Here is a 72,089-nt window from a genome sequence, read left to right on the forward strand (position 1 = left end):
GATAGCTACCTACCTGTAAGTTTGCTTGGTGAACAGGGTAATGGCTGACACATGCTCCTAGGTGGGGGAGGCCTCCATACTGCTGGGGTGTGAGACAGGGGGCATGTTGGAAGTCATGGTACTAGCCTCCCACCCCCAAACAAGCCTTCCAAGCAAGATGGCTACCTACCAGTTAGGTGAGGGTGAACAGTGCAATGGCTGACACATGCTCCTGGGTGGGGGAGGGCTCTATCCTGCTCACGTGTGGGACAGGGGGCATGGTGGCAGTAGGAGTGCAGGCCTCCCTCCCCCAAACACCCTCACTGTGAAGATGGCTACCTACATGTAAGTTTGTTTGGTGAACAGTGCAATGGCTGACACATGCTCCTTGGTGGGGGAGTGTTCCATGCTGCTGGGGTGTGGGACAGGAGGAATGGTGGGAGTCGTGGTACTGGCCTCCCACCCCCAAACAAGCCTCCCAAGCAGGATGGCTAGCTACCTTTTAGGTGAGGGTAAACAATGCAATGGTGTTTGGGTTGTGCAATGAAGTTCTTATCAGTGTGTTGGTTGTCGTTTGTTTGTACTTACCGGTCTCCATTCCCCCGGATACTCCTGTGAGACTCTCAGGATGCAGTATGGCAAGCACCTTCTCTTTCCATTGTGTGAATGTTTTCTGTGGGATGGGAGGGCCACTGCAAGTCCAGTTAGCCAGCTCCCAGTTCTTGCCCCTCCTCTCTTTGACAACCCTCTTCAGATCATGTCACCGCTTCATGATCTCCTTCTTGTATCCCTACTGCATTGACCCCTTGTACTATCCTTTCCCACATTTGAGTCCTTGTGGCTAATGGTGTCTGTTGGGCCAGGCTACCAAACAGTTGTGGTTCCACTCCGACTCTCTCATTTACCATCACTGTCAACTCACTCTCTGTGAATGTGGGCATTTTCTGTGCTGCCATGGTGTATTGTGTTTGTGGGTGCAGGGGTGTGTGTGGTGGGTGTGGTGTTGATATGTGAGGTGTTTTGTGTGCTTGGGGATTGTTGGTGCTGGTGTGAAGGTGGTTGTGATGGTGGTAGTGGTGGTGGTGGTGGTGGTGTGTGTGCTGTGTTCTTTTGCCTCTCCTGGCAGTTCTGGTGTATACCCTTCTCTTTTGGAGTGTTGCAAAGGATTGTGGTCAGTAAAGGGGCTGGTTTTATACTCAGCTGTGTGGGTGTGTCCAAATGGTATTTTGCTGACAGGTGTGTTGTGGATGTTGTCCTGGGAATTGTAATTTTTGGGGGGCATTTGTTTTTTGTGTATTTGGAGGGCATGGCTACCTTGATGTGTGCAAATGTTAGCATCATCGGGGTGTTTTAGCATCGTCCGCCAGGTTTTCATGTATCGTCAGCTGCGGTGGCTATGCTGCAGCTCTTCCGCTGTCTCTCCCATTCACTCCTGTGTGTGACCGCGGTGGTCAGAAACAGCGGATCTTACCCCGGGACCATCGGGGATATACTAATTTCCCGTGCGGTGTCTCCGCTTTGCTTGCGGTGGGTTGTAGCTTTTCCGCAGCGTTTCCGACCGCCGCAGTTGGTTTTTGGACGTCACAGCCCGCGTCGGGCAGTTTTGGTTTGCCCGCTACTGCAGCGGTCGGCTTTTTTTAGCAGTTGCTCCTAATTTGACCGGCGGTTTAGCCGCGGGCCCGGCGGGTGGTTGTTTACCGCCTCCATGGCGTTCGGGGTGGTTTTCCGCCTGCTATCCTAATAGGGCCCATAGTTTTCACCTTTCAAGAGATTTTTTCCACTACAGGTCCTGATAACGACTAGCTTTATTTCAACCTTCAGACAAGCTCCAGGTGGACCTATTACTCCTCTAGGAATAAGGCCAACATTTCACAAGAGGACTTTTTGGCATGAAAAGGAGTCTTGTTACTCTCTTGGGGCTAAGGCTGAAGTTTCGGAAGTGGACCCTTTGCTCTACTTACATCCGAAAATTCCCTAATATAACACCTACAGCCCTCCGTAGCTTTTAGGTATTATTACAACAGAAAAGGTACTTCTGCAGTGTGGCTTCATTACCACACTCTTCTTCTGCCTACTTCAGGCAAATTCCGTTCCCGGGATTCCTCAGGTATCTCCATACCTGTACTTCTAGACAACATAGAACATGGCTGTGGTAATTGAAAATCCTTGGAGCCAGGTGTATAAAATAGGTTCGATTTATTAAAGCTTAGTTCCAGGTTAGGTTTATTAGAAGAAGATAGATAGATGGAAATAACTAGCCCCACCAGGAGCAGCCTCCCTGACACTCAGCCTGCCTGCCATCAACTGACACTCTACACTCAAGCCAGGTACCCAAACATTCCATGAGGTCCTCAGGCATTCTAACACTCATACAAGCTGAGCAACAGGGAAGGCACAGCCAGAGCAAGGAAAGACACAAGTCAATTATACCATATCCCCCTTCCTTAGGTTAACAACAACGCAGAAGTTAAGGAAGGAAACATAAGCATCAATATATACGATGCATTTTGAAAGAAAAACATTTACATTGCAAAGGAAAGCATTTACATTGCATTCTCAAATATAAAGACATTGAGATTAGCCCCACCCCCCTCCCTTGGGGATTTTACATTAAACATTGATGCCACTCATTAGCACAACACTCAAAACTAGAAAATCTGGTAAACATCCAGAAATGGGGCACTCAGCTCCCACAACCTCCATGTAATAGGAAACACATGTCCCTATGATCCAGCACTGGGACACTTAGGTCCCAAAACCTCTTAAAATTGAATTGGGGCACACTGCTCCCACAAGCACCACACCACAGGGCAACCTCGCCCTACGATCCAGTATTGGGGCACTTAGCTCCCACAATGTCCATTCAATAGGGACACACACCTCCCTATGATCCATAACTGGGGCACCTAGCTCCCAAAACCTCTCAAAATTGAACTGGGCACACATCTACACAACCTCACAAAAATAATGGGTACTCACCGCCCATGAAAACAGAATTGGAATACAACCCGCCCCACAATTTCACCTTAAAATTGTACACCACACCCTTGAACCAGAACAGATGGTCAGACCACCCCAAAAATAAACTGGGGGAACAGAACGGGGCCACTCACGCTCCATAACCTATCCACAAAAGAGAACACACCTCTGTATGAAGCCATAACTGGGGCACTTAGCTCCCACAACTTTACACACCACTCCAAAAACTAAAATGGGCACCAATAGGGATACCCCTCCCTAACAACAAAACTCAAAACGCTGCAACCGCCCCCACAAAACAGTTTACCAGTAAAAAAACAAACAAAGAGAAAGTCTCTTACTCCGGTGAGCAATCTCTCACCGAGGTCCTCACCAAAAGCTCCACATAACGGTTTACATCCGAAGCGGTATAGCACAGAGATTTCTTCCTGGTTAGCATCCTTCAAGGCCTTCAAACTTGCTGATGTGTTGCGTGCAGCTTCTATGGAAAGCTGGACCAGTCTTAGCCCCAAATCGTTTGACTCATCAAAATGCCAAAAGCTTGAACGATGTCTGCACAATCCCCACGAAGACTGAAAACATCACTGAGGTGCCGATTGCAAGCTGGAAACTACCTCAGTATTGGTACACAGCGTTGCCTTTGACGAAAAAGAAAACCTTCAATTAACTTTATAGTAATGTCAAAGCAACCGTGTTTGGCAGTAAACACTCATTTGAGATACAGGGAACATCATGCACTGTCCAACTGAAAGATGGTGACAGGTAGTTCACGCCGTCCCGGGTGGCTACCGGGACGTCATGGCAGCAGAGCGTCCCTCAGTAGCACAGGATTCCAGTGCCTCTCCGCGCGGGATCAGTTGTCACAGTAAAGGCATGTGAAACCGCAGGAAAGGTAAGGTGTGCGTGTGTACAAACGAACTGTAGCAGACTTTTAAATATTGCACACTTCAACGGCCAAAATATCCTCCAGATGCTATGTGGCCACATTTCCCAAATTGTGCACAAAGTAAAAACTGTGACTAAGGTTTACACCCTCCACAACAACGGGGCGGGCTCTATCCCATTGCCCAAAGTCGTTAGTAGCTTTGACTACGGAGTCTTCTTACACATTATAAAATGAGCCGGACACAAGAAAACCAAGAGTTGACACACCTCCCAAGCACCTGGTTGTTGCTCCTCTTTTGTCAGACTGACAGAGAGGGAAAATGGTCTTCTGTCTCTGAACGGTCCATAAGTAAAAAAGCACTTAGCAGTAACACCTCATTGCTACTCTCTTACAGAATTGTGAGTGCGGTTCCAATTTTCGAGATATCTGAGGCCCGATCTTTGCCCCCCGAACAGCACCACAAGAATGGCTCACAGTTTAAAATGGTTTTCTTCTCATCTTGTGCTTATTCAGACAATAGTGGGACACAATGCTTGCCCCCAATCAACACCATGGGACACACTGGGCCTGATCTGTGCCCCCTATCACCTTATTTCACAATGTCAATAATTACTGACAAACAACTAAATCTGATCTTTGCTCAAGGTCAACAACTGCATTTCTTTTAACGAAGGAGCAGCCTCCGTGCCTCAGCCTGCATGCCACCAACTGACACTCTACACTCAAGCCAGGCACCCAAATGTTCCATGAGGTCATCAGGCATTCTAACACTCATACAAGCTGAGCAATAGGGAAGGCACAGCCAGAGCAAGGAAAGACACAAGTCAATTATAACATATCCCCCTTCCTTAGGAAAACAACAATGCAGAAGTTAAGGAAGGAAACATAAACATCAATATATACGATGCATTCTGAAAGAAAAACATTTACATTGTAAAGGAAAGCATTTACATTGCATTCTCAAATATAAATACATTGAGAGTAGCCCCACCCCCCTCCCTTGGGGAAATTAAATTAAACATTGATGTCACTCATTGGCACAACACTCAAAACTAGAAAATCTGGTAAACATCCAGAAATGGGGCACTCAGCTCCCACAACCTAACAATGACACTAACTTTTCGTATTAAAAACATACAATCAATAATAAATACCCATTACTAAACTAATCAATAATCCAACCGTTCTCTGCCACCAAGAAACTTATCCAGCACAAGGTCAATACCTGATCAGGGATCAATGCTAAATTAATACAACTCCAATGGCCCATACAAATTCACCCAAAATCCCTGATGCGCTGGGGTACATTTTTCATGTCCAATAATTTATTTTCTGTAAACCATATATAATGACACTAGTATTGCTTACTATGTGAATTAATCAACTTTCGTTCTACTTGGTCGATGGACCAATTAGTTGAATAGTTGATGATGCTGAATAATCCATCTGATTTAATACTGCAATTAGCTAAACAACCACATATACTTCGTAAAGTTTTGTCTCAATTATTAACGAGATGCTCATTGCATTACGTCACAGATGCAAATAATGAACCCACAAAGGGTATGAAAAACATCAGCATATCTCAAATGAAAAAAGCTCATCTCTTAACAATGAAATTATGTACAAAAGAGTGAATAGATTAAGAGACAAAAGTTTCAGCAAAAATATATGCAAAACAAAATGTACCTAACGGAGAGGATAGCTGAAGATACAATAGTTTCATCTAAAATAATACATTCATTATATCTGTAATTGAGTGGATAGGTGAAGAGACAAAAGTTTCAGAAACAAAATACATTTGTAAATGAATTTGCATGTAAGAGTGAGAGACAAGATACAAACCTAACGATCTATAGGAAAATCACCCCCTCAGCCTAGGTGTTGGTAGGGGTTCCTCAAAATAGAATCAGGGAACAAAGGATTAAAGACAGGAACGGGACAGGTGAGGAACAGCTAGACCTCTCTGCAAACCGATGGACAGCGATGCATCTCCCCTCCTTCTCACCTGCGGGCCTAAGCCTAAACCACACCCCTAAATGCACCCCAATTATACCCTAAAACTGACATGTCCATCCGACATTTGTTACAAACTCTCATAAACTCGCAAGGGGATTGGTGTGCTTGGGAGGTGGCGTTGTCACACCACTGTGACTTCACCTTTAATTCAACTAATTAATTGTTCTACATTCATTCCTAGGGTATGGTTCTTAGATCTTTCTCATGTCTATTACATATGATAAAATTTTTAAACATTCTCTATTCATAGTTAACATCATCCGCAGAATTAATCTCCGCTCCCACGACTGGACACATCATTTGACAGTCATTCGACACTCTAGCCTTCAACTTTCTCATGTCATCTGCGGTGCACAGCGTGTCTATCTTGCCTCTGGCAGTTTGGATTCACTCCTCAAATCACCCCCTCCCACTTTAGCCAATTTTAGGAAGATGGCGGCTTCATCCAGCACACTAAAGTAGATGAAAAGGAATATTTATTCATTATATGATAATGAAACCCCTGTTCAAAACCCACCTTTGCACTATTACCTGTTAGTTTATTTCCAAACATAGTTTGTGGCAAAAGCGGCATTTATTATTATTTCAAAGCAGAATGCAACATGTAGTTACTAATGCACATGCAGCCTAGTCATGCAATATTTCTCCTTTCTTTCAAAGCACACATTTTATTACTGTTTTAACTCTTTCATATATTATTTCATGTTAGTTCATGCATGCGTAGGAGCAATTTTTCCCTGTGTTCATTTCGGGTGTATGTTAGTTATCTATTTCTACTTACTGTTATTACGTATTATGGGGGTATCCGAACAGGTTTCTTTTTGCGAAACTCTGCTCCATCAACAGTTTTTCAGAATAACGAAGACGTAATCGTGCAATAAGAACAAGGCTCTTGGGATAAATGTAGACCAAATAACCTACCCCCGGTAAGAAAGGGCCACAACACAAAACCAAAGGGGATAGCCCTGCCCTTTCTCCTTCTGATGGGGGCAGGACAGGCTCACCCTTGGCCCAGACACGGCCCCCACGCCTCCCGCACCGTGGCTGAAATTCAAGCGATATATAGCGCAAGAGTGGCTGCAGGAGGTGGTGGAAGTTGGGCCCCTGCTTTTCCGGGTAAAGGCTGGTGGATGATGTAGTTAAATACAGGCTACAAGGTGGTGTCTTTCTGTCACTCAGCGTACCGCGCCACAGGTAAAATGCAAGCGCTACATAGTGCGAGAAAGGCTGCAGAAGGCGGCAGGAGTTGGACCCCTCCTTCCCAGGGCAATGGCTAGTGGAAGATGTACTCAAGGGCAGGCTACACAGTAGCATCCTCCCTGCATGCAGCATCCCGTGTAGTGGGTGAAATGCAAGTGGTATATTACGCGGCAACGGCTGAAGGAGGTGGCAGGAGGTGGGCCCCTCCTTCTCAGTGGAAAGGCTGGTGGGAGATGTAGTCAATGCAGGCTACACAGTGGCATCCTCCACGCACTAATGTTTACTCACTTCCAAGTCCGTTGCCTCAGGGTTAAAGTATCCCTATTTTCCTTTATGCTGGTAGGCAAAGTCCTGTTGTTCTCTAACCATTAGCTTGCCAACAGGTATAGCTCCCCAGATAAAGGATTGTACCTCTAGGGGTACAGTTTTCACTGCCACTTATACCGGAACTCAAGGTATCCCCTCAATAGCGGTAATACCAGATGTATTGAGACAGATACAGAATGAGTATGGAGCAGAACCTATTCTAAACTTAGTGATGAAATTGTCAGAAAATGTTGCCTAGGTATACACAATTATGTTGGCAAACATAAAAGGGGAGGCAGCAGCAGAGGCTGTATGCCAAGGCCTGAGGGATTTTACTCCTGTACAACAGGAGCATTAATTATCTAAAGTTATCAAAGATAGATATGCCGAATTAGGTGTAAATAATTTGGGAGCTGCAGCATCAAAACCTCAACTCATGGGTGGGCCTGAAAAGGATACCACCAAGCAAGCACCTGCTTCTTCCAAGAAGATATGGGATCATAAAAACAAAATAATAGAGAGAATAGATCACAATCAAGGGGTGGGTCTCCCCAACAGGAGCCCTCCAAAAGGAGGTACAACCATAGAAATCGTTATTACATTAAAAAACTTGACAGGTATCAGGACACTCTTGTTCCTTTTAGGGTTCATCAAAAAACTCAGAGAGGGAAGGACAGTCACAACCAGACGAGAAGAAAGTACAATGTCCTGAGATACACATTATACTTTGGACTATAAAATTAAAACAGAAGATACACCAAAACCAAACCCTTAATTTAAAAAGGAGAAAGAAGCTGGCCTTAAAGTAAGAAATGCCCAGGCTGCTGAGGACTTCTGAATGGGGAATGGGCTTTGACAATGCTAGATACCACAGCAGAAGTAACAAAAGCTCACAAGAACCTTATGGAATTTCTGGTTTCAACGGCGTTGAATGAATATATCACGGTGGAAACGCCTGACACCAGGGTAAGTGTCCCACACCTGTTAAATGAAATAACACTCCAAATAGAGGCGGACAAACCCAGAAAGGTTAAAGGTCTCGTTTGGGAGAACCTGACTTTTGGATACGACATCCTTTTAGCTGAAAAAGATTGCCCATCTGAGTTCGTTATGGTTTGCCCAAAAGGGGAAATGGTAAGTTTACCAGCGTTCTCCACCCTTGTTCCAAAATCACTCCAATGTTCATATGCGCAAGAGTGGGCGGTGGTATTAGCACCTGCATTATACCACAATCATGTAGGATGGGATTCTGAGTCACCTCACCATGAAATCCCAGTAAAAACTACTCCAACTCAACAGAGGAAATATCCAATAAAACAAGATGCGAAAAAACAAGTCAGGGAGATCTTAGATCAACTTGAATACCAGGGTGTAATAGAGAATTGCACCTCTTCAATGAACAATCCTTTGTTTCCAGTAATGAAACCTGATAATTCATATTGTCTAGTTCTAGGCAACAGACATTTAAACACATTAACAAAAACATTTGCAGTACAAAATGCTCACAGTGACGCATTGAAGAATAACATTGTGCGGTAGAAATACAAAACAACACTAGATATCTCAAATGGATTCTTTTGCCAAAATATAGCACCTGAGAGCAGATATTTCACAGCATTTTCAGCCCTAGGCACTCAGAGTTAATTCTGTAGACTGCCCCAAGGGCATAAGAATAGCCCCGGGTTGTTCTCAGCAAGGGTAACAGAGTTGCCTCAAACTTCTGCTGAGGAGGCATTGTCCTATGTAGATGATATTTATTTGACAGATGATGAATTACCGGATCACTTGACCAGGGTGAACAACATAAATTTGGGGTTCTCCTCTGAGGATTACAAATTTAACTTTAAAAAGTCAAAAATTGCCCACCTCAATGTCCTATTTTTGGGATACGAGTTATCAAGTGTATGGAAAAGCCTAGCAGCTAACTTTTTAGAAAAATGTGCGCTACTCCAACCGCCAAAGACTCTGAAGAAATTATAATCCATATAGGATCCTAGTTTTTGCCAGAAAATAAATTTTCGATTACAGAGAAAAAGTAAAACCTTTCTACAACTTAATCAGACCTGATTTTTCAGTACATCATTGGACACAGGGACATACAGAAATCCTTTATTTCTTACAAGCTGACATGGTAGCTTCCAAACACTTACACACACGTGTGAACACTACGAATGTGGTAATCAAGGTGATCATGGTGAAACAGTACTCATTGCATACAAATCTCATCTGTACACAAACGCTGAGATGCACTTTGCATCTACTGAAAAGATTCTAACAGCAGTACAGATTGCTGTTGTGAGAGAAAGGGCACTGGCACAGGGGAAACAAATGAGTGTTGTGACTCTAGTACCAGCCTTAGAGGCCGTCACAAAATCTAGCGATCTAAATGCAAAAGCAGTACATCAACAATGGATACAATGGGCTGATTCTCTCACTGCAACAGACTAAAAATTTGAATCTACATTAAAAACACAAGCATTTCTGTAGTACGAACACGAATCTCATCTCCCGAATGAAATAATGCTGCTATATCAGTATGAATACATTATTTACACTTATGGATCTGCTCACTCTGTCATAGGAGGTAAACAGCAATACAGCGTAGCTTGTGCAATTGTAAAGGGACTTATGCGGGATGGCAAGTTCTGTCCTAGCAATACTCAGATGCAGTCTCTAGGAGATTTCACAGATCAGCTGGCAGAACTAAAAGCCCTAGTCCTGGCACTAAAAAATACGGCTCGAGAATTTCCCACAATAATTCTGCTTTACATGGTAAGTGTAACAGAGAGGGGAACAATACTTTGCATCTGGTGACGCCACACGCTGATCTCCAGAGTTTGAGAGTTCGCGAGGCAGGTGAAGTGGCTGCGGGATGCTGGCTCAGCTGGTTCCGCAGCTCTTCCGGATAACCCAGTGACCTCCTGGACTCCCGGCCTCCCACAGTGGCCCTCAAGCGGATCAGTGTTGGACTGGAGATGGGATTTCCAGTTTGGGGTAGAGCACAGCGCACGGCGAGTTAGTTCAGTGAGGTCCACGGCATTTGCCTGCTCCTCCGGCCTCATCTGGCCACCGTAACTGCAACCTTGACCTAACCTGACCTGCTAGTTGGCAGCAGGGGGGGTCCAGCAGCTGCGCCCAAAGGATATCTGTCGAAGCACCTCAGAAGGAAAAAGGAAAAAATCTGTTGTAGGTGCCAAATGCTGCCGCTATTAGTTGGCAGCTGCAGTGAGTGTGAGCCCTCTGTAGCGTTGCAGAGGCAGCCCAACTAGGTCAGGTGCAGCCTGCAGCCACCCCCTGTGTGCCCTACCTCTTGCCTCCTTCCTCTGATACACACCTCAGCCACAGCAGTCTGAAAAAGCCCAGAGAGGCCAGGAGCACTAAAAGATTGCCTTATTCCTCCAGGAATGGAAATAGGGGAAGTAAGGAAAAAAGGATTAGGGGGAAAGTCCTAACCCCCTACAACAGTGTACAACATCGACCTACTTTGTGGCAGTTACTGATTAGAGAAGTTCCAGGCATAGCTGAACCTAATCGAGTCGCATCAAGTCGCAGCACTTGTGTGTCAGAATAAAATCTTTAACCCCCACCCCCCCCCCTTCTTGAGCCCGGATCTGTGTCAGTACCCGTGCCATGAGATCAGGACAAATCAGAGGCGCGGTAGGAAAACTAAAAAGGAAAACCAAAAAGGGAAAAAGGGGGCCAACAAGTCGTGGACAGCCCCAGTAGATCTTAGGACGCAGAATCAGAGATCAACCAATACAAAGACATGGATACTGAGAAGGCGACCGAGCCTCATTATTACTGCTAGCCCAAATGCCAAAACCTGCGCCAAATCCAGAAAGTGGGCACTTATTACAGATTTTCTTTTAAGTATGCTGCAGACTATCTCTGAAGAAACACAAAGCTTACAAGGAAGCCAAGGAAGCTAAAAGAGCCAAGCAAGGCAACAACACTGATCACACATACAGGGATGGCAATAGCAAGAGTGATGATAAAATTGCAGTGAACCAAAGTACGGAACAAGAGGATCTCGTGCTGTCCACAAGAGTAGACAAAATCTATGACAATCCTACACATAACTGTTTGAATTTACCCTCAAGGACACCATCTTCAGGCCATAGAGGCACTAGTCCATACTAAGTAAGTATCGGCGAAATTTGCGAATTCGCGGTCCGCGAAATCGTACAAAAGCAAATTTGCGATCCGCAGAATTCGCGAATTCGTGCGAATTTGCGATTTTTTTGCGTGTTTGCAGGGTTTTTTGCTTATTCGCGGACTGCTTGCAGCGCACCGACCGCGAGGTTGTCCATGCGGTCGTACAAGGGCGCGGCCATCTTGTGCACATTGCGTATTTCCGTTTCCGGGCACTATTGGCAATGTCGCGTTGTGTGTGGCACGCTATTACAAGTTCGCGTGTGTTTTTGCGTGCTCACGGGGGAAATATCGTGCAAACTTACCCACGCGGTCCTCAATGGGCGCGGCCATCTTGTTTTTCATTCATTGCTATGGTCCTGTGCATGCTTTTTGAATCCTGCTTGAATCTTTGTCATCCTTTCTTCCTTTGAACTTTTTTTCTGCTCTTTTTTGCTCATTATCTATCTCTCTATTTGTCTAGATCTATATTTTGTGTTTTTTTTCAACTTTTTGTTACTTTATAACTCCTTTTTAAGGTTAGCTCTCTCTTTCATTTTTTTTTTCTTTCTTCCCCCTATTCTTTTCTTCTTTTGGCCAGGACCATGGCAAAGGGAGCCGGCAAATCAAAGGGGAAGGGTCCCGCACCCCGTAGCCGGCTCCCTTGCGAGCGATTGAGGGGAGTTGATGTAGTGGCCAGGGAGGTTTTCACCGCGGTGGAGGTGGCCGCCCTGGTATTTTTTGTTCTGCGCCACCTCCCTAAGACCGTGGCAGCAGGGGGCAGGCCCGGTCAAGGGTATGGCCTTCGGGAGCGTCGTCAGTGGTGGGATAAGGTGTGCCGGGCCATGCGGAGGGAGTCAGGGGTCCGGCGCACCTACGACCAAGCGACGCAGCGGTGGGCCGACGTCCTCGACCGGGAGCAGGACCTGCTCCACCTGCTAGGTGTGGAGTTCCCTGGCCTTGGTGAGTAGCTATTTAATAACTACTTTGTTTTCTTCTGCTCTGTGTTTTATTGCTAATATATGTTTTTCCCGAAGAGCAAGAATTGTGCAGATTCGATTACATTGCAGGTAAATTAATGTTTAAATAGCTTCTCTGATTGCAGGTGCTCGCCTGCTCAGTGGAGTTGCTCCAATGCTCACTTGTTTGCTACTTTGTGCTCATTTGAGCAGAACTGCGTAATGCTAGAGAGACTAGAGATTCAAGTCTGCTGAGTGCTGGCAGTCGTAGTAGAACCTTTTTGTTGTTGGTTTAGTTGGTGATTTACATAACTTTCCAAGTAGACGGCCTGCGAATTCAGCAATTCTGTACTAGTAGGATCCTCCTGGTTGACCAGATAATATAGGTTAATACATGTAGTGCAATTGTTGTTAATTTGTTTCCCCGAGATAATTTTAGATTGTGCTCAAAGAAATCAAATATTTCAAAAAAGCAATCATCCATGTTGTGTTTCTTTATTTCATGATCATCAGCACCTCCCAGAGGCAAGGCGAATAGCAGCACCATTGAGACTCCGGTGGAAGAAGGTGGACAGTCACAGCAGTCCCTTGCAGGCTCTTCTGCTGGCCTCAGTAAGTTGTTCTACTGTTATATTAATACTTATACTTCCCTAACTTTTACAGCTTCTATTCATTACAAACTGTTTCCTAATTATATTTTTTACAAAATACTCTTTGATCTTCTTCTAATCTAGACTACTTTCTATATTCTTATCCTGCCTCTACCATCACTCTCTGTGCTCCTACTATTTACGATTATGAGTCGGTCTGTGTAGGAAGCTAAGCTTGCCCAGTTGGCAAACGGTGTTAAACAAAACTCTGACCCAGAACAGAAGTTGAACCCCCAATCCCCTGACCGACTATGTAGTGTGTCTGACCAATGATTTTATGACCCAGAACAACAGAAGAAGACTACCGCCGAGTCCTGGCCTATCTGAGTCACTGAAACATGACTTCCAAGTGCAGTAGTTCAAACCCTTTCACTTACTCGTGAACAAAAACCACACAGTGTTTGTTAGTTTTAAAGTTTTATTTTCAATTAAGAAATGAAAAAAAAAATATTTATTTTTAATAGCTTAGTATTCGTAGCAAGCACTGCTTATAGATGACGTTTAAGTGTAAACAACATTCCTATGAATCAAATTACTTTAACGTAATAGTTAACAGACACATGAAATTATTAGAAAAACTGTGCGGGAGCCACCACCTTCTTTAAAGTACTTAAAGTACTGCTGGTGATGACTTACTAGTAGTTGGTGAATTGTCCTGTTGGGAGAAGGGCAATGTAATCTTCTTTCTGTAATTAGAAAAATGGTGCACGTTAAGCAAGCATTCATCAGTTGTCCTAAGAAGTGTACCATTTAATGGAATAAGCATATAAAAAGTTAACACCCTCCCGTAAACCGTTACTATTTTTCAATCCCAGTAATAAAAAATGTGCTATGTAACATTTCCTTCCATTACGAGACGAAATAGGGGGTTGTGTATGGCATCTAAAATATGACATGTTTTTTCTAGACGTCACAACATCTGATGCGGCACAGCTGACCACCAGTGCTGGGGCCAGCACTGCGGAGGGCTCCACTCTAGGAGCGGATGCGGCGGCACCACCAGAAGGAGATGGGGGGAAGGCTCAGCGGCGGCAGACGGTGGTAAATACTCCTTACTTATTGACATTTTTTAGTAGGCTCGCAAAGGAGTGTATGATGTACTGTACAGTACACTAGTACAAGTACACTGTACTGTTCAGAACAGTTACTAATTTAGAACTACTTTTTTGGCTATCACGGAGAAGACAGTCAACCTTGACTTGTAATAGCATTAGCGGCGGTACTTCTCGGGTAAGCAATGGCCCCCTCTATTTGACTTCAACTCACCCGGCAAACTTTTATTGTGAAGCCAAGTCATATCAGATGTACTTTAGGGATGTGAAGAACGAAAAGTGAAAGAAGGGTGAAACGAAGGACGAGCGAGTCTTAACATTTATGACTGTAAAGAATGGTGTTTTTGAATGCAAGTCAAGAGAAGAAGACGGTGGTTTCCAAAATATAATGAAAATGGTGTTAGTTGGTTGTTGAGAAAAAGAAAACTTGGGACATTTGAGACATTAAGAAGAATGATAGACGTACTTTGGAAGCCTGGATGTTATCTTCTTTTTCCTCATCGATAGCAGAGGTGTATGATGTAGTAGAGCAGACGCTGAGTGGATAAAGATTGTTGCTTTGAACAGCATGTCCGTGCCAGAGTAGCAAAGCTGAGGAAATCCAAGTACTAGAATTTGTGATTGATCACAAATACTCCCTGCCTTGACTAACAGTACAGTACTTTACTTTGTAAGCGCAGCATCTATTGTGTATGGATTGTATAGTTGACAACATTATATCAAGACAAGTCCCTTCCTCCGCCAATTATGGGTTCCACACTCACTACCTAAGTAATAATTTTATTTCAGCTGTGTCATGGGTGGACTATCGCTGTAGTTCACTCAATATATCAAAACAAAGCACCTAAAGTCATCCATCATATAACCAAAGATCATGTGATCGGCAGGGTAATGATATATGATCAGAATTGAATAATCTCCATTCTTCTTTTGTTGTACTAAAGGCCCGGGGGGCCAGTGCGAAATATATCATTACATTTAGCAGTAGCCCTTGATGTAACCGAGTATGGCCAGTGGCGGAGCCACCCCTATAGAAAAGTAAGAGCTTCCTATCCCCACCTGCATGTACTGCTTAAAGTACTGCGAGTCTGCGTCATCATGGCTGAGTGAGCTGCCATGCCGGCTACCACAAGTTCACTTACCACTAATTTCTTTTGCAAAACAAGAGAGAAAAAACAGAAGACTTTTTTTAGTACTCTCTATGTATGTAATGTATTAGTGAGTCCATCCATAGTCCTGCTAGTGGAATTCCTGAAACTCCCAGTGATGTCACAGGCCTACAAAGACGGCGGAAAGATACATGGCAAAATGTCATACTGTGTTTGCTACTTGCTGGTGTTACTGAGAGTCAACTTTCAGTAAAATTATTTTGACATTATGTTAAAGACTATTGGCTACAGTATTTTTCTTTCTTTCTTCATATAGATGCTACTCCAACAAAGCTCACCAGAAAGGAGATGGCTGTCCGGGCCAGGGCCCGTAAGCTGGAGGCTATTTGTGCTGAGTATCGGCGGCTGTGGGCTTGGGAGCAGGAGGAGGAGACAGCAACCACTGCATCCTCCTCCAGTGCCCCCGTGTCCACCAGCCAGAAGCCTCCAGCCAAATGGAGTCGGGGCCCGACAGCCTCCCGCCGCCGCCGCACAGCAGCAACATGATTAGCTGCCCCTCTAGATCCTGGATGGTATGTCAGCGCCGCCTCCGTAAGAGAGTGGAGTACCTGGAGCGGATGGCCGAAAAACAACAGCGCCAGCTCCGGGACCTCCGCAAAGAGCTGCGGGACGTGCAGCAACAGCTGTCCACACTACGCCACCGGAGGAAGTGACTGTCCCTTGCCCCTTTTTTAAAGACTGTTGGGGGGTGGGAATTGGGTATTTGGGAAAGGGGACTTTTGGACTTTTGGACATTGCTTGGGGTTAGGGAGGGGGGGTGAGTTGGGTTCATTTATTTTATTGTATGACTACATAGATATATTTCTTAATAATTATTTTTCAAACCAAAACATAGTATACGCGTTCATATTATTTTGTGTGGAGGTGGGCGGTGGTTACTGGACATTTGGTTTCTTTCAACTTACCAGCATGAATGAAACATCTAGTCCTGAAATGTACCAAAGTGCCATTAACGGAGTTAGTGAAATCAGTAGCCCTACTAGCACTTTACTAGTAGTACTGCCAGTCTCTGCTCTCCTCCCACTCCTAGCCCATTATTCTACCTTTCCAAAATGCTTATCTTACCTGTGATTCGTATTTCAGAATAAGGGTAGCCACAGGGCTGCCTGCATGGCAAATGTTGATTAAGGTTGGTTGTTGACATGTATCCTCGACGGATGAAATTTCATTGTTGTACTGGTAGTAGTAGTGGTACACACTGGTAGTAGCAGCATATGAAAAAAAGGAAATGAAACATTGAGTGGCCTGAGCGTAGCATTAGAAACAGTACGATAGATAGTACGCAACAGTGCCATAAATTGTACCCTAAGCAGTGCTAAAGTATTCTAAATATAACTTTACTAGCTTTGTGGACTATGGCTATTATAAGAAATATTATAAAGGCAAAGGATACTTAAACATCAGAATTAACCATTTGATTCGTCATGTGTACGAGCATGATGTTTGATTCTCAATTCACAATGTCACACATGAAATTCCATTTCCCAACATGTTTCTGGTGCAGCTTAGACCTTATCCTCCCCTGCAAGTGTGTGGAATTTCTTGTTGTCATAGTCATACCTCAATGAAAAACCACACAGCCTGGGGGAAGAGGGTTAGGGTTTTTGAAGATTGGATGGGAATGGGGTTTTTTGGGAAAAGTTTTGTGGAGAGAAGAAAAAAAAACACTGCATGCACAAACAACAAATGAAGAGAAACAAATTTTTGGATTCAAAGATATTCATAAATCTATTACAGGACATAAAGGTAGTGCACTACTGCATAAAAATAGCAAAGAAATGTATGAAATAGCTGGAGAGATGACTTTGAAGCAGAGAACAAAGAAACGCACCTAGTCACATTCGTAGAAGTTAAACATTTTTACAACAATAACATTTAAAAGATAAGGAAACGTTAAGAGAGAATACTGTAACTTTAAGTTGTAGTTGTCCTGTTGAATTGGTGAAGTTGCATGCATCCTGCCATTCCTCTTATTCGCGATATACTCCTCCATTCCATCTTACGCTCCGTCGATGAATATTGGTGACCAGACACACTGTCCACTGGCTGCCTGATGAGTAACTGTGGATTGCGTCTGAGTTCAGCGTTTGTTCCATGGCATATAGTAAAATCCGTCCTGTAATTTTTGATGGGAAAAAACAGTAAGTGAACCAGTTAAAAAAATATAAGGTACGCTGTGTAGTGCAAAAATAACTCTTTCAGTTTCAGAGTCGACCGTATTACAAAACATACAAGCATCATTTCGAAAGTGCGTACTCTGAGTCTCTTTTTCAAGGATAAATAAGTGTGGGCGAAATTTGCGGATCTTTCCCCTCAAGCTAGGTGTAAAGTGTAAACTGCGATTTTAGAACCCTAACCCTAACACTAGGCCCTAACCCCCCTTTTTCACCATGGATTTAGTCCAAACCACTGGATTCCGATATTAGACCTTCCCAGCAATGCCCCAAGACCCGCCAACCCACCCGCAAAAAAGTAGAAGACCCCCAAACAGGCAAAAAGCAAAAATACAAAAACTGGGACTTACAAATATTTAGGCCTAGTTCCAAAATTACTCCATGCGCGCTCTGCAGCTAGGCCCTAACTCCCCTTTCCAACCATGGATTTTCTTCAAACCACTTGCAACCAAAATTAGGCATGCCCAGCATTGCTCAAAGACCCCCCAACCCCCCAAACACCAGGAACCCCCCAAACAGCCCCCCAAAAATAGGCAAGTGAGCAAAAACAGGAAAAAAAAATCACCATGGATTTTGTCAAAACCACTTGATTCCGATATTAGACCTTCCCAGCAATGCCCCAAGACCCGCCAACCCACCCGCAAAAAAGTAGAAGACCCCCAAACAGGCAAAAAGCAAAAATACAAAAACGGGGACTTAGAAATATTTAGGCCTAGTTCCAAAATCACTCCATGCGCGCTCTGCAGCTAGGCCCTAACTCCCCTTTGCCACCATGAATTTTCTTCAAACCACTTGCAATCAAAACTATCCATACCCAGCGTTGCTCCAAGACCCCCCAATCCCCCCAAACACCAGGAACCCCCCGAACAGCCCCCCAAAAACAGGCAAGTGAGTAAAAACAGGAAAAAAAATTCACCATGGATTTTGTCAAAACCACTTGATTCCGATATTAGACCTTCCCAGCAATGCCGCAAGACCCGCCAACCCACCCGCAAAAAAGTAGAAGACCCCCAAACAGGCAAAAAGCGAAAATACAAAAACGGGGACTTAGAAATATTTAGGCCTAGTTCCAAAATCACTCCATGCGCTCTCTGCATCTAGGCCCTAACTCCCCTTTGCCACCATGGATTTTCTTCAAACCACTTGCAATCGAAACTATCCATACCCAGCGTTGCTCCAAGACCCCCCAAACACCAGGAACCCCCAAGCAGGCCCCCGAAAACACAAAAGTGAGCGAAAACTCTGAAAAGTGAAAATCTTTTTCACCATGGATTTTCTTAAAAAAACACTTTTATCCGGTATTAGACCTTCTCAACAATGCCCCCAGACACGTCAACCCCGGCGAAAACAAGTTTAACAGCCAAAAAGCAAAACCGGAAAAACTCACACTTTGAAAAATGTAGGCCTCATTCCAAAATCACTCCAAGCGCGCTCTGCAGCTAGGTCCTAACTCCTCTTTTCCACCATGGACTTTCTGAAAAACAAATGCAATCAAAATTAGACTGTGCCAGCAGTGCTCCCAGACCCCAAAACCTACCCCAAACACCAGGAACCCCCCCAAACAGCCCCCCCAAACACAGGCAAGTGAGCAAAAACGGAAAACAAAATTCACCATGGATTTTGTCCAAACCACTTGATTCCGATATTAGACCTTCCCAGCAATGCCCCAAGACCCGCCAACCCACCCGCAAAAAAGCAGAAGACCCCAAAACAGGCAAAAAGCAAAAATACAAAAACGGGGACTTAGAAATATTTAGGCCTAGTTCCAAAATCACTCCATGCGCGCTCTGCAGCTAGGCCCTAACTCTCCTTTCCAACCATGGATTTTCTTCAAACCACTTGCAACCAAAATTAGGCAAGCCCAGCATTGCTCAAAGACCCCCCAACCCCTCCCCCAAACACCAGGAACCCCTCAAACAGCCCCCCAAAAACAGGCAAGTGAGCAAAAACGGGAAAACATTTTCACCATGGATTTTGTCCAAACCACTTGATTCCGATATTAGACCTTCCCAGCAATGCCCCAAGACCCGCCAACCCACCCGCAAAAAAGCAGAACCCCCCCAAACAGGCAAAAAGCAAAAATGGAAAATCTCATACTTGCATACTACATATTTTCAGCCTTCTTTCAATTCTGTCCAAACGCGCTCTGCAGCTAGGCCATAACTCCCCTTTTCCACCATGGATTTCCTTAAAAACAAATGCAATAGAAATTAGACTTTGCCAGCAGTGCTCCCAGACCCCCCGACCCAGCACCGCAAATCTAGAACAGCCCCAAAGAAACCCCCAAAAACCTGCAATACTGGTATATTCAAAACTTGTCAAATTGCGCTGTTCACAAAAAACACAAAAAACAAACCGCAATTGGTTTCAAGTTTCAACAGAGACAGACAGCCATTGCTGTCCACTGCATGCCATCTTCTCATTATTCATTACCTGTTCTACTTTTTGTCCGCATCTTCTTCGGAAAGTGAGGGCCCACAGGGCAGCCTCTCCTGTCAATTTCAGAAGTAAGTCTGTGAACAATCAGCAAGCATGTAGTCAGTCAGCAATTTCAGTCCCACTTGAGGGGACTCATCTACGAAGACAACGTTTATTTATTCTCCATAATCCATCCATCTGCCTTGAGGGAAATGGATAGTGGGAGTCTGGAGGAGGAGGATAGAGGAGCATGATTGAGTTGTGAACTTGTGAACATCAGGAATGCAGACTGCGGCACCTTCAAATCAATAAGGAAAATAAGATGAAGACAGTGCTGATGATGGACTTGTTGTGATTAGGTGATTAGAGTTTTGTTGGGGTAAAAGTTGCAAAACAAAGAAAGACACACAGGAATAAAAGTGAATAAGGACGAAAAAAAGGAAGTAATTTTCAGGCCTCGGTGTCAGGGAAGTAGAGCTCGTCCTCAAAGTCTATGAATTGAGACGGGAGTAGGTCAGGTGACAGAGAAGAACTTCCGTCGGCGTCACCTAAGTCGGTGTCCTCTTCTTCCTGCGTGCATTCACGTATTTTGTAATCGGGTGGTATGAAGTGCTGATTCATCTTGATTATTCTTAACCTCTCCACATTTTTGGGCGAGAGGCGGGTCCTTTTTGAAGTTACAATGGCACCAGCAGCACTGAAAACACATTCAGAAGACACGCTTGCGAGTGGGCAAGACAAATAATTTAGAGCCAGGTTAGTGATCAGTCGCCATCCATCCCTTTTCCTATACCAATGCACCAATGGGTTCTCATTAAGACAGACATCTGTTGGGTCATCCAGATAGGCCTGAACCACCGACTCAAGGTTCTCCAGGGTTGCTCCACTTTGCATACAATCTGTGGCTTTTGCAGCAGTGGACCGAGCAAACCCATGCTCAGTTAGCCAATCCGCTTCCGACAATATTTTTTTGGGGCCTGGTACAGGTGAGGATGATGATGACACGGTTGCTGGTGTCGTTAACGGCTGTGAGGGAAAGTGACTCCCTTCGGCCACGGATTCAGAAGTGGAACTTGACGCCGGATGGCCTGCTGATTCAGTTGTACTTGTGCTGTCTCCTTGCAATTTCTGCCTCTCTTTTTTGAACCGAGTGGCTTACACAGTGAGCCAATGTTTGTACTTCGAAACATCTGCTTCATCAAAAGGAATGAATGCTTTGCTGGCCACTGCCTTTTTGTACCGTGGATCCAGAATAGTGGCCCAAATGTAATGTTGTTCTGTATTAATGTTTTGAAGCCTTTCATTGTGAAGTAGGCGCCTTAATAACTTCTCCGCCAAATCATATGCTTCTCGCTTTTCAGCATGATTTCTGAACGTTGAAGACACCTCCTTCAGTTGGTGCTCTAGCATGACCAACAATGAGATAGCTTTGCCCAAAGAACAGTCCTCCCTGCTAACTTCACGCGTGAAGACCTCAAAAGTCCGAAGCATGTCTGTCAGGCTTGTAATTAGCTTCCATTCCTCCAACTCTAGCCTCATTTCTTTCTGAGTAGAACCCAGTTTATAGACATACTCATTTATTACTCCCCACTGCTCAGACAGATGCTAAAGCATGTAAACGGTTGAGTTCCAGCGTGTTGCCACCTCCTGGATTAGTCCTTTGACTGGCAGTTTACGTTCATGTTGAATGCTCCTCAGCTGCCTCCGGGCCTTAAAAGAATGGCTGAAATGTGTGCAGATTCTTCTGCAGATGGTCAGTAATTTGATGACTGGGTCTTCTTTTTTCAATAATTCTTGCACCACGATGTTAATAGTGTGCGCCAAACACGGCACTCTGAAATATTCACCATCAGTCATGGCCCTAACTATATTACTGCCATTATCCATGGAAACATAACCAACTATGCGATTTCTTGGATGCAGCCATTCTTTGACCTTCCTGTTAAACTCCTCCAAAAGGTTAGCTGCAGTGTGAGATTTCTCCATGGCAAACATGCCTACTGTTGCATGTTTGCGAGTAGCTTGAAAAACTTTCTCCATGTCAACACCTGCTTGTTTTAACTGTTGTGCGACCCCTGCAAAAGAGACCCAGTGTACAGTGATGCACATGTAATCAAGGGCTTTGCAACTGGTCCACATGTCTGTTGTCATGTGGATAGTGTGAACAGCACTCTTCAGAATAGCGGTGCCAATCACCTCCAGCACAACTTGATGTAGTGCTGGAACAGCAACCCTGGCAAAATAGGACCGGCTAGGAACATTCCATCTAGGGCAGACTGTTGCCACAAATTCAAGAAAAACCACCCCTTCCACGAAAGAGAAAGGGAGAGGGTCCAGCGCTAGCATTTTAGCCAGCTTTGCCTTATACAGACATACCGTTGGGTGGTTGCGTTCAAATGGCGCATCCGACCAAAACATGCTGCTAATGGTGGTCTGGACCGTTTTACGTGATGATGATGATGCAGACTTCATACCAGTTAGGCTCATTGATTTAGTTTTTTGCATTGGTGTCTGTCCCAGACTCTTAGTGTGCCTCATACATGTTGCAGGGGTAGAGGGTGTGGGCGCTACCACTGCAGTGCTGCTGCCAGGGGTACTGGGTGTACCAGAAAAAGTGTTGGTCGGTTCTTGACTTCCCCCCTGCACGATCAGCCCCTCGTCATCATCAGATGCAATATCAATGTCTACATTTGGATTTGTACTTTTGGCTTCCCGGATCTTCCTTAGGTGCCCCTCCCACTGGATAATGTGGTGTTTTTTTAGATGACCTCTCTGGCCTCCGGTGCCATAGTTGGTACCAAGCTTACCCCGACTAACTGCTTGTCTACAAATCGAACAAATGACCATGTTTTCCGCCTTTTGACTAACAGTAAAGAAGTCCCAAACTGGGGATTGGCGATGTCTGCTGGTGGTGGAGGTGCTACTTGACTTTCAATGCCAGATGAAGTGGAGGATGGGCGTGGCTGAATTTGTTTCTGTTGTTCACTTACAGCACCACTACTTGAGGTAATGGAGGTCGAGCTTGATGGAGGTCCCTTCTGACGAGAAAATATGGAAGCTGTAGGTCGTTTTGGTGTTGTAGTTAACTGCGTTGGTGGTGGTACCAGTGCCACGCCGCCCACATCCTGCTTAGCAGCCATTCGGGATATGGTGAAAATGTTTGTCTGCTGTATGCCCGCTGTGGCTGGAGTGACGTCTGTGATGACTGGGTCATCGTCAGACTGTTCATCAGCAGCAGAAGACACCACTTCTTGTTCGTCGTCATCACCCATAAGTCGAAGTCTTGCGGGAACCTTCCTTTTATGCTTAGCTACCTTTGTCGGCTCATGGCGTGCCTCACTCTCAGGCTGCATTTGTTGGTTCCAATCAGGATCAAGGTCATCAGAATGAAGGGGGCTTGAAGAAGAACTTGTAGTAGTAGTACCCTCCTTGACCTTTTTCTTGCTGGGGATGTGGAAGAAAATGGATCAACATCAGGAGGAGTGGCTTCCTCGCATGATACCTCCGCTTCAATATCAATTTCCTGATGTGCCCCTACTTCTGGAGGAACAAGCGTTGTAGGCAGTTGTGCCGCTCCATGAACCTCTAGTTGGACATCTCCATGCACCTTTCCTTGCGCCTCTCCTTGCCCATGAACTTGTGCTTGTACTAGTTGCACCTGTGGTGTCGTTGCGGCTGTGGTTGTTGAACACTCGTCAGCTGAGTTACACCCGGCGTTGATTGGATGGTACTTTCTTGTGATGAGCCAACATCACTGGTCGATGGTGATTGAACAACCAAAGTGAGGGAGAGGAGTTGGCCTAACGGCTAGGGCGCTCGACCTCGGACCTGGGGATCTGGGAACGAGTCTCGCTAACGACGCCAAAAACCTCCTGTGATTCTGGGCAAATCACTTAATCTCCCCGTGCCTAAAATGAATGCGTGTTCTCATGTAACGTAACTGGTGCTATGTAAAGCGCTCTGATACCTGATTCAGTTCGGGTCTAGTTCGCGCTATATAAAACTCTGCAAACAAAAAAGTGGCTGCCGCAGCAGCACTCATGATCTTGGACCTAACTTGGCATGGTGGCACTGAGCCCAATGAAGCGGAGGTGCTGCTTCCAGCTTGGTCCCCGGCGGACACCACTGCTGCTGCAGGTGTAGTTTTTTTTCTCCCAAAAAAGGTGTCGGTGGGCACACCAGTCTCCTTGGTAGGTGGTGCCACTTGCTTCTTCTGCTCCTTCTTACTGGCAGTGGCACTGGCAACATTTTTCGCTGAGGCACTATGGCCACCTTTCTTTGGGGCCATCTTCTTCAGATGTCAGAACAGCAGGCCGCAGTTGCACGAGTTGCAGAGTTGTCTTGTCTGTGGCCACACATGACGTCAAGTGACGTTGTGCTGCACACACCGCTGCAGGACTTCTTCCTGGTACTGGTGGTTCTCTTGAGCACCTAAAAGCAATGGAAGCCAGAGGAACATCAGTTAAACACCCCAAAAAGTAAAAAAAAACACAAAAATCACCACAATCCAATGTCATCCATGCCCTCAATGATGTTTAAATTCAAGAGGCCCCACACAAAGCCTTGCTCCATGCACCACCCACTACCCCTGGGCATAATGGGTGAAAGAAGGGCAGACTGGGTGCAGGCCTATGGCTCAGAGCACACTGCCTGGCTTCAAAATGGGCCCTTGACCCCAGCTACATGGCCAGGCCCTGCCTGGACCACTCCTCAAAATGGCCTCCACCCACATGGCCAGGCCCCAACACCACCCCAAAAAGTCAAAAAACACACAAAAATCACCACAATCCAATGCCATCCATGCCCGCAATGATGTTTAAATTCAAGACACCCCACAGAAAGACTTGGCCCATGCACCACTCACTACCACTGGGCCTAATGGATGAAAGCAGGGCAACCTGGGTGCAGACCTGAGCACACTGCCTGGCTTCAAAATGGCCCCTAGACCCCACCACATGTCCCGGCCCTGCCTGGACCAGGCCTCAAAATGGCCCCCACCCACATGGCCAGGCCCCAACACCACCCCAAAAAGTCGAAAAACACACAAAAGTCACCCCAATCCAATGCCATCCATGCCCTCAATGATGTTTAAATTCAAGACACCCCACAGAAAGACTTGGCCCATGCACCACTCACTACCACTGGGCCTAATGGATAAAAGCAAGGCAACCTGGGTGCAGGGCTGAGCACACTGCCTGGATTCAAAATGGCCCTTTGACCCCCACCACATGGCCAGGCCCTGCCCGGACCAGGCCTCAAAATGGCCCCCACCCACATGGCCAGGCCCCAACACCACCCCAAAAAGTCGAAAAACACACAAAAATCACCACAATCCAATGCCATCCATGCTCTCAATGATGTTTAAATTCAAGACACCCCACAGAAAGACTTGGCCCATGCACCACTCACTACCACTGGGCCTAATGGATGAAAGCAAGGCAACCTGGGTGCAGGCCTGAGCACACTGCCTGGCTTCAAAATGGCCCCTGGACCCCCACCACATGGCCAGGCCCTGCCTGGACCAGGCCTCAAAACGGCCCCCACCCACATGGCCAGGCCCCAACACCACCCCAAAAAATTGAAAAACACACAAAAATCCCCACAATCCAATGCCATCCATGCCCTCAATAATGTTTAAATTCAAGACACCCCACAGAAAGACTTGGCCCATGCACCACTCACTACCACTGGGCCTACTGGCTAGTGTGGCTTTACAGGCCCCCCAAAATAAAAAATAAAAATCCACATATAGTGAGCCAAAATTCAATGACATAAATGAGATTAAAGTTCAACAAAACTCACAGAAACACTTGTATCATGCACCCATGACAAACCCTGGGCCTACTGGATATTGTGGCTACCCACAATATATTTTTTTTAAAGTTGAAAAAGTTTTACAATTGTAGTTGCAGCAACTGCAATGCCCCAAAAAAACAAATCCAAAAGTGAAGTCCAAAAAGTCCTCAAATACAAATATCCAGCAGCAGCCACAAAAAGTAATCCTTCCAGCTCCATATCCAAATGAAAAGTGACCAGGAGATGGACAAAGCACTGGGAGGAGCCTGCTGGACAGGAACAGGAAGTTGGAGACTCTGGGGCACTTCCTTCCTCCCACCCCCCCAAAAATGGACTCCTTCCACAAAAAAGTGGAGCCAAATCTCAATCTGAGGAGTTATTCTAATCAAAATCATGATTTTCAGAAGGTTTATGCTGCCTGGGGTGGATTTCTTGTGCAGAATTGCAATTTTTGCTATTTCGGGGAAGCGAGCTGTTCAAATCTCCCGCCGGATGTCAGCTGTGCGCCGCATCTACGTGTTTGGCATTGTTTACTCCCGCGATGCGTGATCGCGGACCCTTATGACGTACTCACGTTGTCAAACTCTCGCTGTGCAAGATGGCAAACCGCAATGACGTAATTGCGGTCGAAAAACTCACGAGCGATCAGGCAGCAAGATCCAAAATGGCGCAGCACACGCAAACCGGGAGAAAAACAACTTGGTGGACTTAGAATCACGGTAAGTCAACGCCGCACCCGCGATATTGTATTTTTCAAGCGCGAACAAGCAAAATAATTCGCAACTTGCAGATTTTTGGGCATAGTTGCGCGATTCGCGGACTGTGAAATTGTCAAAAATCCGCAAATTCGCCCGTGAAACGGATTTTACGCCCATGCTTAATACTAAGACAGGCACAAACTGGGAAACCATATACAGCCAATTGGTCTGTCTGGTTCAATGAAGCCAACATCAACAGCAGCAAACAACAAATTACATTACAACACTCAAACGACGATCTTGTGTCCTAGCAAGACAGTATTTTAAGTCCTTGTGTACCATCTAACTTATCGGCAGCTCGACAATCACAATCACCGGACCAACTGGGAGCTCGAATAGCTTGTAGACAAAAACAGTCTCCCAGCATGTTTGAGACATCCTCAAATCCATCCCAGTCCATACAGCAGATGGAACAGGGACCACTTCATCAACAAAAGATAAATCCCACAAGTTCACTTTGGCCTTTCCTTTAGAATCACAGGATTCATGGAAAAATGTGCAATCAAGAAACATCAAGGAACAAGGGGACCAATCTTTGACGGATGCACAAATATGCCCAGCAACCAGCTCTGTTTGGATACAACCACTAGGCACCATGGAAACTATTGGATCTGCCATGACATACCACGCCGACAAGCTAGACACCCAAGTCAAGCTACTAAATGTTTTGGCAATATACGTCCAGGGGATAGAACAGAAGTTGCAAGATTTAAACACCATGATAACGAAGGTCCAACAAGAACAGAATATTACATAGTATACCTGCCACTGCCCCCAAATTATTAATAAATTCGCAAGGATTCCAACAATAATATCAGAGCTGTTGGGGCAGTCAGGGAAACACAAAAAAATTCGACTTCAGCCACGGTAAAAGATTCCAAGTAAATGGACGGAGTCGGCAGGGAGAGTCCCAGTAGTAATGACCCAAGAGTGAAAGTGAAAACCAAGTCCCAAGACAACGAATGTAGAATTTCATCTGACACTGAGAAGGAGTCTGAACAACTGAAAAAACAACTATACCCAGAAGGGCCTGCATCAAACCCTAACTACAATTATTCACTAGGAAGAAGTGGAAAGCAAGGAACAAACAAGTCTGAAAACCTCCCTCACAAAGAGAGAACGAAAATGTTTGAGGAAAGCAAGGAAAATTAAATTAAATACGTCCTGCCAACAAACACCACTGACATCTATCCAGAATGGACACAATAAAAAAGTAGAAAGCATCAGGGATGCGGATAGCACATTGAATCATAACATTTTAACAACAAAAGAAGCCGCCGTCCCAAGAAATCCCAAACCACAAAGAAACAGAATCTTACAAATAACCAAAATTTAAAATAGATTTAAACCTCCGGTTAGGCGGGAAACTTATAACACAACAATCAAAAATATTTAAAAAATCAGAAAAACTCAAACTTCACAGGAAATTAAGACAAAATCAAGAGAAATCTGCACCCAGGATGATGCTGCCAGCGGAATGGAAGTCACAGAGGAGCGTAGAGTCAACAAAGAAGCTAACACAAGTTTACATTGCCTGAGAGGCATAAAGACCACCGAACGTATTCAACAGAATCAAGACGATGACAATCACCAAGTGGCATTATATCGCCAAGGCCCAATAGAAGCATCAAAAGGGTCCCCAATTAACCGAACAAAAACACAATTGACTATTTCCCATATCAAATGCAAAGAGCAGATAAAGCTGGTCCCACATTACACCTCGAGGGGAGCAGATGATATATTAAACAGAAGTCCAATAATAAGGCTACTGGAAACTCTCCTAGCCTTGAGACACATCAAATCCAGGGCTCTGGAAAGAATCGAGTTCAAACATAATCCTAACCGAATAAGGTCTGAAATCACAATAGCAACTAGGATAGATCACTCTATCACTAACCAGATTCTGAGGCACAATGAGACATTCACATCATGGGTCATAGAACTAAAAAAGTTGGAACCACCCTGTTACCCAAGTCCATTAAAGAAGCTCCATTGCACAGGGGGCATACTAAAAGGAACGAAAGTTAGTATTCTTAGTGGAACGGGTGGGACGTAGCGAGAACGTTTTTTTAAGAATTTTAAAACAGTCTTAATTTTACCTCTGCATTTTACCTCGAAATCTTCTAGCACTATTTGCACCTTGCTCCTACCTCACCACAGCTCTCAGGCGCATCTCGCCAGTTAGCCGGGCCAACTATCTGGTCCGCCGCCGGGTTTTTTAACCCATTTGATGCAGAGAGAGTTGGCTCATTAGGTTCTGCGCCAGCATCACTTCCGGTTAGCTGCCATCTTGTGTCAGGTGATGGTCTAGCCTATCGTGGCCCAGCAGGCCAGTACTTTAGATGGGTAAAACCCGGGCGCGCAGCAGACGTGCGCAGCGGTCGTGCCAAAGGCAGGCCCATCTGTACCCGTCAGCGCTCAGAACGCGCTCAGGGCCAGCCATACTGCTGGTTTTGGGTCAGAAGCCCTCTGTCTGAAATCTACAATACACTATAGCCGTAATACTCTTATGGAGCTCCAAGGGGAAGGTGAGTTGTGCTCTGGCTCACGCATTGATCCCCACTTGATCCAGGGAAGTGAGCTGTGCTCAAAATGTGGCCCTACTGCCCAGCTTACCTCACTATCCACACAAACCCACACTATCTTTAAGGCACAAGACAAAAAGGTATCTTGTGTCCTCAGCAATGTCAGGTCATTAATTGGGAATGCTATTGCTTTCAGAGAACTCTTGGAATCAAACCAGATTGAATTAGCCTTTGTCACAGAGACTTCATCAGACGCCTCCTCGGACCCAGATCTCTTATTGGCCTTACCCGTAGGATATAAAATTAATAAATTAGATCGGGTAGAGTAAAAAGGTGGGGGCATTGCCCTTATTCTTAAATCCAGTTTCAAATCGTGTATTAAAACTAACTTGGACATTACAGACTGTGATTTGTTTTAAAATTGAACTGTTTGGCCAACACTCTTTTAGTGCCGTTTTACTTTATTGACCGCCCAAACCCAAGGATGCTTTTTTATATAACCTAGGCACCCTTCTAGCTCGCAAAGCGGAGCACCCCAATTTCACAATGATAGGAGATTTTCACTTTCATTTGCAAGAAATTGCTGATCCTGAGACAAAATCAGTTTTAGATCATATGGATAGTGCAGAATTGTGCTAACTGCTGAAGGGATCAACACTCAGAGCTGGGCACTCTTTAGATGGTATCTTTTCATATAATCCTCTCTAAGTTGGACTGGAGTTTTGCCCATGGTCTATTCAGAACACAAGGCAATTCTATTCGACATACTACTGCCGCATAGAAACCATTTCAAAGCTCCTAGAGAACCCTATGTCAGTTGCCCTGGAAGAAAGTTGAGGTTAACTCCCTGAACCCTGTTCTTTTGGAAACCTTACCTGACCTGTCCTCTGACCCCGATCTTGCTAGAGTTCAATATCACGCCTGGCTTCACTCGACCATGACACAACTAGAGCCCCCAAGCAGTGTCTCCAACCCAGGAGGTTACCATCAGAACCCTGGTTCAATGATACATTGAAAGCCCACAAACAACTCTGTCGCAAATTAGAGAGGAAGTGGAGACTTGAAAATAATGCAAAGACCAGAATGAAATATAAGATATCGCTTCAAACCCACAAGAAACTCATCCTCAGGGAAAAGCCTTCGTACTTTGCTGAGGAAATTACAGCGGCCAACAATTGTCCTAAAGCTTTGTTCCCACTGTAAAAAAACTAGCATAGCTGGCGAATGCGCCTGACATCAATATTAGTCAAGAATTCTGCAATTCTCTAGGAGAATCTTTTCAGCATAAGGTTAAATCTGTCTGATTTTGACCTGTTTGCACAGCAGGATAATCGCCTGGCTCAAACACTGGCCCAACTTAAAAAGATGCAAGCAGGCTCTCAGGACTTAACACAAGATTCCTCTTAATCAGTCATCCCGACTCTTTCCTCTTTCTCTGTGTTAACAGTGGAACAAACCGCTAAACTCATTGTAACGACTAAATCGGACTCCCCGTCAGACCAATTCCCTCCCCAAATCTTACATATCTCGCATGAAATTATTACCATCCCATTAACAGCGATCTTTAATACAATGTTCTCAACTGGAAACTTTCCTACAGAATGGAAGAAAGCCTGTGTTCTTCCCTTATTAAAGAAACCCAACTTGGATGCTAAGGAGAATATTAATTACAGGCCAATATCTAGACTCCCGTTCCCCGCAAAAGTGATTAAAAAGGCGATGAATACCAACCTTTCGGTTTTTATCAATGAAAACACCATTCTGGATTCCTCCAAGTTTGGCATTTGCCCACAGCTCAGCATAGCACCGAGTTGCCACGGAGGAGTTGATACTTGATGGGGGGGGGGAACGCAGCTCTTATCCTTCTGGACGTGTCAGGAGCCTTTGATACGGTTAATCAGAGGCTGCTGTGGGAGCAGATGACTTCCATCGGGATCAGGGGAAAGGCTCTGTCCTTCCTGGGCTCCTTCCTGTTGGAGCGATCCCAGGAAGTGGCCCTGGGCAACATTGTATCAGCTCCCTTCACGCTGCCTTGTAGGGTTCCCCAGGGCTCATCTCTGAGTCCAACGCTTTTTAATCTTTATGTCACCCCTCCTGTTAGCCTAGTAAGGAGCTATGGATTTACCCTGGTGTCATATGTGGATGACACTCAGATCATCATCTCGGTAAGCAGTCCAGCCAGCCAGACAGCTACTAGGTTTCATGATTGTATGAGCTATATAGCCAACTGGTTGTCAGATAGCTTCCTAAAGTTATCTGTAGCTAAGGCCGTTAACCTTGTTGTCTTCCTGCATGTCTTCACCACATCACCGTGCCAGAGAGAGGGGAGAGGAACTGCAACTCCTGGCACCACTGAGTGGCGAATAACAACGGGGAAGGTCAAAGGGGAATATTTAATGACCATACACTAATATCATCGCCAATGTCCAGTTTAAACGCTAAGAATGCGATACTTGAGGGACCCACGAAGTGATAGCCAGCTGTAATTGACGGCGTACATTCTCTAGATCCTGAATGGTGTTAGGTGACAGCAGTAACACCAGGGATCTGTGTACACGTAACGTTATATTAATGAGTTGTGATGACGAAGCAATTTCTTTGTGCTCATTCGGTCATCATGAGGAATGTAATTATTTGGCCATATGTGTAGTCAGTTGATTATGTGATCAGATATTTCACACTCTAAAGACAGATCTGGTCTTAAGATTTTGCTACTAAAATGATGCTATGAATACAGTTATTGTATCCTTCCTCTTTTTATTTCCTTCTTCCTTCCTTTCCTTAGAGCGGTGCTCCGTTTCTAACTGCGCTGTAGCCAGGTGAGGTGGGGCGTTTATTCCCCATAATTTGGGTGAGTGAAGCTAACAAGTTTCTTTCAATAAATTGCTAAAAAGATGGCATCTAATTTAGAGGTCTACTATATGAGACCCCGTGACCAATAAAACGATTGGCTAATTATAATTGTACACATAAAATATGTGTTTTTGCAAACTGTCGCTAATGATAAACTGTTTCGATTTGTTTCTATTTGTGCCCTGCTTGCCACTGTGACTTTCGCGATTTTCCGAACAGGCGAATTCCAGGTGACACTTATTTCACTTTTTTAGTTGTTCACATTGATGCAGTAGCAATTAATTGAGGTCCTGATGAAGCAGGAGGAGATCTCGAGACTCCAATTTACCGCAGAAACATGTTGACCTTTATTCCATCTGGGTAGTTATTTGTATAACACTACCTTGCACTGTTTTTACTGTTGGGTGTGGATAGGATACCATTAAAATACATTTTTTCCATTTTCATAACCCAATTTTATATCACTCACTTTGTATGCACTAGCATTCCATTTAATTTTTTTGCACTGCTAGTCACTTACCCTCCTTATGCCATATAAAGCAATTCCCTTTACTAGAGAGCCCTTCCGTTTGATTGGGTGGCAGTTCACCTAATCCTGATGTGGTTGAACATCACTACCTTCGGTTGAAGGATCCCAAATGATGTAGGGCGGCACAGGATGGGTATCTGATGGGAATCATTTGATGGTCACTACGTATCATTATATATGGACTTTGTGACTGCTCCCTAATGAAACACATCGTTATAGACAGTTTTTGCATGTTTAATTGACCTCCTGATATCCATTGTTATATATAACCACTGAGTGGCGCGCATGCTGCCTGCATCACCCTTTCTTGCCTGAAGGCAAATTAACACCGGCCAGGGTTCTCGCAGCACGGGAGCCCGTTAACCTTGGTGTCGGCCAGCCTGCCTACACCACATCACTGTGCCAGAGAGAGGGAAGAGGAACTACAACTCCCGGCACCACGAGCGGCACGCATGCCGCCTGCGTCACGCTTTCGAGCCAGGAGGCGCTTTAACATTGGCCAGGACTCCAGCAGACCGGGAGCCCGTTTATCTTGTTGTCTGCCTGCCTGCCTACACCACATCACCATGCCAGAGAGAGGGGAGAGGCACTACAACTCCTGGCACCACCAAGCTCTGCGCACGCCGCCTGCATCAAGCTTTCGCACCCGGAGGCGCTTTCACACTGGCCAGGGCTCCTGCAGTACGGGACGCATGTGAGAGGGTGGGCCCATCTGCACCTGTCAGAGCCTGGAAGAGGCTGGGCAGGGCAACCCCTCTGACACCTGGACGATTGGGACTCCTGCTCAGGTGATAATACATCAGTAACATCTGTTTATATAAGGTTATTGTATTTTTTTATCTTATGTTAAGGGGTAGTTGGAGTACCTGAAGTGCCTAAGGACATTGGTGATAGGACGTTGAAACCATCTTATCTAGGCCTTAACGAGTTGTTTAACGTGTATTATTGTAATCTGGAATTGCTGGGGTTAGAATGGGGAAGAGGAAATTGTGTGAAGGAGATATGGGTGATGCCAAAGAAAGAAAGATGAAATAGGTAAAAAGGAAAGGCCCTGGTCATTATGACTCATAGGGTGGTGTTATGGAAACAATAGATAGTTTCTTATCCGAATGTGAGGGCATTCTGGATTCTCCACACCCTGACGCGACATCTAGGGATAGTATACAACAGATCCAGAGTAGCAAACCATGCAAAGGGCGCGTACCTGATATGTTTAGAAAGTCAGCCAAAAAGACACCTCCACCTGATCCCTGAGTGTATCCCAAGCAAATAACGCAGTAGAGGGTCCCTCTCAGTCCCAACCAGATACTCAAGAAGCTCTTGCCATCTTTCCCTGCAGTAATAGATTTTCTACCCTGGCAGACTAGCCTGAGTCACCAGCAATCTCCCCCATAATGGGATTGAGGGACATATCATGGGCATGGAAAGCACAGAGAGTAGTACACCCTACAATACCAGGGGTTTAGTTGATCTAGGTGAAGTTGGCAAGGATAGCACAGTGCCTGATTTCAGCGCCATGCAACCAGGCAGGCCCACAGATGATCCTTCCAAACGTTCAGTGTCTAGTCAGCTAGTAGACCTGAGGAACAAAATTAGAGCTCTTAAAGTGTCAGTCTGCAATCTCAGTGACTCCCTAAGCAAGTTGCATCTAGCTGGGGAGCTGGTCAAGACCTCTATAGGAAGATACTCCAGTCATAGCCCCCCTGCACAACCGGATAGGGGTGCTTGTAATCACCTAATGTTATGAAGTAAAGCCCAGACATCACAAAGTTCAAGGGCTAGTTGGTTCATTAGGCCATTAAATATGGATACCACTAATAAGAATCACACACAACCTGCTAGGGGAAGGTAATTCGCTGCTCACACTCAGGCCTCCACTGCCCCCTGCTAAGGCCTTTGCCTCCCCCTTCGACCCCCATTTTAATAGGCACGATGGACAGAGAGTGGCAGGTAAAGCGAGTAGCATGCCAGGCACAAAAATATGGTGTATATGATTAACGTCCGCAAGATTTCTGGAGAATCAGTTAGAGCAGATGAAGTCTTTCTTATGAGTAAGTGTACCCAGTTGATTCATCATGGCAGGGGCTGCCGGTCCCTAATAAGGGATGACTCCATCACAGCTAAAAGATACACGTGTCCCAACTAGACTATATTGCCCTGACACTTTCTCATCATCACTTGGTGGAAAACCTCGTAAATTATGACATCCGCATGCAACACCATACCTGCTCTAATATTAGATTAAAATACAACCCCCTGAGCTGGATTCTCACCCTAGCATGTCACCGCTAAGGGAGGTATATTGAAGGTTATCCCCACTCGCCGGTGATCCTATGGAGAACATAACATGACCATCTCCCAGCGATATCAAATCTATCATCTACCATATCAATAAATATATCTATCACTCCCGCATCGCTAGTAGGAAAGAGGGATGGCGGAGTAAAACCAACCAACGGGTGTAACAGGGAGCTCTCACCTGGTTCTACCTCATCTAGGATAGCTGTATTAACATGGAACATCGCAGGGTTGGGGACTAAGGTTATGTCTCCTGATTGACATACTTTTATTGAGCATTATGACATCTGCCTCTTTCAGGAAAAATATCTGGTGGACCCTCTCCATCGTGTAGGTTATTTGAACTTTTCAGCTATCAAGGGGGGAAAGGTCGACCTGCAGAGGGTCTTACTATGTGGGTTCACCAAGCAAAAAGTTGTAATATCTAGATACTCCCGACCCAGAGTAACGACATCCTTGCAATAGTTCCAAACAGTTTCGGGACATTGTAAAATGGGACAGGGGAGGACAGCCACTACCGCCACAAAACCACATAGCCCAGGACCAATGGGTAAACCATTTTAAACCCCAATATGCTTGTAGTTCAGACAAGGGGGACCCTGTTGAGCCTTTGCACAGGTTTTATCAAGACACGGCCTTGACATTGGCTGATGTCAATATCGCCCCTTGCAGCCATAACAGGTAGTAGAGCTGCGGGTCTAGATGGCATCCCGGCTGAAATCTTCCTGTATGATTAACCCAAATAGTGCTGGTACATTACATTACTGGCTAATACCATTGCCCAAGGTGCCCCAGTGCCCAACTTGGGCACTGGGGCCAATATTATCCCGGTGTATACAAAAGGGGATAAATCCCACCCAGGTAACTACAGACCCATAAGCCTTATAGATTCCTTGCAAAAGGTGATGGGGCGGTTAGTATTAAATAAGGTCCAAGATTGGATAGATGAGCATGGTATTCTTTCACCCTTACAGGCAGGCATTCTGGCCCATACTAGTACCATCGATCAGGTGTTCCGGTTCATATTAATATATTGGCGGACAGTGGTCCTAGGTAAGGGTTGTTTGTACGCTGCCTTCGTTGACCTCAAGTCAGCATTTGATCTTGTTTCCTGCAGTAAAGTTTGGGCAGTGTTACAGGAGCCGGGCATGTCACCAGAATTGCTATCTCTGAATGCTCATTTGCACGATTATATCTTCGCGCCAATCGATGGGGCTCACAGGGCAACATCACCAAACCATTTCCCATTGATAAAGGAGTGTGTTAAAGCTGTGTCATGGGTCCTACACTAGTTTCACTCTTTATCAATGGGATCGCCAAGTTTTGTTGTCTGTTCCCATGGATGCCCCTGTTTTAGCAGGAATACATATCCCTATCTTAATTTAAGCAGATGATACGTTAATTTTCTCAAAAACTCCCAGTGGTCTCCAGAGCGCTCTGTTTTCGGGGCCTGGAAATCAATGTATCTAAAATGAATTCATGACCTTTAACCAGCACAAAACACTTGGAGGTGGCATACGCTTGAACAACAGTCCCCTGGGGCAAGTTAGGGCTTTTACCTATCTGGGGGTTAAAACATCAGTAACTATCAGGGGGCCTACACACTGAGTTTAATACCTCCCTCACAAAGCCAGTTAGCTCGGTGCTCCAGATTTATAGTATGAAAGTTGTGAACTCTGTCCTATATTGGGCAGATCTATGGGGGTCTGAGAAACTTTCCCAGTTAGCCGTTGCAGAAAACAGGATTTTAAGTAGGATTACCAGCCTCCGGAAAAGTGCCCCAGTGCGCCCAATGCTATATGAGTTAGGCAGAAAAGCACTGGTTGATATTGCCAGACTACGTCCAATATACTGGCGAAGAATTTGGTGCATGCCAGAACTGGCATCCTACGCTGTGGGCCTCAATGATGTGATCCAGGCAGATTGCTATCACAAAATTAGATGGTAACGGGAGGTTAGAGCCTCCCTAGTCAGTATCGGCATGGTCACCTTGTGGGAAAATACTTTGAATGTATCATTCCCTCCAAAGGAGTTCCTGAAAGGTAAATACTGGAAATCAGTGTTTTCCAATATTCACGGAAACAGTGACATGTCTTCTTTAACAGGAGGATTTTTGGAAGTCAAATTCTGGCCAAATCTAGAGCAGTATTGGGATTTAATAACAAAACCGCATGATCGGAAGCTGTACTTCCAATTCAGGGTCGGTACACTGCCAATAAGGTCTTATACAGGAAAATTGAGCCCAACTGGCAACAGCAAGTTTACCCTGAGTTTGGACGAGGTGGAGATACTGGCACATCTATTGTTTATTTGTTCAGCATATGTTGCCCCTCGTCGAGTGTGGCTCAAGCCAATTTGTAGTTCACAGGGCACTAGAAGGTGTGCTGATGCACTAAGGATATTGCGCACAGACACATCACCGTGTATTGCTATTGTAATTGCTAAATTTTTGAGTTGGTCTTGGGTCATTAGATTACGTTCATTCCCAGCAAACTGAAGAATGTTTAGTGTCATCTTGGCGACTGTGCATATTATTGTTTTAATTTGTAATGAACCTAAACCTGATACTTTTTTAATGTGGATGGACCCGGGAAGAAATACATGTAATATGGTCCCTATTCACTTCTATGTACTATAACTGCAATATTTTATCTGTCTCAGTCTTTTAATCTATAATAATTATGTTTTACCACTTGCTATGAAAGTCCATATGTATATTTAATAATGTTTTAAACTCCACCTATTTATTGTGTAGTGTGTTATGAAATATTTTTATTCTAAGTATCGTGCTTTTAAGACATAACTGTTGAATAAAGCTTTTTGGATTGGAGGTTTTGCTGCTGGGGAACAATCCCACTTTTTGGGCAGATAGCTGGTGACCAGTCCAACTTGGCACCCTGCCCAAACCAGTGCTCAAAGCCAAAAATCTTGGAGTAATTTTTTACATCAAGCTGTCCTTTGCAGACCAAAATCAATTTGGCTACCTCAGCATGTTTCTTCATCTTGAAAACGCTGAGGAAAATCATTCTGGGAATACCTAATGACCTTAAGAAGATGGTGGTAACAGTGCTGATATGCTCAAGACTGGACTAATGTAATGCCCTTTTTTCCAGTACCCCAAGGCATGGCATTAATAAACTTCCGACAGTACAGAATGCTGCAGCAAGAGTATTGCTGGGCATCTCCAAATTTGATTCAGTCTCTAAGTCCTTGGACCAACTCCACTGGCTACCTGTAGCCAAGTGGATTCAATTTAAATCTCTGTGTATTGCATGTAAATCCCTCAACAACAGGGGGACAACCCATCTGGGAAAAGTTTTAAAACCGTATACACCTGCCAGACCTCTTAGATCCACCAACCTAGGAAATATACTGGTTCCTAGAGTCAGCAGAGTCAGATGGGGCGGCATGAGCTTCACGGCTACAATGGCTAGCTTATGGAACTCCCTATCCATTATGCTGAAAAATGAGCCCAGTCTCCTCAAATTTAGGAAAGACCTAAAACGTGGTTGTTCTCAGCATTAATGTACCTCAAGGTCCGGTCTGATTAATATATTCCAAAGGCAGCGCCTAGACACCTCAGGGTATTTGTCGCGCTTTATAAATCTCTCATCATCATCATCAAAGGTCCTGATAATTCCGACCAAATGAAAGGTGACGGCCAAACAATAGGCAAATTATGATCACAATCTCACACCCTGAAATATCTACCTACGAATATAGTCTGCAGTGGAGTCTTATAAATACGAAACAAGGCGCAGCATGGATAAACATACACAAAAACCCAAAAATAGTCCAAGGCTGCAAGATCTGCTGCTGGAACGTGAACGGTTTAGCTTCCAAACTTGAAGAACCTTACTCACAGATTTGATCCTACAGCATGATATACTGCTATTCCAAGAAACATGGCAGGCAATAAACACCCCATTTGTTGGTTATAAATAACCCCTTAATGCAGCTATAAAGGAGGCAAACCATGGAAGAGCAAAAGTTGGCTTATTGACTTACATCTCCACAGACATCCCATGGAAAGAAGAAGAGATTGACTTAGACTCCCCCTGGATTCAATGCATCAAACTCAAAGCCTCACCATCCCACACCTTTATAATTTTGAATACTTGTATCCATCCTGTCTACAAGCATAAGGGGAGAAACATCCAACAACTGGTTGCTGCACTCAGAGCTCTAAAACTTGTCTACTAACATGCCAACATTATACTGTCCAGGAATTTAAATATGAATTTAATGCAAGCCCAGGAAAAGAATATACCGTCACACATGCAGGCCAGGCATTGCAATTCATCCAGATGTGATACTTTGGGCAAGAGATATGCTACATTAATGGGCAAACTTTCATTGTTCACCTTAAACGGATGAAGTCTGCAGAATTGCCCAGCACCTTTCACAAGAGTGACAGTTAAATCAGGAACAACCATTGATTTCACCTTAGCGGATCCCGATTTATTCCCTTTCATATCAAACTTTCAAATAAAGGAAAGAGCAGACAACGACCATTATCCTCTATCCTTTATACTAACCAATATCCAAGAAAGGACTCAACCAGCAAGCGCTCTCACACTACCAACCCAACTCTGCAATTAAAAATTATTAATATGGAACAAAAATAACGTAGATTCAATCATGGAGTCATGCCTTGCTCTACTGACTCTTATTGACGCAAAACCATTAGGGACTGAAGCCTGGGAGTCTTTAGTCAACAATCTGAACAAAACATTTTCGAATAACACAAAAAGCCAAAAAGTGTTTGTGACTACTGGCGCAGCCTGGTATACATACAGTTTAAAGACAAAAGAAAGACAACTAAACAAATTTCTCAGATTAATGCGAACTCAGGGCTCACAACTCACTCGGTACCCCCTGACAATAATTGAACAAATGAAAAGAGACCTAAAAAAGGGTATCAGAGCTGGAAAGAGAACTTACCAGGAGCAATTCTGGATGAAACTGCTTTATGTCAGCCAGCAATGAAACTCAAAATAATTTTGGGCACACATTAATCGCCTACTAAATGGGAAAAACTGGCATTTTATTTCTGACATATTTGAACTCATATGGAGAGCTCACATAGCAGCCAAATTTAACACCCAGACTTTCTCTGGTGCACCTGTTAATAATGAAATATCGAAGGTGACACCGACTAACATACCAACTTGTAAGAACACTCCAAATAAAGGGACCCGGATGACCATCACCTCGGGATTGAACTTTCAGGCCCTATCATCCAGAAGCAACTATAAAATAGATCTCCAAATTGAACTGTCAGAACGTAAATTTCAGCCAGGTACACCTGAAACACCAGGGCCCGACACATTAGACTACAATCTACAGAGAACACAAAAACATGTTTGAAAGCCATAAAAAAACAAAGATCTGATGGGGCCCCGGGACCAAATGGCCTGCTCAACGCCTTATTTAAGAAAGACCCAGCTTTCTGGTCAATGCATTTAACCTTGCTATTTGCTTACACACTGGAGACTTGTACCATTCCAGACTCAGGGTGAGGAAGCATTCTACAATCAATATATAAATCAGGGTCTCGCTCAGATCCATCCAATTACAGATTAATAGCCCTTATTGTTTTTGAGGCAAAAATGTACACAGCAAATTAGTTAAAAGATCTATAGGACTGGGTCAATAGCACACAACTGATCCCTAACACACAAAGAGGCTTTTGAGCCTGGATGGGAACCCTAATGAATGTATCTGCTGTCACACTCCTGGCCAATGAAGCTATAGCTACTTCAAAAGTACACCTGTTTTGTAAACCTCGGTGCAGCTTTTGACAAGGTCCCTAGATCCATGCTATGGGCTAAAATGAAATCTTGGGGGGCCCCTACAAAATTGTTAGATGCAATTATCAATCTCTACTCAAAAACATGGGTCCACATAAAAATGGGGGATGGTTGAAGCCTAACAAACAAAATCACGACGTAAAGGGCTTAAAACAGGGATGTGTTTTGGCCCCCTGTTTATTCAACATCTACAGAGCTGACCTAGACAACAAACTCCGCCTAACAGAAAGGGACCCTCCAAAATTGGGTAACGTCCGAACATCAAGTCTGCAATATGTGGACGACATCTTATTGCTCTCTCAAATGCCCTGAGGCTTACAGCGATTGATAAACCACCAAGCAGAATACACAGCCTCAGTCCAACTAGTCATACATTTTCAAAAATCCAAGGTTATGTGTTTTTCCAGCTCACACAAAAAACAACAGAAATTTACCTGGATGATTAACAGCAACCCTCAGGACCATATAAATATCTGGTTGTACTACTAGATCAACATCTCAATTACAAGCAATATTTAGAACTACGGAAAGTCAAAGCAAAGTGGCTATTATTCGCATTTAAAACCTTGCAAAAAAAGTGGTGACAGTTCGACAACCCATTTATCAACAGTCGTGGTAGCAAACTTCTTGCCACCAATCACGTATGGATCGGAACTCCTAAACACAAAGGACTCAATAGCCTTAAACACTGCGCAAGCCAGCTTCTTCAAGAATCTATTTTCTATTTCGCGCCATATTTCACAAGCTCTGATCAGACTGAAATTCGGGTAAAAAAACAGATCCCGACAAGACAAGGGGCCCTTGCCAAATACTATTGGAGAATGAGGGCAGTGGAGGAAGACTCTTTAGCACACTACTGCTGACTGGAGGTTGAAAAGCAATCCAGATTGATCAATTCAGTTTACCTTTCTTTAAAACAATCCATTGCAGCTCTAAAAATAGAAGAGGCTTGGCACACAATATCGGTTTATCAAGAGTTTAAACAAATAGTTAATAAAACCATCAAGCAACAATCTCAGGTAATAGACAAAGCTTCCTTCACTTCAAAAACCAATGTATGGATGGTGATGCATATAAAACGCTAAAACCTCAACCATAACTGATAGAACATTTCACGTATCAAAAAAAGCGGAAATTGATTTTACTGAGACTGGGTGTTTACCCATCAAAAGATCTTATTCCAAAATAGAAATGGGTATGGCCCACAATGGATTGCCGCCTTTGTGGACAAGGAGATGAGTCATTACTCTACCTACTATGTATTTGTCCGGCACTACTATCCATACGGAAAGTCCTCCTACGGCCAGTACTGAAAAAAGAACAAATAAGGACTTGTAGATCTGCCGTAATAAAATTCCTAGGAGGCTCAGCAGTACAATTGGCATGCAAAGCAATAACGTTTCTGAGAATATCGGCAAATGAACTAGAAAAGAGCGATAGACAATTTGAATCAAGTAGACTTCAACAAGAAGCCCATTTTTTATAGCATGGCTGGCTACCAATAATTCTGTAGGAAATCAATGTATACTTTCCTAACTTGTTTTATTTAAAATTTTAATGAGATTCAAGCTAATTAATTAATCAAAATAATTGCTTCTGAATTGTATGTATATTGGTGGATGCGCTGCCCTTTTATGATTTAAACCAAATCAAATAAAAGTAATTTTTCACCTCACTTCACACTTATTGTGTGCGATTCATTTTACTGTTTCCAGTCATACAATGAATACCTTCACTACTGGGGTCAAAATGGTTTTAAAAACTCAAAAGTTTGCACACTAAAGCATAAACTGCTTTGGGAACAAGTGGTGGAGCTGAAAAAAGGCTTGCCACAAGCTCATGTGATTCATACGCTGAGTCATCAACGTGTTGGTGTGCATTTTGAAGGGAATTTATTGGCTGATGAATTTCACATTTTGTATTTTTGCCCAGCCTATGTGGCACCTAGAAAAAGATGGATTAGACCTCTCTGTCAAATCATAGACATAGATCATACAAAGAGGCAGGAAGGATCTTAAAAACTGATACCAGCCAGGTTATTGTCTTTGGCATCAGTAGATTTTTGTTAGCCACAAACTTCATAAGAGTTAAATTGGGTCTATAATTCAAGTAGAAATTCCTTGTTTTAAAAACTGCAAGCTGCTCCATGTTATAGGGTCATAATGAATTGGTAGAATATTTATTATAAAACCCACTCCAATCATTACTAAGGTCGGAGTGTTGTGGTTATGCTGGTAAATTTTATATAATTTTATCGTACACATGCCTTTTTATATTTTTAACTATTTAAAGAAGTTTTATATGTAATGATAATTGCCCACAAAATTGTCTCCCGGAACTTCTGTTAATTGTATTTTACCTTGCTTGCTATTCTTCTGCAAAAAAATTTCAATGTATTGAGTCACTATGTATATGCCCATGCTTTTTAAAGTATCTTTTATGGTACTAAACGTACCAAAATAAAAACTTGGAACTGAACTATTGGCTGATGAAGTTGTCAAGGCACCAGTGCGAACTGTTGCTGTAGCTGCAATAACTCATTATCGCACGAGAATAGACGGAGACATAATGGAAGCTGTCATTGCTTCACGCAAAAACAGCTCAACCGTACCAAAATGATTTCCATTGAAGTAATCCTACAAGTTAGATGCGTAAAATATTCCATATGCTCAAATTCAAGGAGTGGGGGATAGAGTAATACCAAACATGGATCACAGTTTAGGTTTAATTCTAGCTGCACAAAAGGGTCTACGTTCAGCACATGCAGGGATTACTGTGACAGTTTTACTACTGAAACAACGCTATTGGTGGTCACGTTTAACAAAACAGACAAAAGCATTTGTCCTTAAGTGCGACATCTGTCAGCAGATGAAGGATGCCACTGTAGCACCTCCAGCACAAACACCACTACTGATATCAGACACACCTCTCGCATCTGTCTATCTGGACCACTGCGGCCCCTTACAATCTGATGGGGCTTACGAGTATATCTTGGCTGCAGTATATTCATGCTCTAGATTCCTATGGGTTTGGCCTCAGCGCTCGGCTGATGCCCAAACTGTTATAAAGGATTTGTGAGTTTTTATAGGGACATATACGTAATTGGCACATTACATTCTGATCCTCGCCCTGCGTTTAGCGCTCAGTCTTACAAGGAGGCCATGGGAAATTTGGGTGTTGCATTGCGGTACTCATCTTTGTATTATCCTGAGGGAAATGCGAACATAGAGAGTAAAAACTGGGACTTAAAGCAATCCTTTGCAGCAAGGATATTAGGCTTGGGTGGTAGTTTGGTTAATTATCTATATTGGGTCCAGAGGGCACTTAACAACATGCCAAGACGTTCCCTAAGAGGCCGTACTCCTTACATGGTCCTATTTGGGATGTGAATGTGGATATCCAACCTCGATTGTGTCAGCACAGTGGTGGATGAAAAACCGTTTGACATCGATAATCGTTTGGCTATTTTACAGCACGTCATGAATTCCGGGCACTACAAAGCAAAGTCCAAGTAAAACGCACCACCACTGGGGAAGTAAAGTTAGTAACAGCAAGACCTGCCTGGATCCCAGTCAGGGATCTGGTCAGAGAAAAGATTGTGGACAAGAAAGAATTTGGGCCATCTTACAGAACCCCTGTACCTGTCCTGGCTGTCGATGGAACAAGAACAATACTTCTTCTGTCTCTTGCTGGTCAAAAAGAAAAGAGATTTGTCTCTATTGCTCTGATCAAACCACATTATGCGGCTGATACTGAATAGCAGGCCAAGTAGGCTCCTGGGTAGCCACCGCTCTCCTCTCACTACCATACAGGAAATTCAGAAAGAAAGTCTGATAACATTTGAAGAGTCTTCTATATGTGGTAATGGAGTTACCAACAATGAAATGGAACTCGTTGCTATTGAAATTGTACATCAAAACACAAATGAGACACAGACATCAATTCGGCCAACCACCACCATCTACATCAACATGCCTCCACAGGAGTCATTTGCTAGTTCAACAAAACATGCTGAGCTACCAAAGATAGATCAACCTGCATCTGGCTACTTCATCGACTTTGACAATTTTTCTCTGGATGCAAGTGAACCTGAGTAAAAGCCAGCTCCATTTTCCTGAAAAAACCAACTTCGCAATTTCTACTTTTTGCTGAAAAAGACATACCTAGTCTTACCATGGCTACAGCTCTGGATAGCAACTGGCAAATTGTTCCTACTTCTGGATAGGTTTAGTGATTGTCTTTTTCTTGCTAGTGAATGGATGTTATCTCCCAGAATGTTCAAAAGTATCACATGGGAACTTGGTACTGATACGTTGCAGCAGTTCCAGGTCCTGAAGGAATAGAGTGGAATAGGGTTTCATATGATGTATTTGGTCCCACTGAACGTTTGAAAATACTACATGTATTTAAAATTTGTTTGAATGCTATCACCACCTCCAGTACATTCTCTGACGATTGGGATTTTGAAACTGTAAATAGTATGCTGTCTGATTTGGAACAATCTGCTGCATTTTCAAAAAATGAAATGTATGATGACACATCTGATCTTAACAACATGTATTGTTACCAACATTATGGCCATCAGTTTTTGCATAAACAAGTGCCCCACATAATTTTTTCACATACCACCAATGGGTACATTATCCAGCACAGCCGCAAAGGTAGTTCACAAACGTTTGCACAAAAATGTGCTTGTTATTCTGAATTTATTACAGCAGATCCACACCCAAGTTATTATAAGCGTGCACCTACCCCTGCGAAGAAAAATATGCTCACCAACACAAAATAGATATACTCTGCTTATTTTAGTTCCCAACTTTCTGAATAGGGTTTCGGCTTATGGAAAGGCACTATAGATATAAAATCAGTCTGGGGAACTAAGGAATGGTAGGTTCAGGGTACTGAGGCACTATTTACAGCATGCCTCATACCACAACAAATTACTTTCTTTAAAAACAATATGCAACAGACTTCCTGCCTGGGTAAGCAATGATCAAGGACTTGAACAAACCTTGTATTCTCGCACTTTCACACTTGGAGCAATGGCAAACCTATACACAAAATGGTGAGGGTACACTAAATTACATAATGCATGGAATTTCATAGATTTCAACTGACCCCCATTGGAAGGGATGGTTGGTTTGGCCTAGCGACACAGATAGGTGTCAGTCAAGATTTAGGGGTACCACCGAAGGGTTTAGTATCCATTATGCTACGTACAGCAAGAACATCCAGGGGTGTTGCCATCCTACAGTGTAGGGAAGTTATGCCTAGATTGGCTAAGAACCTCAACACTGTCACAGGTGAAACAACACTTTCCCGTACTCTCAGATGACATGGATTTAAGGGAATTTTTGCCAGGGCCCCAGACGCCATGTCGTAAAAGCTTCTTATATGCTATCTATAATGAAATTTGCTGCAGAGAGATTGTATGAAATTCACAGAGTTAACCTAGAGAAGGCTTTGGCTGTGGTTGACAATGGTATGCCCACTTTAACATCCAGGCTGTATTAACTGGGCAACATTGTGTCTTCTGCTATAGATATCATGGACCAGAATCTGTCCATTTTACAGCAGGGCAATCGCAGTTACGATCCATTCTATTATTAAGCTGGACGCTACAATCTTTGCACTTTGGTCATGTGCCCTGGCGATATATTAACAGTACTTCTCTATTCTCCGCATACAAATCTATCAGAAAGACAGACAAGAATGGCACAAAGAGATGCAAAATATACAGTGCTGCACAAAGAAAAATTAGACCAATTACCTTTCACCTTTGCAGTCACCGTCTACAGAATAGTTAATTCATGGCCATATAACATTACCAGTAACAACTTTCCAATTTCAATATTGCCTAGAACACCACCAGGTAGGCATATATGAAACAATGGGTAAGGATTTAATCCGTGAATCTTTGGAATTACCGTATAGATTTAGATGCAGGATTGGGTACACTGAAATGTTTCTCAGCTGTACAGACTGAGAGACATAATTAAGTGGGTCTCTACTTTGCAAGGATGTTATGCTTCATGGGCGCTATTAGGGTTGAGCTGCAAATGTATCCTGTCATTTAAAGGGTTCCCCAGCTGCCGTGATTAATCACTGTAAGTTCCAGGGTTATATGTTGTATGCAAATTTTATTTCCACCGACCCACACAGTCAGGGAGGCCCCATTATGGTCTTCATTGAATGTTTCTTTTATACGGTTTGATACTCTGAGCTGAATGAAAGGCATGCTTTTACAGAAGGATGTGCCCTTAACCTCAGCCCGAGAGACTTTTTGCTCTTTAGGTTGCCAGGTCCTCAACTGAGATGCAGGCACTAGTACAAACTAACTGCCCTTTCCATTTTGAAGAAATGGTACAACGTATCTTTAATATGTCTGATACGAAGGGTAGAGTGCACCTATTTCAGACCATAGGCAAAGGAAGTGACCCACCTGGGGCCACCTGAGTCACTAATGACCACATCTCAGCCTTCTGTACCAAATGAAGAGTTGGTGAGACATTAGAAAATACAAATCAATAACTGTTTATTGATATGCACTCAGAGTGGAGCCACATCTTTACAGTTGCTAGGAGTGCTACAGAGGAAACTGAAATCAACAAGCATAAAGATACATTATGTACATTTCATACCAGGGCAAAGACAGGCCCACAGGGGAATTTTCCAGGCAGATGCAGCTGCCAGTGAAATGCAAAAAAAGGTTGCATCACTCATATCTTCCACAAACCAGCATAGTCCAAGGTTGTTCAATCCTGGGCCCGCCATCAGACAAGTGGAAGAGGGCCTCTAGTGATAAAGCTATGCACTGAAATGAACAGTGTACTCATTACTGAAAGAGAACCTAAAGCTTCAGAAACGAAAGTCAAGGGAGGGCATTTCTCGGAATTGGACGAGATCAGTTTCGAACAACCTAAAATGACCCTTGAAGAGAAAATGGTGCAGCAAATGCTAACCTACATAAGGCACTGCGTAAGCATAAATGTTTTCCATTCTAACAATAGGTTCTGGACTATTAAGCACCTTCCAGACAGTCTTCGGGGTGATTCCAGCTTTCATACACTCTGTATTTGGAATTGTTTTTGGAGGGCTTCCGCTAATCCTGCTACTGGTAGTGGGAATCCTGCTTTAAATGTTTCTGCTATCCAATGGAAGTCCCAATCACCAAGGAGATGGAAAAAAACATCTTAAAGGGATGTTGCCGTGACTGCATGGTACTCCATCTGGGCACACCTCAACTTCGGGAGCTAAGAGAGTCTTGGTTCCCATCATTCCGAACAGTCTGGATGAACTGTGTTCTGCCTGTTTTCCGCTGCTTGTTCAGCAGACAAGAATGGGTGTTGAACCTCTGTCCAACACTTCCATCGGTTGCCTCACCGGACTTGGTTGTGTTGCTGGGCCCGTTAAAGGCCCACGTAGGGCAGTGTCCTCAGCGTATTTCCATGTTGATATTTGCATTCTTAAAGCCACCACTGGATGCTTCAGCTCCTGTTGGATTAGATACCGGCCCTACCACAGGTACACAGGCTTTGGATGTTTCAAATGCTTCCCCAGCATCAGCTGTGGGAACTGAAGAAGATCATCTTTGCTCGATTCACCTGATCTGTGTGGTGTTACAGGGGCCATCGTTAGCAAAGGCAAGCAGCAGTGATGTTGCATCTCCCACACAGGATACATAAACATTTGGCTCTCCGTGTGCTGGGAACAATTCGGCCTCTTTTCCAAAACAACTGAAACTGGAATTTAATTTTTTTCTTCTTTTTTCGCTCTTATTGAGCACCATGGCTTTCAGGCATACTCAGGTGCTCAAACTATATATGAACATATTTTAGAGGACTTATAGAGCTTTTTAACATATATAAAGGACTCATACAGTTTAGTTTTGGCATTTGTTTTATTCTTATAACTTTTAGACATTTTTATTCTTAACAATGTTTTTATGATTTATTATAAAGACATCATCTTTTGTATTTTTGTAGGATATCATCCAGTCGGATGAGGAGTGGGTGTTAATATTCATAATGTACCCCAATATAGGCCTGGGTAGTCACCTAACCTTTCACCTACAGTTTCCCTGCCATTATACTATATAACGTTTTTTGAACTGACCTTTTACCTAGTTAGGTGCTGCAAAAAATGTCATGTAGTTTTCCCTGGAAACTAGCCTAATTTATTATGCAGGAGAATTCTCAGAATCACAGCCGGATTACCATCTTCTGCATTATAACTATGTAGAAGGTTCATCACTATTGTCATCCTCAGCCGACATGAGACAGCAAGGTAGAACCCCTGAGGGTACCTTTTGGGTATATCAACACCGTGAGCCAGATGTATGACCCTTTTTGCAACCGCCAACGGGAGAACCCCTGTTTGCGGCTGCAAAAAAGGGTACTAGCATGTGCAAATGCTATTTTGCGAGTCACTGACTTGCAAAATAGCATTTGCAACTCTCGCTATTAGGAAGGGGTGTTCCTTCCTAATAGCGAATCAATATGCTATGTACTAGTGTTTTGCGACCTTATATGTGGCCGCAAAATACTCGCAGTTTACCACCTACTTCAAGTAGGTGGTAAACCACTCGCAAATGGTAAGGGGTCTCCAGGGGACCCCTTCCCCTTTGTAAGTATGTTGGAAAATATTTTTTAAGAGCAAGCACTAGTCCCAGAGATCATTGCTTGCCCTTAAAAAATTAAACTGAAAAGTTGAATTTTTCTTTTTTAAATGCATCTTGTTTTCCTTTAAGGAAAAAGGGATGCATTAAAAAAACTACTTTACTAAAAAAGCAGTCCCAGACATGGTCTGTTGAGCCCAGCAGTGTACCATCCCAAGGCGTGCCTGTCATTCCCAATGGGCTTGCAAATATTGAGAGGATCAATAATATTCATGAGCCTAGCAATTTGCGACCCCATTGAGAATCGCAAACAGTGTTAAACACACTGTTGTACATGCAAAATAGTGCCTCGCAAATTGCGAGTCGCAAATGATTCCCAATTTGTGATGCACTATTTGGCAGGTCGTACATCTGGCCCCATATCTTTTGCAGGGGCAGGCAAAGGAAAAAGACTTTCATGCTGACATACTGACATGAGACGCTGAGATTCCTGCATCTCTACACTGCAGCAAGCAGTGGGTGTCCATCTCCAAACCAAGACGGGGTCCTTCGTTCACTCACATCAGGTAATGGGGTTGGTTTTATCCTTGGCTCTACACCTATATACATGCTAGATACATTTAGGTACATCTAGTTAGGGTTAGCATCATAGGAGTACGTATTATTACTGTCATGTATTTATAAATACCTGCATATATCTTGTGTTTCAGCACTATGGTAGAAATATACCATCCATTTACTCTCTTGGTGCGTATAATTGTTTATACACGTTTCTGTCTTATGGTTGTTACAGCACACAAATTTTACACTAGCATGATGCTTGTTCAATAAATGCTTATTGAAAACGTCCCCATAGTTTATTCTGAGTATCTCTCTGAGACAAATGAGCACGAGTGACTGAGCGGAAAGTACTATACTATTTCCACGATCCCTGAAGGATCAGGGCTGTCATGTTCTATAGCTGCCAGAAACTATTTGCTCCTTGGTAAGAGGGGTTCATAGTGGCACTGTGAGCTAGCTGGTATACAGGTAAACATATCCAGTGGGGGTGTCGAGAATCAGTCTAGACACCACTCCCACAGTTTATGTTTTCTAAATGAGCGGATCCTATATAGAATTATAGGAACTACACAACACTGTAGGTCAACCCACGCCTCACTCAGACAAGGCAGCACTCCTCACACAGTCCTTCCGCTCTTGTTCTTGGCAGGGTCGTCTTGTTCCTGGAAGTAATCTAAAGTCCTGGGGTTTTAAGTGTAGTACTTATACCCCATTTTGTCATTGTTCACTTTGTGGCAAGTGTCTCTGAACACAGTCCAAACCAGTCCTGTCCTCCCTGGTGCAGCATGACCACAGGGGGGGGGAGAGCATTGTGAAAAAGAAGACACAGCCTATTCAGGTGCCAGCAAAACTCCTCCCACCACTCTAAATGCAGACCAGGTCTATTTAGTCCTGCAATGCGTCAGCCAGGCAAGCCAAGACACACCTCAAACCCCCTCCCCCCACTGACTGCACATCCCAGCTCCTGTCAGTGAAACACTAGACGCTGAATACACAAACAGACAGAGGCACAGAGAATGGTAAAGTAAGAAAATACCCACTTTCTAGAATTGTATTAAAAACAAAATGGGAGATGGCTACTCAAGGACAAGTTACTCAATAATCTAGACCAGTGTATTCATTTCACAGTTCATTAAACCTGATTATTGCATTTTTAACAAGTCATATAAAGGGAAAATACTCTTCTTTTACATAAATCAGATACGACACACAAAAAGACAATTTCTACAATAGATTGTAGCATTGGTGCAAACAACAAAGTGCAATATCTATAACTAAATGTAATTTAGGTTGAACAAAATAAGTGTTGAAAAGTAGTGGTGCATTTATAGACACACATTAGAAATCAATTGTTTTAACCAGCCCAATATTTTGTGACCAGAAGGTTATGTAATTGCTACTCTAAGATATCATGGCCCTCTTGCTATTTACATTGGGGTTCCAAGGTCATCTAATATGTAGGGTTGATGGTTTTATACTCTTTTCACTGTCCATATTGATGCAAAGTGAATGAAATCCCCAATGTTTCTCGCCAACACGTTTTGAACCACTGGTGGCTCGGGGTTCTCATCAGGAATTGGGGCTGATGAATGTTCTTGTGTGTCTGTGAAAAGTGTACATGACACTATATTAGCTGTCAGCTATAGCCTTTCTAGATTCAACAGTGTGTGTAAAACCTTAAGGCAGTGTTACCTTGTATCTTCAAAGGGAGGCAAATTCCATATTTGAATGCTTTGTGCACATTGGCAGCGACTGATCAATCCTGCTAGATTTCAGCGATTGTCTTCAGTCTGAAAACAGAAAGAATTCAAAATTGGATGTGATATAAGTCATAAGAAAGCAAATCATGTTGCAACAAGTGTTGAGCGTGAGTTTGTTTTTTCTGTTCAAAGAGCTGTTTATTAAAAAAATGGGATCTGGCCAAGTGAAGAAGCAATAATATTTTCATGTGCATGTTTGTTGGAGTCTGTTTGGCTGCAAGGCAATCATGAATCACACAGAGGACTCATCGCTTGCGGTCGGATGGAAACTGCATATTGTGGGGCACAGAATATTCTTTTATCATGTTGAAGTACTGTACACCCAAACCGCGCCCTCGTGTGAGCGATAACTTAGTGCGGTTCATAAATACATAATTGACCATTACTTGGAAATGAGACTTAACTCTGAGATGATTTGGCGAGTGCGGGAACAATTACTTTGAGTACTAAAGTACTTGGGTCATGGGTGCCTCCATTGTTTCCATGAATTTGTTAGTGTAGTTGACCTCGTTCTGCTGCATAGATATAGGCAGACCCGAGTAGTCAATTGTTGGGTCATGGTTTCAATGCATTCTGGTACATGTAGTTGGTTCTGGAAACCATCGGAGTCTCTGTTATTAGTGTAAGTTAAAGTGTATTATAATTGATTGATTTTAGACATTTCATTCAAGCCCTGGTTCACTGTGTTAAATGTCATGATGAGGTATGCTTCTTTTTTGTGAGATTAGCCTCCAAATCACCTCCTCTGTGAATGAATTGAATCACGTTTAGTGCTGCCCACTAAAAGTCTTTTTCTGAATGTTTCATCTAAAAAAATGGTTTACATGTGGGGCAGATAGCGTTTTGGTCTTAATGCGAGATTTGTGTTGAACTATGCATTGCTTAATTTCTTGATGGGTTTTACCAATATAAATCTTGTCGCAAGGGCAAATTACTGCAAAGACCACATTTTGCGTCCTACAGTTTGAAAATGTGTTGTGTTTCCACCAGAAGAAATGGCATTTTCAAACACAGAATTTTAAAACCACATTCACCAAAAGGTGCATTATTAAATTCTGAGTTCAAAGAGCCTAAACTCAATTTTTTCTATTGTGCCCCTATGGTAAGCTAAACAGGTAAAATGTTACAGTGCAGCCCCAATGATAAGCCTTAGTGACAGACAGCCTTTCACTAGTGAAAAACGAAATACACAATATTTCATTATCAGGATCACATAACATGTGTAATTGTAAAGCACACATACACCCCTAACCGGGTATCTTGGCACTGAATACCAGATGTTTATTGTTACCCAGCTCAATTGTACTAATTTTATTGACCTCAGATGGATGGAAGGCTCAGTGGACCCACCGGGATTTAAACCTGTGACCACGATGTCTAACACAGGCCCCTGCAGTGGATGCATTAGTCCACTGAGCCACCAGACGCATCACACACACGTACATGGCCTACCTTTCACATGCACTGCACCCAGCCAATGGGGGTACCTTGGGCCTACCATAGGGGCAACTTCCATGGAAGGAAAGGGAAGGTTTGGGCCTGACAAGAGGATGCACTTGCCAGAAAAACATGGCAGTTTACAACTGCTTGTGTAGACACTACAGTGGTGGGTCTGAGACACATTTACAGGGCTATTCGTGTGGGGCACAACCAGTGGTGGAAGCCCACTAGTAGCATTTGATTTACAGGCCCTGGGCTCACTGTGCACTTTATAAGGGACTTACCAGTAAATCAAATATGCTAATCATGGATAACGAATCATAATCACAATTTATACACGAGAGCATATGCACTTTAGCACAGATCAACAGTGGTAAAGTGCCCAGAATCTTATAGCCAACGCAAACAGGGTCAGAAAAATAGGATGCAAAAGTTTGGGGATTACCTTGTGGAAAGGGCCATTTCCAAGAAATGCGTTGAAGGAATATCAAAAGATGATTGCCTTTCCGCTTTCGGTGCAGTCACTGAAGCATTTGATCATGTGATGCAATGCATCAGTTTTAGATCCTGTCTGGCTGGTTGTTCTTCAGCCGCCACAGAGTGTTACTTGGTTCATTGCAGGCTCGAGTGAAGAACTGTAAAGATGTTTGCGTTCTGAAAGCTGAGGAGAGTGACTTTTTCTGTGAGGTAAGCTAGATTTATGACTTCGATGGCATTTTGGTTTACCCATTACAGTTTGTGTGGGAAACTAGGCTTCCTTTCAGAAGTGATGTGTGGAGGTTGGTTAATCGAGCTGCCAGCACAGCAGATTACAAAGGACTGTTGTATCTTTCTGGCATAGACGCCAAGACTGAATTTCTGAAGAGACTAGTCAGTATGATGCCTCCTTCATTCAGTCATGAAAGGCGTGGGCCAGCTTCGCTAGGGCTGCACTGCAGTTTTTCATTTGGCAATTTTGTTTAGGGCTTTCTGCTGGTGTTTGAAATATGAGATAATAATGACAGGTGGCTATGTTTTTGATTATTAATACGACACTTAGGTTTTCCTAGGTAGAGAGACTCTTCAGTGGCAAGATTGGACTTGTTTAGTTTAAGCATTAAACACAATGTATATTTGACAGATTTTGATTTTGCAAAGTCACTGCATATTAAAGTGACTCACCGGAGACAGGTTTGGAAAAATTACCAGTTTGGGCAGGTAAACATAATTTCTTTCTTACACCGGTGAACTGCATGGAGGCAGTAGGTTGGTTATTCAAGATAAATGTCAGGATATTCGATTATTACTTGGATTAATTTCAGGAAAGCCATTTAATATTAATATGACAAACCTCGGGGTCTCAGCACACATGGGAGACATCACATTGCCCAGAGCGATACGCCAGAAGATTCCTGATACATACTCGCTTGTTACATATACTCATCCCCAATTTTTTTTCTCTTTTATATAACAGATTATCTATTTCGACTCTATACAACATTTGACCTATTCCAGCACTTGAGCTCTCATTACACATCCTCTAGCCCCAACGGATGATCTATCCCTACATCCACTCTACTTTGTGACATGCTCTATTTCAGCAGACGATCTGTATAATGTACACTCCGGGCCACATTCACTAAGGGTGAAGATAACGCTTAATGCAAGCCTTTAACTGGGATTTAGTAAGCCACGAACACCTTGCGTGGTTCTGCATGGTTTAAAAAATCCAAGGTAACGCAAGCCAGTCATTTTGTTGCATTGCGTTATCTTCAATTAATTAATCAGTCGCTTTATAAAGCACAGTTTGTCACCCCTGAGGGTATCCAGGCGTTCGAGGTAGGTCAAAGACGAGTCTGGCTGTGGCATTCTGTATGGTATGAAGTGTATGGTATGAAGTGTCCGTAGGAGGTGTGTGGCAATCTCTGAGTAGAGAGCGATGCTATAGTCGGGTCGGCTGGTTAAGAGGGCCTGTGTGACAATGCATCTTGGGTGCTGGGGAAGCCATTTGAAGATTTTCCATAGCGTGCATAGAGTGAAGATGCAGGCAAAGGAGACTGATTTGATCTGGGACATCATGGTCAGCTTGCTGTCCAGGATAATGCTGAGATTTCGAGTGTAGTTAGTGGTGGTGGTTGAGGGTCCTAGTCATGTAGGAATTGAAGAGGGTGGGCCTTAGGGAAGAGCTTTGGGGAACAGTAGTAGGCGTACCTTCTGTGTTCTTCTGATGAGAAAGGAGGCGATCCATCTGAGCGCGCTTCCTTGGATGCCAATGCGATGCAGACTTGTGATCAGCGTGTGGTGGTATACTCTTTTGAATGCCACAGAGAGGTAGGCGAGGATCAGTGCCGTCATCTTTCCTTGGTTGAGGAGTGCTCGAATGTCATTGGTGGCTGCAATCAGGACAGGAAAGGAGCAGGGAGATGAGCTGCTAGTTCTTGAGTTTGCTGGGGTCAGAAGATGGCTTATTGAGGAGTAGTTTGACCTTGGCGTGTTTTCAGTCTACGGGGAAAGTGGCTGTGGTTATTGAGGTGTTAAGCAGAGTGGGAAATTTGCAGGTGTGGACTCTGGTTGAACATTTTTGTAGATAGTAGCGATATTCCTAAATTGGCAAGATTATCGCAGAGTTCTTGTGAGGGTGTGATGCTGTTTTCTGTGGCTGTGGGGTTGCAGAACTCCCTGATAATTTTGAAGAGTTCTTTGCTGTGGTTGGGGCTAGATTCTATACGAGTGGCTATGGAATTCCTCTTCTTCCCCCTCAGCAGTTAGATGTAAAGGTTGAGGGTGGTCTTGAAGGCGCCCTGTCAGAGGTGTTCTTACTTGCACGCCATCTTATTTCCAGTTGTTTGGAGTTGTGTTTTGTAGTTATCAGTTCTTTGGTGTACCCCTGACCTGCTTGACGTATCTCTTGTGTCTGATGCTCTTGAGGGGGGTGATGGTGTTGGAACAATTGGTGAGCCAGGTGTTGAAGTTCTTTAGACGCTGGCCCAGATTTATTTCAGCTTCTGGGTTGAGGGTAGGCCTGGGCGGTAAATTCTGTTCCGCTCACGGGCTTTGCGGAATTTGGGTAATTTTGCATTCCGCGGAGAACGCAAAATTGCCCAAAATTCTGTGTTCCGCGACTTAGCGAAATTTTTCGCTTGTTTGCGTTCTCAAAATGCGTGTTCGCGAGATATTTTCCCCCGAGCACGCAAACAGCAATTGCAAACAGGAAAAAAGCATCGCGAACAAGCAATTCCGCATGTTCGCGGAATTTCTGCGTGTTCACAGAGATTTTTTACCGTTTTGCAGAGATTTGCATAACGCGATTACGCAAATTTCGCCCACCCCTAGTTGAGGGCACCTTTACATTGGTCCTCTGATAGCTTGCTCCAGCTGCAGTGGAAGGCGCTGGGCAGCGTAAAAGTGGCGGTATGGGGGCTGGTGACTTTGAAGTGAACGATGGAGTGGTCAGTCCAGGGGAGTTTGGTGATGTGCCTGCGCTTGACGCTGTTGCTGGAGGTAAAGATGAAGATGGGTTTAGCGTGTGGCCTGTGTGTATGTGGGATCATGGACGAGTTGGGTAAATCCAATGTTGTTCATGTGTCAAGACGTCTGACCTCCTGGTCAGGGAACTCTGCTCTCTGCCCAGCAGCTCTGTCATTGTGCCGCTGCCCCCTACACCCCTCTAGCCAGGTATGTATTCGGGGCTCTCCTCCACCAGCAGGCTCCTACACGCGCCTCATCCCTGGTGGTCCAGTGGGAGAGCCTTGCTCTTCTGCTGGTCCACTCGGCTGCCTTCTCTGTTTGACTGTCTTTTTGTCTGTTTACTGTAATCCTGCCTGTTGACTGTCTTTTGTCTGTTTTTTCTGTTATTGTGCCTGTTTTTCTGCTCTTTTTTATTTTGTGCCTTTAGCTGTGTCCTCCGTTTTTACTGTGCCTGTTTTCGCTGCCCTTTTTCCTGCCACTGCTGGCATGGCTTGGCAGTTCGGGCTCGACTGTTCCCATGAGGCACAGGGTCAGACTGATTTGCATATGGCCATGTCTGAACTGGGATGGCAGAGTGGGCTAAAGAACGGTGATGAATTAAACCCAGATCTGTTGACTGGGTGTGAGTGTTTGATTGGTTCAGATGCTCCGTCCATCACCACCCCCTTTTGTACTGCTGCCACCGCAGCATCTACCCCCTGCCAGTTCCCGCTTCCGCCTCACAGCTGCTTTTCCTTCCCGGGTTCCCTATTTAATGGTGGCAACTGCATGGCCGTGCCGCTGGTGCGCCAAAGGCAAGCCCATCTGTGCCTATCCGTGACCTGACTGTGACCAGCGACCCTGGTTCTCTGACCACCCACAGCTACGACTCCGTTGCACTCAACCTCGGAAGGAACAACAACTGTGAGCTGTCTACACCTAACACCACCCATGGCCGAATATATTCTTTTAGTTTGCAGGCCTTACATCGCATGCCTTTACAACACCATTGTTACAATGACCGCATTGTATCAACGCAAACTACTACATCGCAAGTCATTTCAACAACTTGCTGTAGGGGGCGCGCTGGACCTAGGAATAGTATAATTTACTATTCCTATTTCAGTTTGTGCAACAGCAGGGAAGGTGTTGGATTCTAAATGCAACAGCAGTGCGCCCCCTACAGCAAGTCGTTCAAACGACTTGCGATGTAACAGTTTGCTTTGTATCAACACGGTCGCTGTAACAACAGCATTGTAAAGGCATGCGATGTAACACATGTGTTGATATGGCTGTTTCCCAAGGTCACAGAGGAATACCTCAACTCCACCCTCAATGGCGATCCCCCCACCTCAACCAATACCAACTCAGCAGCCAAGGAACTACACAGATGGATCCCCAACTGTGCAGACAAGCTCGCCCACCTCCCCAACACCGACAGACAGCACCCCATGAAGGCCACCTGGTTCACCACCGACCTCCAAGAATCCAGACGCACCTGCAGATGTCTCAAGAAGCGATGAAGAAACAGCAAAACAGAGGAAGACCGGACCACCTACAAGAATGCCATGACAGAATACCACCAACTCATCGGATCCACCAAAAGGACACCAGCAACTCAAAGGAACTCTTCAGCATCATCCAGGAGTTCAACAAACCCCCCAGTGAAGCCATGGATGCCAATCCCTCCTAAGACTTCTGCAAGCAGCTTGGCTCCTACTTCCATCGGCAAATTATGTCCCACTTTGACAACTTCAACGAACAGACACGGAAACCACTCCTTCCTCCAGCAACGACAACCAGCCAACCTTCTGCACCTGGACCCCAGTCGTCACTGAAGACACTGCCACGACCAAGAAGAGCATTCAGTCAGGAGCCCCCATGGACCCTTGCCCACCACACATCTTCCACAGAGCCATCGCCGACATAGCACCCCAGCTATGACGCACCATCAACACCACCTTCGAATCCGGCACATTCCCCGATGACTGGAAACACGCCGAAGTTAAGCCCCTCCTCAAGAAACCCTCTGCAGACCCAATGGACCTCAAAAACTACAGACCCATCTCTCTGCTCCCCTTTGTAGCCAACGTAACTGAAAAGATCGTAAACATCCATCTAATGAACTTCATCGAAGAGAACTCCATCCTCGACCCTTCCCATTACGGATTCAGCAACAACCACAGCACCAAGACTGCTCTCCTCGCCACCACAGATGACATTCACAACCTCCTCGATCAACGCCACACCATGGCCCTCATCCTACTAGACCTCTCCACAACCTTTGACACCATCTCTCACCACACTCTCGCTGCCAGACTCCACAACACCGGCTTATAGGGAACTACCCTCAACTGGCTCCGCTCCTTCCTCACTGGCAGAAACCAAACAATAAGACTCCCGCCCTTCCTCTCTGAACCCACAGAGATTAACTGCGGAGTATCTCAAGGCTCATCGCTCAGCCCCACGCTCTTCAGCATCTACATGGCTCCCTTGCCGCTATCGTCAGACAGCATGGAGTCAGCATAGTATCCTACGCCGATGACACCCAGCTCCTCCTCTCCCTCATGAAGGAACCCAACACCACCTGACTCAGATTTCAGGAAGAAATGGAAGACATTGCATGCTGGATGAGCAGCAGCTGTGTCAAGCTCAAATCAGAGAAGACAGAAGTCCTTGTCCTCTGGCCTACTCTCTCAGCATGGGACAAAACCTGGTAGCCCACTGCCCTCAGCAACCCCCCCACTTCCAGGGACCATGCCCGGAACCTCGGCATCATACTCGACTCCACCCTCACCATGAACCGACAGATCAATGCTGTTGTTTTCACCTGCTACATCCTTTGCAAGACCTTCATATGGGTCCCCGCCGAATCCAGAAAGACCGTCACTCATGCACTCATAACAAGCAGTCTAGACTACGGAAATGCCGTCTACCTGGAATCAACAGATCCCTGCTCCGCAAACTCCAGACCATCCGGAACACCCAGCCAGACTTGTCCTCAGCATCCCACAACATTAACACATCACCCAACACCTGCGAGACCTCCACTGGCTCCCCGTCGAGAATAGAGTAACCTTCAAGCTACTCACCCACGCCTACAAATCCCTCCACAACAGCAAACCAAACCAAATAAGCTTTATTCGATATTTCAAAGAATATCATACAAGCATTCATAATAAAATAGAAATATACAACAATACATTTAGTCAATTCATTAAAATAGATAAAAATATAAAAATTTGTAAGAAAAAAGTTACCATTTTGATAAGGGGATCAGGGGAACCAAAACTTCTCATAAGTAAAAAATATTATGCAGAATTCTAATAAAAGAAGAGCAGCATTTTTACGTTGGCCCTTGTGTTCTAGGTAACTGGGAGGGTGGAATGCTCGGATAAAAGTCATGTAAATCCCAGATACGAATTGGGCCATCCCCCTCTTTATGCTTGCAGGATCGTAAATAGCGGGCTATTTTCCTATGCTTGAATCTAATTAGCACCAAGTCCCCTGGAATGTCTTTTGGCAAAGTGCCCAACCACCCCACCCTCCTAACGCTTAGGATCCCCCCATCTAGGTCGGGTGGCAGGGGTCTATTGGTCTGTAACCAAAACATAGCCTTATGTAATAAATCTTGACGAGTTTCAAGTTTTCCGTGAGTTAGTGGTGGGATCCCAGAGACAACGGTCACATAAGGGGCGGCTTCAGGGGGTAAATGTATTCGTGGCATTCTAACAGGTTCAAGTTTAGCCTCGATGTGGTTTGTTTGTACAAGCGGTGTAGTTTGAGAATGCGCATTCCTGCAGGAAATCAATTTGGGTTTTTCCAGGACAGTGAGGGGAATAGGAGGGTCTGATAATACTGGTTTAGTTCCAGATGGAATGTATGTTTTGATCAACAGTTCAATATTAGATATCCTGTCCCCCAGATCATTAATTTTATCCACCAGCGGTGAAATTAGGGAGGTTAGTAGATTCTCAAGCTGGGCCAATAAAGTTGGTTGAGGGGATGATAGGCAGTTTTCCATTTTTCCATGCTCCATATCCCCTGACACAGAGCTGAAGTTGGAGTGATGTTGAGAGGGACTGGAGCATAGTTTTGGAGTTTTGGCTGGGTTCCCGTTAACAATGACATCATCGTTCTTTATCTTGATGTTGAGCCCACCCGGGAGTGCTTTGATTGGAGATTGGGGTTTATTCGAGCAAAAAGGTGACATCTGCAGGGTGGCGTTAACATCGTCTGGATTGGTAGCTGTGCTTATGGGGGATAAAAAGTCAGGGATATATTTAGATCCACACATAGCATTAAGCTCCTCCCAGATAGACATGGTGTGATGCGAGTCTCCAAAGAAATGGGTTGATAGTAATAGTAAGGGGAATCACAGTACCTCTTTGAGTGAATTGGCAAGGGGGGGTGGCCCGTCCCGTCCTCCTCGTGCCTCTGAGGGCCACAGAGGGCCCGCCCTTTGCCCGGGCTTAGCCCGCGCACGGTCCCGCGACGCGGGGGCTCGTGCTGGCCTTAAGCGCACCTCCGGGGGCGGGTCAGGATGCAGGATGCGCGCCTTCCTGGGCGCAAGGGGTGCTGGGAATTGTAGTTCCCGATCTACCGCTTCGCCGCGGTGTTCGGGTAACGGCAGGCAGCAAGGTCCGGTGGCAAGAAGGGAGCAGCGCTCGGGCTGCAACACTCAACAATCCCCCAGGTGACCTCCCAGGTCAGAGAATGTGTCAGGTCCCCTCCACAACACAGACCCAAATACCTTAACGAAAGAGTCTCCTTCCACTTACTCAAGAGAAACCTCTGCTCCGCCAACCTCACCCTTGCGGAAGCCCTGTGTATCCGCAGAGCCAGACCGGGTAGAAGAGCCTTCCCCTACATTGCTGCAAAAAGCTGGAATGAACTCCCGATTAACATCAGACGCTCCCCCACTCTGCACTCTTTCAGGATATGCCTCAAGACCTGGCTCTTCGGCTGATTTGAAGATACACCCTCCCCAGTGCCTCGAGACCCTCAGGGGTGAGTAGTGTGCGTCACAATTCCCGGATTGATTGATTGATGGAGGCTGGTGGTGTTGGTGTTGTTGTAGCCAGTAAAGTGAAAGTTGAGGTCACCAAGCAATATGTAGTCATTGTTGTCTATGGCAAGGGGTGCAATGAAGTCGGAGATGACGTTGCAGAAGATGGGGGGCGGTGACAGGTTTAGCGATGCAACCCATACCTGATGACTTGCATCACGACATTGCATAGACAATACGGACCTACCTCCTAGTGTCCTACCTATCATTCGGGGATTAAAATTAGGGCTCCCTCTTTTATGGTATTTGGGCCTGATTCACAGACCTAATGTAAGACAAAATCCTAAACTTACTACCATTTTGGTATTCACAGAAGGCACTTACTCATGTTGGTATTCACAGAAGGTTAGGAGTCCTAACTTTAGGACTCCTAAATGCCTTCTGTGAATACAGACAGTCTTAAAGTTAGGATTTGTCTCAGTTTAGGATTCGTAAAGTTAGGCCTCCTAACTTTAGGACTCCTAAATGACTTCTGTGAATACCAAAATGAGTAAGTGCCTTCTGTGCATGCTAAAATGAGTAAGTGCCTTTTGTGAATACCAAAATGGTAGTAAGTTTAGGATTTTGTCTTAAGCTAGTTCTTTGAATCTGACCCACCATTTTTTAACATTTCCATCTGTATTTATCCATATTTATTTTTTGGCCTTCTTATTGGTATTTATCCATATTTACTTTGTGCTTTTAGAATAATATGGAGCTGTAAAATTGTATATTCCCAAGTTTATTCAACTGTTAGATGTGCATTCATACATGGATTTCTTCATGTTTTAGCTAATTAATCAGCCACGTATAACAAAAGGCTACACTCACAGGTACATATTGGTGTTATATTACAAAAATATGTTACCGTATGCCTGTAGTTAATGACAGAGAGGAACAATTAACAGGAGTAAGGCCTGGTAACCCAGATGAGACCGGGCACAGTTTGCAACACAAAACTGACTCAACCGGAAATTATTAAAAGCAGGACAATTTGAAACAGTGAAGTAAACACAATTGGGAAGGGGAACATAAGTAGGGAGACCACAACGTAATAGTAGGGTGAAGTGAAATAAACTAGAATTCCGTAAGTAGTTAGGAAGCACTAGAGTACATGATTATACAAAGTTAAGGGCATGTCATCCTGTTTGTTAACTCTACACACTGTCTATCTGCTTAGCTTTGCTTGGAATTCATGAAATACAGCATGTAGAGTGTAACCAGAAACACCATAGTCAGTATTTTTCTACTTTTAAAAATAAATACAGACAGGAAGCACATTGTTTTCTGTCTGTATTTATCTGTAAAACCAGTCAAAATGGAAAACCGGAGGCCTTAATTAAAATTAACTCTGGGAATTACAGGTAAATATAGAAGAAGAGGGTCTTACAGGGTGTTGTGTTCCCGGTCAAGTGTTTTTGTTGTCAACCTTCTAAAAAGTTGGAGAAGTTACTAAGAATCTACATGAACTTAACCCTCACCCACTCACTGTGAAGTGTAAATCACTACCCTATTGCTTTGTACCTGCAATCAACTGGAAGACTGCCTTGAGAGGTTAATTGTGTTCTTGATTATCTTCTGACAGGGAAATGTTTCCTTAATGTCGATTACTGGAAGAACATATGAAGCATTATCATATACAAGTCAGGTGAACATGACATTCAAATATTGAAGGAAAGTGTCCCTTTTTGGCATGGTCACCCCACTTTTTGCCACTTGTACTGATGCGTTTTGACTGATGTGCACTGGGTCCCTGCTAACCAGGGCCCAGTGCCAGTGCTCTTTCCCTAAAAAACAAGAAAATGGTCTAATTGTGTTACAATTGGCACTCACTTAAGCACCTCTCTAGGTCCCTAGTAAATTGTACCCCTGGCACCTAGGGCATGGGTACTAAAGAGGGTCCCTAAGCATGTAATATGCCATCCAAAGGGACCCCATTCAAATTTCATGCAGATTTCCGTTGCAGGCTGTGTGACATGGTACAAACTATGTGTGAAAACACAACATGGCATTATCCAGCATACCACCACAGATGAGTTTCAGACCCTCAGTAGGTGAGAACCAGCGCTCTCTGAGGTCAGAAAAAGAATGCCTGCTCTGGAGAAAGTGTTATCACCTCCTCCTGCAGGATGGCTAGTGAATCTGCATACTAAGGCCAGAGGCGTCAAAGCCTCTGCCACCTTGATTATGTGACCCCAGATTCCTCCAGACCTGGTGAATACCACCCCCTGCCTTCAGGCCTGTTTGGCACCAGGACAGGTAGGAAATTACCTATGCAGTAGGCGTGTTGCACCACCAGACTAGTCACACTCCTAAGGTGGGCTACCTGATGTGCTTCATGAAAGAAGGGTGCCACCATCTTGTTGTTGCTAGAATTAGGAGCTCTGTGACAGGGTTATGCCAACTCCCCACAGGAATTGATCTAAAGGGGATGTAGGGACCCAACTGTTAAGTAGCCTATTGGCTGGTAAACTCTACTCCCCTTATTACCCCAAATGTAGTATTAAGGTGGCTGAATGACAGCAGGAACTCAAATCTGTCTGCCTGAAAGTATAAGGACAAAGAAGAGCCGAAGGGGTAAGAACTGTGGACAAGCCTCAAACTTGGTGCAAAATCATGCCTGCCTGCCGTTCTCACAACAATCACCTAGACCAACTCGTCCAGAAGGGGAACAGCCTCCCCAAATCCTTGGAGGTCTGGCCAGCTCTTCATAGACCAAGCAACATATCCCTTGGAGTGGAGTAGCCACTTCTCTACACCAGCAGGCCTCGACTGCATCTGCCTGATACAGCATTCAGTCGAGCCCTGGGCCCACAAGGGAGTGACATCCCAGAAGAAGTAGTTTAAGGCTCACAGATGTTAGTCCCATCTCCCCAATGAGTACTGAGATGCTAGACCCTTCAGGAGTCCACTGAACCAATACCCGGGATATTAGACCCAATTGAAAACACCAAGGCTGGTTTGTGTTCAGTTGGACTATCGCCGCTGCCAAAACTTACTTGCAAGGTAGCTCCATACTGAGAGTGGTCCTTCTGTGTCTTTTGCCTCTTCTGCAGGTACAACAAAAACCATGAGAGCCTCTAACTCACCGACCTGCCTTACAAAACACCTCTGCACCCGAGCTCCCTAGCCCGGGCTCAAGTAAACCGACTGTGTCTATGTTGTCCTGAAACCCTCAAGAGCTGAGCCGCCCTTTAGGTTCTTCAGGACCTCTGCACCCGGAAACCCTAGGACTGGTAAACTTGAACTGATGGCGCTTTCTTGGAGCTTGGCCCCTCCTTACTTACCTTAAGTCCAGAAGACCAGTCATATAAGACGTCTGTAAATGTGCCTATACAGTGAATGTTCTGCCCATAGGATAACATTACTACATTTGAGGCTCATGCCTCAAATCTGACAGCTGTGGTCACTGGTTACTGTTTTTCCTGTAAAGAGCCATAATATATAAAGTACTTACCTGATTCTGATAATCTTGGTGTCTAAAAGTATATACAATTCGGTGTTGTTTTTCTAAATTGGCCTTGAGTTTCTTCTTGGGCGTGTGTCTCATTTATTGACTCTCTGTGTACATCAAATGCTAAACACTACCCTCTGATAAGCACAAACTGCTCGACCACACTAACACAATGAGAGCATTTGGGATTAATAATGTAAACTCTATAAGCCAAAAAGGGTCATATGAACTTTCTGCATAGTGTACCTCATTTTGGGGCACTACATAAAAGCCAGCTTCCTACATTGGTGGATCAGCAGTGGCACACAGCACTTTGCATTTGCTGATACCACTTGGCCAATAGAGGACTCCACAAAGAAATATACAATTGACTTTGGTCAAAAATATTTGTTGCACATTTTTTTTATATTTGATTTTTCCAAATGTTCTAATCTGAAATGTTAGGGTCTTATGTTAAGTCCCCCAGTCCTATGGTATTAGATATTTTAAAAATGCACTAGTTAGTTAGGCCTTAAAAGTCTGTTTAGATTTTTTTTCTAATTTCTGTAAAGGTCCCAACTTTACGAGAAATGACTTCCACGGCAGAGGTGGTTCAGGAATTTGACCTGACCCCTTATCTGCAGCTTAAAACACAGCACTTAAGGCTTGTCTGTAAAAACGATAACAATAAAACTGGCTTACATCCTACCAAGGTCAAGCTCCAGGAGCTCTTGGCAGAATATTATTTAGGCAATGCAACAGAAGACACTGACAATCCTGAAGGGCAGTATTTGGGCAGTGAGCATGAGGATGATCCTCCCGAGTTAACAATAGAGAGTGATGTAGTGTCTACACACATCTACCTAAAAACTGTACCTGGAGGGCCTTCCAACTACTGATGTCAGGGTCCAAAAAAGGGCTAGAATATGAAGAAGGTGCTCTTGAGAGACTAGCCAGTACGTCATCCCTGGAAGCCAAAATCCTGACTATAGAAAGAGAAAGGTCTGAGATGGGCCTAGCACACATCAATGGTGGCAGCTAAGTAAATAGAGAGAAAGAGGAAACCTTTTATCCCAAAATCCCCAAAATAATTTGTCCAGAAATATGTTAAGGGTGATGACATTACCAAATGGTTTACTGCCTTTGAGAGGACATGTAAAATGAGGAGGTTACACCAGACATACTGAGGCTCTCTACTTTGGGAGAAATTCTCAGGAAAGTACAGGGATAGACTCCCGACACTGGATGAGGCAGGTGCTGAGTCTTATGATCTCATGAAGGATACCCTGATTGAGTGCTTTTGACTCTCCATTGAGGAGTATAGCATTAAGTTAATTGAGACTCACAAAACCTCCAGCAAATCTTGGCTAGAATTTGATGACTTCTCATTCAAAACAATATGTGGTTGGTTAAAAGGAGGTAAGGTGCAAGACTATGAGGGGCTTTATAATGTGTAAAAGAATGAGCATCTGTTAAGTAATCGTGCATTAGAAAAACTACATCAGTACCTAGTAGATTTATGGTTTGTTTTTCCCCTAGAGCTGGGGAAGAAGGCTCACCATTGGGCAAAGCACAAGAGTCCATGAATGCCCAAGGAGGGGACCAAAAGAAAGAGTTTGCTAGTCCCGCCAGGGAAAGATGTGGAAGATAAAGGGTGTCTTCAAAAGACACCAAACCCTGTTCTGGAGGGTGGGCCTATAGACACTTCCCAACCAAAGAGTGGGTACCAGGGTAAAAACTGACCCGAAAAGGATTGGTGATTAAACTGTAAGAAGAATGGATACTGAACTGGAGAGACTTCTTGTCCTAAAAAGACCACCGCTAGTGGGATGTATGACGTTACGACGCATACTTTTACAACGCCTACCTTTACAACGCAATTTTTACAACGCAGGATCCTTTACAACGAATGCCTTTACAACGCATGACATTACATCGCAGATGCTATTACAACGCATGCCATTACAACGTAAGTATAGGTAAGTATATCATTTTATTAAAAAATGTAATTTATAAAAATTTAATTAATGTACTTTAATTAATTATTTATTATTATTATTATTATTTTTAAATATATATATATATATATATATATATATATATATATATATATATAATTTAAAAATAATGTAGGTGTTTGAAAATAATATTCTAACTCCAGGGGGGAGTAATAGTAGGGTAAGGGCTGGATAATGTAGGGGTATAAATTACTATTCTAACTCCAGGGGGGTGTAATAGTAGGGTAAGTGCTGGATAATGTAGGGGTACAAATTACTATTCTAACTCCAGGGGGGTGTAATAGTAGGGTAATATATTGTATTTTTTTTATTTTTTTTATAACTATCAATATTAATATTAAAATTACTTACATTAATTTATTTTTTTAATTTATTTAAAGTACTTTTTTTAAAGAATAATACTTTTTTTTAAATATATATTAAATAGTTAATATTTAATCATTTCAAAAAATAATAATTATAATTAAATAAAAGTTTTATTAAAATTATATACTTCCTTATACTTACGTTGTAATGGCATGCGTTGTTAAAGCATCTGCGATGTAATGTCATGCATTGTAAAGGCATTCGTTGTAAAGGATCCTGCGTGCTAAAAGTTGCGTTGTAAAGGTAGTTCGTGGTAATAGTTGCGTAGAAACGGTTGCTTCCCCCGCTAGTGCAGCATCCTCAGGTGTTGTGAATCTCCAAAAGGAATCCATGGTATTCCCTAAACAGGTCAGAGAGCACAATGAAGCTATTTTAGTCTCTGAAGCGGGGGTGGATATAGCTTCCCTGGCTGACTGCTCCAGTAACCTGGAAAAGCACAGACAAAAGCCAGATATAAATGGAGTTGGAGTAGAAACACTGAGGGATACAGGTACAAGTATCACCAAGGTGACTGAAATAATGATGTCCCCGGAGCAGTACTTATCTGGACAAACGTATCCAGTCATCCATGCTGATAACATTCTTAGGGTTCATCCATGGCTATGGTGATCTTAGAGTCGGGAGGGGTTACTGGACAAAAGAAGGTGGCCATGTCCTCTGCAATTCCAGTAGAATGTCTGTTAGGGAATGATCTGGAGTCGTCAGCATGGGCTGAGGTAGTGATGAGAACCCACGCAGCCATGCTGGGAATACCTGAATGGGTATGTGTGAAAACAAGAACACAGTGCAAAGCCCAGTGTGAACAAGAGGAAATGGAGCCTGTAATAATTTCCCAGTACTCCAAGAGAAAAGGATAGAAGTCTAGGAAACCAACTGTACAGAGACAAAAACTCAGGTCCCCTCTCATCTGGGACAAGACCTGTCAGCCCTTGAGGGAATTATGACCCAGGGAACTTGGGTCTTTCCAGGTAGAGCTCCTGGGCCCAGAGGGACCATCTAGGGAAGATCCTTGTGAGGGACAGAGGACCTGTCCCACTCTTGAGAGCCTGATACACCTATCTGCTGACCAGGTGTAATACAAGAGCCACTCTTGTGATTTTGGCACCCTATGATGACCCTCAACCACCACCATTTTAACTGACTTTAGCGTGTTATTTTATCCTAGCCTTAATGTAGGACGGTCCTGCAAATGCCAGCTTCTTTTCTGTCCTGTAATCTTACTGTCTTTCAGTGGGAGCTGCTACGGAGTCTTGCCAAGAGCAGAGGGTGTGGGATGTGCATTTGAAGGTGTGAGAGGGAGAGAGAGGTGTGGAATGTACTTTTGGTCTTGAAGTGCAATGTTGTGGGCGGTGGTGCACATATGTGTTCGGTGTTGTGCATTGTGGGATGAAGTACGTGATGCTATAAGCAGTTGTGCAGGAATGTGTATTGTATTATATTGTGCATTGGTGAAAATTATGGGTGCTTACTATTGGCTTTGACATGGCCTCATGTCTTCTTGTTCTCTAGCTTTGCCTTTCTGCTGCGTGCACAGAAGTGCTTGCAAGTTGTTTGGGTTATTCACATTCAAGGTCTTTCTGTTCTTCTAGCAATTGTTTTGGTTTAATGTACTCTGGAAGGCCTTGTGAGAGCTTCGTCAAGATAGAGGCTGGAGGAAGTGAGAATGGAGGAAGAGACGTGAGGGCTCCTTACTGCCATCGGATACTTGCTTGGAAGTAGGCCAGTTCTGGTAAAATTCCTCTGGCGGTGGGAGGAGGTCTTTCGCAAAACTTCTATTGTGTTTAAAGCTGAGGGTTGCAGGCTGAGAAGTTGGGAGTTTGAATTCCGAGTGAGGGCAAACGTGTCTATCTCGGATTGAACCCTGGCTCTATATATATATATATATATATATATATATATATATATATATATATATATATATATATATATATATATATATATCACCTACTGGCGGTCGTCAGTAGACAGTTATAGTTAGGACCTATTTTCCATAGAAAATCCCCAACATTCTATTTGGAATAACTTCGGCGCCGGTTGACGAATCTTCGTGAAATTTTCAAAACTGGTGGAGCTCTCCGGTCCGCTCCTATCCTGAAAGTCTTGGGGTGATTCGTGATGTGGGTGCTGAGAAAAAAGGGGGGTGCCAAAACTTGTTTTACCCATGCAATTTTCCATAGCTACCGTTCATCGCGGCTACAGCCCGAATTGCTGAACAGAATTACACCAAATTTAGCAAAGTTGTAGTTCTTGGTTCAGACCCGTCCCTTTTGCTTATATGGTGTAAATCTGTTCTGTAGTTCCTGAGAAAATTACAATCAAAAGTACATATATCTATGGCCTTGGTGGATGCGCTGGTTATAAGCGCACTGTCTCGATGACGAGCAGACTGCTGATTGGCTGTCAAGTGGTTGTCAACATTCGAAACCAGGAAGTGTTGGCAGCCATTTTGTGCCTCGGTAGAAGCGAGGATCTGGAAATTAGTGGAACAATTGTTTAAAACGTGTAAAGGGGGCAGGTAAGAAATATTTTGACCCTCTAGACCTGTTTAGGGGGTCCCACAAGAACCCCTGGGCCCCAAAAAAAAAATATATATATATATATATTTTTAAACTGAGAAATGTGCGCTGGGTGCATGGATCTTCTGTAAAAAAAAAAAAACGAAGCGAGGGCTCCTGTGCTTGTTTAAAAATTAGCATCCTGGGAAGTATCAATCCCATGGTCTAAAATATTGCGTTTGAAGCGGGGGCAGAAAAAAAGGGAGGTCCCAAAACTTGTTCTCCCCATGAAATTTTCCATAGGAAGCGTTCATTGCGGCCACAGCCAGAACGGTTGAACGGAATTATACCAAATTTGGCAAAGAAGTAGTCCTCGGTTCAGACTCGTGCCTTTTGCTTCATTGATGTAAATACGTTTAGTAGTTTCTGTAAAGTAAAAGTACATATATATTTATGACCTCGTTGGATGCACGTATCTTGTGCGCATACTAAGCGCACTGTCCCGATCACGCACTGAATGCTAATTGGCTGTCAAGTGGTTGGCAACATTCGAAACCAGTGTTGGCAGCCAGTTTGTGCCTCAGTAGAAGGGAGGATCTAGAAATTAGTTGAACAAGTGTTCAAAATGTATAAAGGGGCAGGTAAGAATTATTTTGACCCTCAAGACCTGCTTAGGGGGTCCCTAAGTGCATTTTTGTTTGTTGAAAAAATGGAGAAATGTGTGCTGGGTGCATGGATCTGCCATAAAAAAAACTAAAAACGAAGCGCGGGCTCTTGTGCTTGTTTAAAAATTAGCTACCTGGGATAGTCAAATCTCGGGGTCTAAAATATTACATTTAATGGTGGTCTAGAGGGGCTGTGGTATGATGCTCAGCCAGGATGTGTGTAGTTTAGAATGTTGAATACTACAGGGGCCCTGTAGCCTGGGGACAGCCATTCCTCAGTGCTACAAAATAACTGGGTGAGGGAGCTCAAAGGTCCGTCTAAGCCCTGAGGATTACCACCCTCTGGGGATTTTTATATTTTGGGAGGGGGCCGCGTGGTCTTCATTCTGGAGCAGTGGAAATCCTTGGGGAACACCATCCCACAGGAGCGGGACAGTGCTGTTTGCTATGGCAGGGCGGGAGTCGAGGTTCTCGCTGTATCAAAGCAAACTTGAGGGCATATCAACAAATGCCATTTCACCAATTTTTGTTTAAAAAAAGCCAAAAATGCAGTGAAAATGTTATCGCCCTATTTACTAGGTGACGCAAAGATGCATTAATGCATGTTAGCAGCCGGTTTGCTAAGGGGTCGCCTCGTATCTCCAATGAGTTGCAATGTAGGTATTCTCAGTGATAAGGTAGGTGTTTCTATGAGAATATAAAAAGGAAGAGGGAGGTATGACAACAGCGTTGTATTCAAAAGGCGGCCCTGGATTTGAGGACCGATAGGAAAACTCCCGCTAATTGCAGTTTATGTCGGATCCTAACATGTGTTCTGAAGTAGACTTAAACATGTTTAATATGTGAGGTGGATTGATATGTTAAGTGCACAGTCTTATATTAACAAGGTTTTCACTTGTGAACATGAATTTTCGCTGTATTTCTCGCAATATTGGGGGCATATTTACAAGGACAGCATTAAAATTATCGTCGCTTTAGCATTAGGAGAGTGTTGTTAAATTTGTTGTGGTTTCCTGGAAGCGTAGCTGAGTCGGCTGGATTAACATATGCCAGTGCTGCGCAAGGCTGTGAACCGTGATTCCGGAGCTATGGGCGTGGTTCAGTTGTGAGCTATATGAGAAATTAACTGATTCAGGTGTCCGTGCTGTAGTGCTGAGGCCACCGGGTCTTAAACGCAAATGTGTCATTATATCTGTAAAGTACCACAGTATGGCCAACATGGAAGGTACGGGGTATCACTGTCCCTATATTCATCCATAGTTGCACACATAAAAGATAGTGGACATGACGTATTTCTGCGAATTTGAATGTTTGATGTACATTCAGTGGAGTGTTGTAGTTGTAGTAATACAGGGCTATGAAATCTTTAAGATGTAGTTTTTGGCACGTGAAGGGCAGCTGATATATATACGTATGTGGTCATTCAGGTACACTGTTGAACTTGGTGCTGGATATCAGTGTTTGAGCCTCTGAGTCGCGTCCACATCCTGTTATTGAAGAGAAATGACGTAATCTACGCGTGCCTGAAAATGTACTGTAAATAGGGTGCTCATGTAAATTGCTGATATAGATTTGGGTCGAGTTTGTGCTATATAAATATGCACACATTCCCTTTTTTCTCCGCAAACCCTAATTTCTATTCAAATCTTTTTTAAAGAGTTGCCCCAAATTCTTATTCATATAAGAGAGCATGATTTACTCTCAGATAAAGTAGAATAGATGTGCTACTATAAACACTCCTTCACTACTTCATCTTTCTTTTTTGGT

The sequence above is a fragment of the Lissotriton helveticus genome, chromosome 3_1 (assembly GCF_964261635.1).
Source record: "Lissotriton helveticus chromosome 3_1, aLisHel1.1, whole genome shotgun sequence".
NCBI lineage: Eukaryota > Metazoa > Chordata > Amphibia > Caudata > Salamandridae > Lissotriton > Lissotriton helveticus.